This window comes from Vicia villosa, linkage group LG5 (assembly GCF_029867415.1).
Source record: "Vicia villosa cultivar HV-30 ecotype Madison, WI linkage group LG5, Vvil1.0, whole genome shotgun sequence".
Lineage (NCBI taxonomy): Eukaryota > Viridiplantae > Streptophyta > Magnoliopsida > Fabales > Fabaceae > Vicia > Vicia villosa.
In genome coordinates this window covers 164,664,972-164,737,060 of record NC_081184.1, presented here as the reverse complement: position 1 = coordinate 164,737,060, position 72,089 = coordinate 164,664,972, and the positions used below count along the sequence as shown (strand labels likewise).

Below are 72,089 nucleotides of genomic sequence, written 5' to 3'. Positions count from 1 at the left end.
GAACTAATGTGATTCACATGATGCCCATACCTGGTCTATTACTGTTGATCCCAGCTAACTATCTCAGAGGGCTAAGGTCAAATAAGGCAAATCCAGTACTTAATCAAACTTCCATAGCTAATAACACCCCAAATTGACCATTGGCTTCTTAGATCCTCTGTATCACCGATATTTAAAAGGGAAATGCTACCTAGTAGTGTTCTTAAGGGAATTATTGAAGAATTTGAATTTACTGATTCTTTGATGAACATCGGTTAGCAAGATCCTATTCAAAAACCATGAAATGATGCTATAAGAATGTAAGGAATTCATGGATAGAAAATGGATTATGATAATTTTACAGTTGACCTGGGAAGGAATAGCCCAAAAGGGCACAAACCGAGAAAGTCACATCAATAACGGGCGAACACCCAACATCGGGCCACATAATGCCACAAGGCATGAAAAGTTGCCTTATTGGACCTGGGTGTGACTGCCCTAATCAAACCATGTTTCTTCCTAATTCAATTGGTGGGGTACGTGGCACACGCGGAATCAGTCAAGGGGAGAGGAAGAGCCACCTCCTCTACGATTGAAGGGAAGAACTCAATCCTCCCACTCCCGCATCTTTGACTGAAAAAAAGGGATACCGCTCCTCTTTTAAGCTTAGAGTTAGATGCAAGTATGCAACAATGGGGCTTCATAAGAATAAAATGCAGGAATTGAGAAAATATACAAAATACAACCAAACAACAACCAACACATTTCAAACTTTACCAAAAGCTCAAAAGACCTAAAATTGAACTTACCCTCACAAATGAAATTGGAAAAGAAAAAAATCCTAACTCTTTTCGAACAGAGATCATAAAAACAAAAATTTCCTTAACATACTTCCACAAGGTTCAAAACTAACTCGCATTAACTCAAAAACGATAGAGCAATTCGGCAATGGATATGAGAGGAAAAAGAGTACCTTGGCGAGAACGCACTCGCGCAATGAATTCAAAAGGGCGAGGCATTTATCTTGATCATACGATGGAGATTCTGCTACGCAATTTAGCAGATCAAGAGCTTCTTGGCCGCATACTGGTTTAGCACCACCTTCATCCATGCTCGAATTTTAGGGTTTTAGGGTAAGATTTGAAGATTTTCGATTAGAAGCTAAAACCCTTGTGTTTAAAAATGTTAAACAAATGAGTGATGTATTCGAAATTAATTTCATACTATCAACCGATTCAATTTTTATTTAAAAATAAATTTTAATGCATAAAGGTTGTTGATTTTCTATTAGATAATAGTATAGAATTATTTTATATCGTCTACATATCTATTACACTCAGAAATGGAGAATAATATTTTTAATAAAATTTATTCATTGAATTTATATAAAAAAAAAGATTTAATGGAAATATACTGACAGTGTAAAACAGTTTTACTCTGTCAGTGAAATGTTTGATTTTTTATTTAAATAATATTTAAAGTATTTATTTTCAAGGGTCGTGATCTACTGACTGTGTAAAAAAATTTACACTGATAGTGCACACTACCTTTAAGCTCAAAAATAATTATACATTATCATAAATATCAAGTTTAGAAAAAATAATATAAATAATATAAAATAGTTTTTGTAATTAGAAAAAAACATAAATATTATTAATTAGTTTACTTTTTTGTTTAAATAATTAGTTTATGTAATTAGAAAAAATAATTCTTCTGGTTTATAATAAGTGTTAGTTTGAAGAAAATGACAATTATATAAGCAATTAACCCAAAACTAACTGGTATATATAAGCAAGACCTTGGAATCTGTCAAACATTAATAACTCTAGGTTAGCATGGATCCATTGTTTTGGCATTCAATGTCACACACATTCTCCTGATTTTTTTTGAAGTTATAGCAGGGGGTATCTTTGCGTCAATGATCACATATCTAAGATGGCAACCAATTTGATTAATTCATGGCTTGATCCAAATTGATTAGTTCTGTTTTAATTATCTTCATTACTTCTATGATGAAGTCACCATCTGCATCGATTGCCTGATCTAAAAATCTATCATATCCAGCTAGCCTTGTCGACTCAATTCTCGTTCTAGCTAACCTTCTAACATTATGTTGAAGTGATTCTTCATATTCGGAGGTCGTGGCTTCAGGTTGTTGGTCTTCTTCAAGCATAATTGTGATTATATCTTACTTATGTCGTACTGACCCTGAGTCCAATTCCACCCTTTGATTTTATCCACTAATACATCCTTAATGATCACTAGTTTATCATCAGTTGGAGTCTACAACTTGTACGCACCACTCGAATGATAACCTATGAGCATCATGGCCTGACTTCGATTATCTAGCTTATTCCTCAATTGTTCATGTACGTGCCTGAAGCACATTGATCCAAAAACTCTAAGATGAGTAACACGTGGCTTCACTCATGTCCAAGCCTGATAAGGTGTCTTCTTGACTATCTTCTTGGCTGGACATCTATTTAAAATGTATACTACTATCGAAGTTGCTTCACCTTAAAATCTCTTTGACATTTCTTTAGCTTTCAACATACTCTTGGTCATGTTCATAATACATATATTTCTTCTCTCAGCTATACCATTATGTTGAGGTGTATAGGGGGCAATGACCTCATTCTTTATACCTTTTTCATTGCAAAATCTTGCAAATTCTCTATAGATGTATTCACCTCCGTCATTCGTTCTCAGTTTCTTTAGCTTGCATCCACTTTGTTTCTCGACATAAAATTTAAAACTTCTTGAACGGTGTGAATACCTTACTCTTTTTTCCAATAAGATAAATCCATATATATATATATATATATATATATATATATATATATATATATATATATATATATATATATATATATATATATATATATATATATATCTGGTGAATTCATTTATGAATGTCAATAAATAGCAATTACCTCCATTTGACCTGACTTCAAAAATTCCACACACATCAAAGTGGACAAGCTCGAGTTTTTCCTTCAACCCCATGGGCAACTCATGTTTGAATGATTTCCTAGGCCGTTATACTTAGCAGCACTCCTCACACATTTGACTTGGTTCCTTTACCTGAGATAAGAAATACACCATCTTCTTCAAGTTAAGCATACCTAGACTTATGAAGTTTAGTTGTCCATACCTATGATGTCACATTCAGTCTTTGTCTTCATTGACAGCTGAATTTAGACATTCATGATCAACTGTGTTGATCTCTAATTTTGAGGTCTTGTTATCTGCCAATGGTACTTTCAGAATCATCCTTCCTTCGCCATTATACACCCTCATCAGATTCTTCTCTAACTTCATGTTGCACCCTTTTGCAAGTAATTGACATATACTTATCAAATTACTTGTTATCGAAGGTATATACAACAAACTAGTGATATTGGCTTTCCAACCATCTTTTCTAACCACAAATATGATTCTTTTTCTACCTCATGTGATGTGTCTGCCATTTGCAAACCTGATGACTTTCTTTATTGATTCATCTAATTTGGTGAACCATTTTTTATTACCAGTCATGTGATTACTGCATCCTGAATCCATATACCACATATTGGTTTGTTCATTACTAGACTGAGTATTTACCATAAATAGCTTATCATAAGAGTCACTTTCTCCAACATATGTGCATATTGCACTTCTTCATTATCTTTTGCTCTTGCTTCCTTTTTTCTCCAGCAATCTCACGCGTAATGACTAAATCCTTGACAGTCGTAACGCTGCACCTCCTTCATGTCAACTTTCTTCTCCGAATAATTGTTGCTCATGCCTTTCTTGATTGAATCAGAGTGATTGTTTGAATTCTTTCCCGACTTCCCATCATTAGCAAGATTCTTTCTTTGCTTCATCTTTTCTTTTCCAAACTTCTTAATGAATCTTGTTTGTCATGCTATTCCGTCACCTTCTTCCTTTTTGAGTTCATATGCTTCTGCCTCATATCATGAGCGTCTAATTAAGCTTGAAGTTCTTCTAACTTCATCTCATCTAGGTTCTTTGACTTCTCAATAAACACTACAACATAATCAAAATTTGCAGTTAGAGATCTCAACACTTTCTCAATCTTTTGCAAGTCGTTGATACATTCACCACACACAATTGTTTGGTTGGTGAGTAACAATAATCTTGAGAAGAAATCACCAACTAATTTATCTTCTTTCATCTGTGTTATCTCAAACAACCTTCTCAACGTCTGCAACTTCACCATCTTCAGTTTTTCATCTTCACCCTACAATTCAACTTGTCCCACGCTCCTTTAGGCGTTTCTTCTTCAAAGATCTTTTTGAACACATTTGGATCTACACACTTGTGAATCAAGAAAAAAGCTTTTCCATTTTATTTCTTTGTTCCTTGTGCGCAGCTTTCTGAACATCATTTGCATTCGCATTTAACGCAGATACGTCATCACTCATGATTTAAGCCACTTCTTGAAATCTGAAGATGACCTTCATCTACACAATCCACCGTTCGTAATTCTCACTTTTGGAAGCTGGTGGATTCGCTAGAAATTACGTTGATGTTGTGTTTCAATTTGCCATTACAAAATTTGTATGATCGAAATTGGGATCGTTGATATCAATTTGTTGGAACAATTAGGGTTTCGAGAAATTTAAGAAGAAGAAGAAGAAGAAGAAGAAGGGAGAGAAACTATATTGAGAAGAGGGGAAAATATTATTGTGAAGTTGTTGCTTATTTACATCATAACTTGCCTATTTATAGGCAACCAAAACATATAAAGTACATATAGTAGTATTCAACTCTGTCGAATGCAACTTACTACTACATTACTTACTTTAACTAGGTCGAACATAACCTTATCGAACACATAAATTCCTACTGAAAAAATAAATTACTAGCTTCTAACAGCTAATACATGTGCAGATGCTCTTACAAAGCAAGAAACTAGCCATATAGAAAGGGTTTGTCATTATGATGAATATCTAGATTTTATACTTAATTTCTTTCTAAAAACACAATAGTCATAATAATTTTATTTATTGTGTGTAGTTTTTCTATTTGTTGGGTTTAGGCCCACTTAGAGCAAAATAAAATAAAATTTATTGTCTCTAGTATGATTATGTCCGAGGAAAGAAACCTATAAAAATATTGTACAAGCTTTTTCTAACATGTGATTTTACATTTCTCACTTTACTCCTTCATTTAAATACGTGTTTTATTTAAGCATCAAAATAAATATATATTGTGTTATACTTTTTAATATTTTTATCTAGTCATAGGTATACCGTATTATAAAATATGGCTCCTATTGGTTAAACTTATGACTAAAATATAACAAACCAGAGTTAAACATGCCAAATATCTAGTGTATATTGTTGATTGTGTTAGTGAGTGAATCATATATAAAGCGCTCCCATCCCTTCAATTCGACCAGAATTTAGGCAACATCCTCATTTAAGATTTGAAACTTAGCCATTCTCGTATCTCATCAACGGTTTGACTAGGTCAACAAAAGTAACTTTCCAAAATAAAAAACCATAAAAAGGTGAATGTCAATTTCTATGATTCAATATCACCTTTTGGTTTAATATTACAATATCAATATCATCATCACAAGCTAACGAATAAAACAAGCGATACAAACATAAACAAGGAAAGGAAATGGCTGAGAAAATGCACCTTAGTTTTATCATATTTGTCATGACTGGTTTTATTATATTTGTATATGTAAATTCAACAACACACATTGTTGGAGACAAACTGGGTTGGAATTTGCCTGGTTACAATACGTATTATGAGGATTGGGCAAAGAACCGAACCTTCGTTGTCGGTGATAAACTCCGTATGTCTCAACCATCTTAAATTTTTCTACATACACGATACACTGTTACATGTTACATGTCAGACACCAGACACATTTTTATCGTAGTATTATACAATATATTACTATCTTAAAAATTTATGTTAAAATGTTGCAGTTTTCAAGTACCATCCAGGGCTTGGCACAGTTCTTCATGTAAACAAGGACGATTTTGGTAATTGCACAAACAGAAATACCATCCGCACATACTTCAGAGGAAACTCAACGGTTTCTTTAGACAAGCCTGGTGATTATTATTTCTTTTGTTCTGTTGGCAAACGTTGTGAACTTGGTCAAAAACTTTTTGTTAAAGTTTCTCAAGGAAAAACATCAAGGAAAACCCTCATCTAATGATAAATATATATGTTATCATTTTAAGTTATTATAATTTCTTTAGGCTTGCACTCTATTAATAATATTATATGTATTTAATTAGTCCATCAATTGTATATATATGTATATGTATAGGTAGATTTTGGGCACAATTTTTGTTGTTGTTGTAACATAAATAATTTTTGTTGTGTGGCATTTTGAATATGCCCCTACTGTGCATTGTGAATGTGAATCCTTTAATGTATTTAGAATATATTGTTTTGTTGTCATCTAATTTTGTAGTCTATATCAATAAAAAAAATCTAGCATCACATTATTTTTATGTGTTGTTAATGTTTTAGTCAAATTTTTGCATACGTTCTTGTTCTCTATTACTACATTTCATATGAAAAGCATTAAAAAAATTGCAAAAGCAAAACTCGAAATTATTAGAATTGATCAAAATTTTAGTTTGAATATTTATATCAGAAGTTTGGTCTAAACAACAATCAATTTGAATACTCAAATAAAAAATTAATCAATTCCAATAATTTTAAGTGTCTGTATACTATAAGTTTTATTACTAAAACTTGTAGTTTGAAGTCAAACTAACTAGATCTGTAGGAGATTAGGAGATGATAAATTGTGGTTGAATATTCAAATAAAAAATTTCATTATATTGAATATTTGGGATTATTTAAATTTAGCTTCTTATGGAAAGTATAGGATCAAAGAAAGGATAAGTTTTGTATTAAAAAATTTGAAACAAGTGAAAAAGAAAAAACTTAAATATATTTAAATATATTTTGAATTTATCATATGAGAGGGTATAGAACCAACAAGAGGATATGAAATCCAATTTTATTTCGTAGTCCATATACTTTGGTTGGGACTAAAGTAAACATGACAACAAAAGCCGTACCCATGAGTACCCACTCGAATCTGCCTCGAAGTAGATAGGGAAAATCTGTTTTGATTGGGTTTGAGTTCGGCTTTGGGTTTTTCCAAATTACAAAATATGGAGATGGGTCAGGTAATGGGGACACTAATACCTACCCCGGACCCGTTCCCGAACCGCCCCGTTTATTTCATTATGTATATTATTATATATTTTTGATAATTTAGAATATTAAATATGTCGCTAAAATTTTGATATTTTGATTTGTATTTGTTAATTAAAATATTTGAAATGTATGTATGAATTTTTTTAAAATTGTTTCATTTTATTATTTATAAAGGAATTCAATTTTGGAAAAAATAAGTATTTCTATTAAAAAAATTGATTTCTATAAATGGATGGTGGCGAGGCAGGGACATCCGAACCTGTTTGGGTCGGGTTTGGTTTTAATTCCCCATCGCCGTTTGAGTTTGGAGTGGAGAACGGAAATTGTTTGAAAATTTGAGTTTGAATTTGGAAGAGATAATAACCGTCCCCGACCCGCCTCGTTACCATCCCTAAATTAAAGGGCCCATGCCCACCTAAAACACCACCCATTTTTTATTTTTAGTAATTAAAAGTGTAAAAATAACTAGAAAAAAATGTTTTTAAGTACACAATTATTACATAAAGAAATTAATTCGGGAAAACAATTTGACTCATATCAAGTAGATATTTGTATAAAAAAGTCCTAGACAGAAAAAACCAAAAAAAATAAATATGAGCATGAGTAAGAGTAATTAAATATTACTCCTACCATCTTTTCACACGGAGACATGAAACCTTTATATGAAGCCTAGAAGAAAAATACAAAATTACTTAAATATTTAAATTTAATTTCCGTTTCAATTTTATAATATTACCTCTTCTATTATTTATTTATTCTAACATCATTTTATTTTTTTGCAGGTTCTTTCACTTTACTTTTTGTATGTGAATTTTTTTTCTTTCTTAATTCACTTATTCTTTTGATGTAGTATGATTTGTAAATTTATCGATTAATATTCAATTCTTCAAATATTTTTGTTATTTATTTTTATTCATATTATTCAAATAATTTTACACTAAATTTTGTATATCCGGACACACGGGTATGTGATGATTTTGTAATTTTAGAAAATAAATTAGTTAAGAAAACATTATTAGTTAATAATAATAATAATAATAATAATAATAATAAAACATATATTAAAACAAAAGGACCTAAATAAATATTTAGTAAATATATTTTCAAAAATTATTATTATTTTTTTTAATAGGCAATGATTAAAGAAATCACACTTGATAATCCTTTTTTCCCTGAATTATTATAATATATACACGCAAGAAATTAGACAATAAAAATAAATAGTCTAGTGGTTGATGGTAGGTTGGCGCGTGAGGAGGCGAATCCAATTTTTTTTTTTTTTTTGAGGTTTTTCAAACCTTGTCTATATAATAGGGGACAAAATAACTGTTTTTTTTTTTTTTTACTAAATTCACTGCATACAATATTAGTTGAAGTGCATTCTTGAAACAGTTATGTACCGTACGTATTGTAATATTAATTTAACTTGTACATGAAACTGATGATAAAAGCAGTGATGATGTTAAATGCATTGAACAAATGCAGAGAGTTAGGGACATATACCTAACTGCTATTAGTATTATTTATGTATCAGAGTGGGGGTCAATCTGCTTGAAAAGATGCCAAAGCAGTGCCTCAGCACTCTCTAACTAAGAAGCTCTAACTAAGAAGCATGAACGCCGAATACACTTCGACAATGACACGGTGAAAAAATAAATAATAGGTAATGCTAACTTGTGCCCCAAAGGCACATGATAAGAAAATATAAATGGAATGTTTGTATTGAAAAAGTAAATAAATAAATTAACTATCAACTTTTAATCAAATTAATACACAATTTTCAAACACAAAGTTTCTATATCCAATACAAACATTCTATTTATAGATTTTTAAACATGTGCCCTTGGGGCACAAGTTAGCATTACCCATAAATAATTTATATGTAATTATAAGTGTTGGTACATGTGTCCAACACCGATATTGACATTGACACGTCTGTTTTTAGAGGTGTCGGTGCTACATAATTCTCTAATTGATGAAGATCCAAAGTGCATGTGGTTCAAAAAATCATATAGTCTTGATAATGACACTTGATAATCCTTTTTTCCCTGAATTAACGAAACCAAAACCAGCTGCATTAATTAATGCTTTGATGCATTCATTCCTTATATCTAATGGTTATCACATACTGTACCAAAGAAAGCTTTTGAATGAAACTAGATCATTTCATATGATACATCAAACAGGTAAAGAGATGCATGTATGTTTGAATTTCATGTTTTCTCCATCGGTTGATTGATATGAGAACGAATTGTTCATATAATATTAATAAATTAAAGTTAATTAATATATACTACGCCAAATTTAAGCTGTAGCAGCGCAGCTACTAAAGCGCTTTTAGCAAAAGCGCTCTCGTAGGGCTCGCTAAAAACAAAATTAATAAACAAGGGAAAATGATGCAAAAAAAGCGCTCTGGTAGGGGGGTTATGAGAGCGCTTTCAAAAAGCGCTCTGGTAGGGGGGGTATGAGAGCGCTTTTAAAAAGCGCTCTGGTAGGGGGGGTTATGAAAGCGCTTTTAAAAGCGCTCTTATAGGGTGGGTGCTACGAAAGCGCTTTTGGGATAAAAGCGCTCTGGTAGGGGGTGTTATTAAAGCGCTTTTGAAAAGCGCTCTGGTAGCCCATTTAAAAAATTATATATTTTACAAACACACGCGTTTTGTTTCAGATCCAAAACACGCGAACCTTCTTCTTCCTTTCGTTGCTCCGCCGTCCTCACTCCCTCTCCAGCCTTCAACCGACTCCGCCACCGCCTTCCTCACTCCATCGCCACCCTTCAACCGTCTCTTCTCTGTTCAGGTTAGGGTTTTGTGCCGGAAATTTTCCTTTTTTTCATTGTTTGCTTTCAAAAATACAAAATTTTATTTAGGGTTATAGTTAATATTATTGGGGCTTTTTTAATTTATCAGTGATTTAGGTTTTATCAGTGTGATTTAGAGTATTGAAGACAAAGTTTGTTAGGTTTTTATCAGTGATTTAGAGTATTGAAGACATGTATCAAGTAAGTAGAAGATGTTATTGATAATGAGACCTACAAGGGATTATATTTATTAGTGTGATTTAGAGTATTGAAGACAAAGTTTGTTAGGTTTTTATGCAGAAAAAAAAAAACTCAAGTAATTTGTTTTTGGAATAAAAGTTTCATTAGATCCGTGAAGTTAGTATTTACATCTATAGATGTATTATCTATAGTTTTATACACTTTTTAATTTAGTATGAATTGATTTAAAGGGCCTCCAGGATTGATCGCTTTTTACATGATCTTTTCTGGACATAAAGCATAGGACTTTTTGTTTTATTAGCCACTATTACGAGTTCCAATGTGGAACGTGTTGAGAACATTCATTTCTAGGGAACTTTTGAACTCTTTTAGCTTTCACATTCTAATTTTTTTTTCAATATAATGTATCTGGAAATTAACATTCTACTTTTAACTAGCCATAGATGACAATCATAAAATAAACTGAGCTATTAAACTTTTATAAATGACAAACTAATCATTTTAAATGACAATTTGAGCTATTAAACTTTTATAAAGCGCTTTTGTTAGGTTTTTATCAGTGATTTAGAGTATTGAAGACATGTATCAAGTAAGTAGAAGATGTTATTGATAATGAGACCTACAAGGGATATCTGTTTCATCAACTTTTACATGATTCAAGATTTTCTATATGTAGTTAGTAATAATCACGTTTTTCTATTATAGGTTGAGCTTCAAACAGTGAATGGACTGGTAAAGGATAGAACACAATGTGCCCCTGCCGATTATGTTCCACAGAATATGAATCAAGTAATTGTACCCCGAAGTCTTCTGTGGCAGGATCCTTCGGGGTACAGTTATTTGATTCATATTCTGTGACACAATACAACTTGGATAGAAATGAGGCGATGCAGGTTAAGTCCAACAAAACCTTCAAATTTATAGTCCAACAACCCCTTCTCATTATTGCAACATTTATTGATTGAGTAAACATACACCCCTAGCTTACACCAACACCGTAATTTTCTACATACAAGGTATACAATTCATTTTTTATTAATTTATTCTATCTTAATTTCTGTGCACAAGTATATATCTGTGTTAAAATATACGGTGTAATATACAAGTGTAGGAAAATAAGTGTAGATATAGCATAACTCAAAGATGAAGGAAAACGCTGAAGGGTAAGTAGTAGTAACTAGTTGTCATGTATTATTTGTCATAGAAATTAATATTCAACTTTTATTTGTGTCTAATTTTTCCTGTCAATTGGTTGTGAACTTTACATTAATTGTTGTTGCAGAGAAACTTCTTATATTGCTAAGAGATAGTAGAAAGCTCACAAGGATACTGGGCTCTTTTGATCAATTTGGTAACAACTTCTCAAATTCTGTAATTGTTTGACATGCTGTTGGTTGAGTTTCTAATAGTGTTCCTATCAATAACATGTAGCTAATGTTGTTCTTGAGGGTGTCTGTGACAGGATTATTGTTAGTGATCTATATTGCTTTATCCCTCTGGGCTATATGACGTGGCTGTGTTAAATTTAAGGTAAACTTTATGTACAAAATTTGTTGAACTAATTTACAATAAATGATATTCCATTCCATGTATTCAAGTTAGATATATAAAGTCCTAAATATTAATAAATTAATTTGTATTTATTGATATATTTAATTTGATTATTCTTTTTACACGACATATATATATATATATATATATATATATATATATATATATATATATATATATATATATATATATATATATATATATATATATATATATATATATATATATACTCGTTCTACTCTTTACCTTCTTATTTTAGAGCCTTTATATAATAATAATCTTATTTTGATTATATTATTTTTATTTTGCAGATTGTGAATATTTTCAGTCATTTGAAGATGTTCAGACTTTGCAGGACTAGGACCGATTTAGTTGATTTAGTTGTTTAGGGATGATTTTCTTATTGTTATAATGTCATGTGAATTGGTTTAGTTGTTTTCATGTTAGAAATATGTGAATCGGTGTATATATATTTTGGATTAATTACAATGGTATAATTATAATGCATGTTTAGTATATAATCGAAATCGCTTCTTTGTTGAAATAATGAGATTACTGAAATAATGGGATTACGATTGTAAATTATAGGTTTATGGGATAACAATGGTAAATTACAGGTTCATGAAAGAATGCTGCCATAAATGCAGGTTTAGAAATTATAAAAATAATAGGTTTATAAAAAAAAAGCATAAAAAATAAAATAAAAAACGCAACCTACGAAAGCGCTTTTGGAAAAGCGCTCTTATAGGGGGGGCTATCAGAGCGCTTTTTCCAGAAAAAGCGCTCTAATAGGGGGGGATACCAGAGCGCTTTTTCCAGAAAAGCGCTCTTATAGGGGGGTCTACCAGAGCGCTTTTAGAAGCGCTTTTGTTACCTACGCCAGCGCTGGCTTTCACAACGCTTTAAAGCGCTTTTAAAGCCCAAAATAAGCGCTTTCGTAGGCCTTCCGTGTTGTAGTGATATCCTAGCACAAATAGAATCAATTCCAGCTTCTATCTACCATGCAATAATTTCCAGCTATATAATTTCCAGCTTAATATATAAATTCCTCTTCACTACATTCCTCAATCAAGTGTTGACCTTTGAAAAGTGAAAAATAAGAAAATTTTCAATACAAGATATTGTAGGAAGAGTTTGGATAATCACAAAAAAAAAATGTAAATGATGTGTAGAAAAAGATAATCAAAGAGATCAGAAAAGTAAGTAAAGGGGATGATGATTGATTCAAGAGGTTTTGAAGGTAGGGTTAAAAAAATATTGTTTTAAAGAATGAGCTAGGTGTAAAAATGCTGAAACTTGAAAGATAATTTAGTATTTCTCAATTTACGCATTTTCAGCGTTACTTTTTTTCTTTGTTAATATTTTTTTTATTAGTATTAACATCGGTTACATGGTCCAATTGAGAGATGATATATTTTGCATCAATATTTTTAAATTACTATTTTCAAAAGCTCTTTTTACTTTTTAATTTTATATATTCAAATTCCTCAGTTTTTATCAAAAATCGACGTGATAGATCTTTTAAGTGAATTCCTAGAATATGGCGTTATGGTACTTTTTATATTCTTCTACACGTCGATTTTTTTATGTAAAACAACGTGATTTATCTTTTGCATGAAATACTTCAGAGAACTAGTTAGACTCTAACTTTTCATTTACCTATCTACGCTCTAACTTCTTTTCGTCATTGTTTTCGCGAAAGCCTAGGAAATTTTCAATGTCACTCTCATCAGAACTCTTCCAACTTATATTCATCAAAACTGAAACATCATCTCTATTCCAACCAAAATTCGTTTGAGGTACGTTTTTTCTTCTGTATCACGTTGAGATTTATATAACTGAAATGGTTTATATCACTAGTACATTTGTTCTTCTTTATCACATTTGAGATTTATATCGCCGAAATGGTTTATATCACTAAAATAGTTTTTCTTGATCATTTTGTTTTCACGTTTAAGGTTCCTATCACTGACATGTTAGTTAGTATGTTTCTACGTGTCATTATTATTGATGAGGATGTATGGGACAAATTTGTAGAGACTTTCACCATTGTCATCTTTACCTCTATAAAGAAAAAGGTAAATTGTCCCGATTACGATTATGATGAATGTGCCTACTCCCCGCATTAATTTGTTCTCTACCTACATTGTATGGACGACCTCTGGTGGAGGCATACATTCTATTTCATTATTGTTAGTGAGATGAGTCAATTTTAAGTAAAAAAAAACTCATTTGTATTGATTAATTGTTTTATAATAGGTTGAATGGATGAAGAACTCTATTTTGTGCTTGCTTTTTTTTGAGAGAAATAATGTCCCAATTTTTTGGGGACTTCCAAGGTTGTTTGTCTCCCATTGTATTGTAATGTTGTACTACTTTTTTATTTTATGTACATATATAAAACATTAATCGATACAATGTAGTAAGTACTCTTATAAAACAGTATCTGTTACTTACACTCATTCATACAACATTTATCAGATGCAATGCAACAACGTCGATCTATAATGGCTCTTGATAGTAACAATTAATAAACGGAAATTATAACATTAATCCTCTCATTACTAATGCAGTAGTACCACCATAATGAAAAACTAAAACAAAATTAAAAAACAATAAAAACTAATTGCAATTGCAACCCCTATTTCTACCGTTTCAAAACTAGGCTTTATTTCTACCAAAATCCGAACTAAACAAATCTCCTATATCCTGAAAAATACCATAATCTCTCTTCCAATTCAAATCCAAACTCTCACTCATAGTATCAACAAACTTGCCACTAAAATCAACATCAGGAAAAAATAACATGTTTTTTTCCATCTCTGTCTCGTTACCAAATACATCATTTCTTTCAAATTCATCAAAAAAATCATCACAAGGAATCGGAAAAACAGACTCAAAATCAGATTTCAACTTATTAACATTTTCTACAACTGAACATTCATTTTCACATTCACCACTCATTGGAACCGGAACAACAATATCTTCCTCTTTCACTGTTTCTGGTTCACTTTCTGAAGTGCTACACTGACCAAGTACTGAAGTGGCGGATACACCGTTGTTACTTGCACATTCTTCACCGGAAATGTTCTGAACCGGATGAATAAAATTTGTTATCGCATTTGCACCACGGATTTTAATGGCGGCTTTATCATACTCCTTAGCAGCTTCTTCAGCAGTGTTGTAAGTTCCTAACCACAGTCTTACGCGCATTCTATGATCTCTTATCTCCGCCGACCATTTCCCCCAAGGTCTCTGTCTCACTCCCCGGTATTTCTTCCCGGAGTTAACCACCGGCTTCCGTTGAATCACCGGAGCTCTAGTTTTGGCTTTGATTTTACGTGTAGATGTAGACTTGATGACTCTGTTGTTTTTCCTCGGAATGTTTCTGTTCTGGTTAGTGACAGTGATCTCGTTGATGAATGTCTTGACTCTGCGGCGGGGCGGTTGGTTATCGTCCGAGGAAGAGTCGGTGGCGTCTTCGTCGGTGTAACGTATACGTACAGTTTTGGGATAGGGATAGTGACTGTTCATGTTATAGATATTGTTGGTGAGTTTGGTTTGTTTGAGGTAATGACGAGTGTGTTTGATGATGTTGGAAGGTGTAAACATGTTTATGTTAACGTTGTTGGAGACAGTAGTGTTGGTGAAAGAGAGAGAAGAAAAGTGAAAGGGAAATGGGAGAGAAAGAAAATCTGTTGGAGAAATGGGCACGGGTGGGGACGGGGAATGGAAGGAAAGAGAATAAAGGGAAAGAAAATGTCAGAGATGATATAATAAGAATAAGAAGAAGATGAAGATGAGATTAAATAGTGTTTATTATAAAGTTTAATAAGAATATGAATATTTTGAAGGAACGGTAAAAATAAAAATTACGGTTTAAAATAGCTGTTTCTCCTATAAACTAGTTCCTTACTAGAAATGTGGAAAAATGGTGAGTAATATATTCTAGAACATTAAGATCTGGCAAAAAAAAAATTCAACTTCAGAAAAATATTACACCTAACCTATATTATAGGATCGGAAATAAGAGATTAAAAATAAAAATAACGGATATTTATTGACCATTTACATGCCACGCTTAGCTTATAAATATTCAACATAATAATCATTCTCTTTCCTTTTTTTTCTTTGGTTACAAGTTACAACCTAAGCCATTCATTTATTTGGTCGTTTCTTGTAATTTTTTTTAGAATTTGCTTGCACGTGAGGAAATAAAGTAGAATTTAATTGAAATATACAAATGTCTAAAAAAGTTGTACATCTTCAGTAAATAATAGTCGTTAAAATTTTATAAATATTTAAATATTTTAACTGGAATACACTGACGAAGTAAAAAAATTTACAACGTTAGTAAATTACAATCGTTAATTTATTAGAAGTGTTTGAATTTTATTTTAATTTTTTTTAAATAATTTAATTGAATAGTTGTGATGCATTGATATTATAAAAAGTTTTACACTAACAATGCATAGCAATTAAACTTATATTTAAATTTTTCTTTAATCAAATATAAAATATTAATTGTGAATGGCTGTGATACATGGATCATGTAAAATATTTTATGACATGGCCATGGCCAGGGCATGACAATTAATCTCAATAAAAAAATAATAGTAAAATAAAATGTGGTTTGTAAAAAAATATAACACAAGAAATAAAGCTCATTATAATAAGAATAATCTTGTTGGCTTAACGTTATTATTTTGTTATTGTTTAAGAAAATGTTAAGTTGCTTGTTAGCATTATACGTATTTTATAATTTTGAAATGTAGATTATATTAAAAAGTGTATTTTGAGTATTTGTTAGAGAACATCAAAGTTGCTGTGGTGTAGTGGTTATCACGTTTGCTTTACACGCAAAAGGTCTCCGGTTCGATCCCGGGCAGCAACATTTTCTTTGCATTTTTTCCACCATAATTTACTGAAGAGTTTAGTGAAGTTAATATTATATGAACAATTCATTCTCATATGAGTCATATCTAGTCATTATTTTTCTTTCTTTTTTTTTCTTCCAATGATATAATGGGATTTTTTTTTTCTGTGTTGTGTTTTTCATTAAATAAGTTAATAATTGCCATTTAAGCATAAATATATGTCGTGAGAAAAAAAATCAAATGTTCAAATATAAAAAATGAGAAACAAAAGTATCAATAATAAGAAATTACATTAAAAAAATATTAAAATCTAAGTATGACGTTAAATTAAACTACAACAAATTCATATTAAAGTCAAAATATATTTTTCTTTCTTAGATTTTAACCACCTTCAAACAAGAATTTTAAATTTATTGGACAACAACACATTTGTTTCAAATAAGCTATTGCTTCTGTTTATCCAAAAATACCATAAGCACCCTAACCAATCCTCCACCTGAATGCATTTCCTAGTTTTTTTACAAAATAAGTGAAATCATAGAATTGGAGTGCAAGAGGACACGCCATATTATGAACACACATATGATAAGTTTAACCATTTAAGTATAGTAGACCACACATCTCTAAAAAAAATCACATTCAAAGAATAAATGATTAATATATTATTCTAATTAGTGATCCCTTAAGAAGACCAATGAATTATGGTCTAAATACCATGTCGAGCTAAATAACCCTTTGTTGGAAGCTTGTTAGTAAAAAGCCTCAAAGAAAATAGGAACATTTTCATATAAACAAAATTATTTTAAACAATCTCATTAGGTATAAATGATTGCACTAGGACAAAATTTGATAATAATATTAATTGATACGTTTCTTTGACTACATAATCTTTGTCATGATCAATGATCAAGTCTCCACACTCATTTACCCCAAAAAAAAAAAAAGTCTCCACACTCATTTATCAACAATACTAGCCCACAAAACAAAAATAACTACCAAAGCATAACATTCTATAAGAAAATTTTACTTCGTACCCCTACAATTGCCCTTCTACCCCTACAATTTTGTAAAAATGCCAACTTTACCCTCAATAGTTAATAATCATTTTACCATTTTACTTTTTACCATTCATCTAAAAAGTCAAAAAAAATCAAATCTGCACCCCTACGCACCTTCAATTCGGAACACTTCTGGTAAGTCATCCGGTTCACAAATTAACAAACCGGAACACATTATGCAAGTCATCCGGTTTGCTTTTTTTTTTCCCGGAAGACATTCTAAAACTGTTCCGGTAATACGAAAATCAAACCGAAACAGATAAGCAAAGTGTTCCGGTGCATTTGTAATCAAACCGGAACAGTTTTGAAAAGTGATCCGGTGAACTTGATATCAAACCGGAACAGATTGGAAAACTGTTCCGGAACGCATTTTGTATTTTTAAATTTTTGGTTTTTTTTTTTAGGTATGGAAGTTCCGCTCCAAATTTGTCGGAAAAACGAGACAGCTATAGATACCACTGATGTTTTCACAACTTCACAGAGATTTGTCACACGGGAAGAAGTTATCCGCTGGGTTAAAGAGACCGGAATCAACAATAAAGTGACTGTTATCATAGCGCGTTCAGACACTGAAACAGGCAAAAGAGGAAGAAGTAACAAAGTTATATTTGCGTGCGATAAAGGTGGAAAATATAAGGATAAAAGTGAGACTCAAAGTGCTACTAAGAGATGTGGATGTCCATTTAAAATCAGATCGACTCCGGCAAAAGATGGGTCTGGATGGAAGGTTGATGTAAAATGTGGAGTTCATAATCATGGTTTACCAGATAGATTAGAAGGCCATTCATTTGTTGGTAGGTTGACAACAGATGAGAAGCAGCATGTTGCTGATTTGACAAAGAGACATGTTCCGCCTAGACACATATTGACTTCCTTGCAACAGCGAGATCCTGAGAACGTCACTCGGATCACGCAAATATACAAGCATAAAAGTGTGATTGAAGCGGAGATAAGAGGTCCAAGAAGTGAGATACAACATTTGCTTAAGCTTATAGAGGAGGCGAACTATGTTTATTGGAGTAGGAAACGGGATGATTGTGAAGTTGTGAGAGATATTTTTTGGGCTCATCCAGATTCGGTAAAGTTGCTGAATCTTTTTCCTACTGTCTTGATTATGGACGCCACTTATAAGACCAACAAATATAGACAACCTCTGTTTGAAATAGTTGGTATGACATCGACCGAGTTGACATTTGCGGTTGCATTTGCTTATATGGAGTGTGAGCAGACAGAGAGTTATATTTGGGTCTTGGATAAGCTGAAGCAATTGTTTGTGAAGAAAGATGTGGTTCCACAAGTGATTTTGACGGATAGAGATCTTGCTTTGATGAAAGCAGTTGAAGTTGTTTTTCCTACGACGCATAACTTGCTATGTCGCTTTCATATTAACCAAAATGTTGGGATGAAATGCAAGGAATATGTGATGAAAGACATGCGAGAGACGATAGGCACATTGTGGAAAGATGTTGTATGGGCTAGTAATGAGGTTGAGTATGGTGTACGGTTGCAATATCTTGAACAAGCATGCTTTGCTTGTACTAACTTCCTCGATTACGTGAAGAACACTTGGTTGATCCCACATAGGCAAAGATTTGTAGGCGCATGGATTAATCTAGTGCTTCATTTTGGTAACACCACGACAAATCGGTATGTCATAATTCTTAAAATATTTATTTAGTATTAATTTTTGGAATATTATTTTTTTATACCTTCTTTGTTTATTTTAGGGTTGAATCTGCACATTGGAAGCTAAAGCAGATGTTAGGAAACAGCCTTGGTGACATGGTCAAAGTTTGGGAAGCTATGAATTCTAACCTAAAAATCCAAATAGGTAACATTCGAGCTTCGTTTCAAAAAAGTTTTTATGAGGTTGAGCACGCACACATTAGTCCATTTTATGATAATTTGCGTGGTTCAGTATCGAGAGCTGCTTTGAGACGCATTGCAGAAGAGTTATCGAGGCTTGATTATGTGTTAAATAGTAGGGAAACATGTGGTTGTACTATGAGAACAAGTTATGGGCTACCTTGTGCTTGTGAGATGGGAAGATCGATTGTTGTTGGAATCCCATTACAAATAGAAAGTGTTCATCTTCAATGGAGGATACTATCTATGGAAGGTGACTTGCCTTTAGATGAGGAAGCTGGTTCGGAGGTTGATATGAGTAATGCAATTGATGAATTGTGGAGAAGGTTTAAATCACTAGATGTTGTTGGAAAAAGAGCATTGAAAAGTAGGGTTTGTGAAATTGCATATCCCACAACAACTTCATTGTGTCCACCACCTGAGAAAATAAAAACTAAAGGCGGAGTGAAGAGGAAAGGGAAGAAACCAGTTGGGTATGATGTTTATAGGGATCCTTCAGGTTTTGAGTATGCTGATCAGGCGTCTCAATATTCACAAAAACAATCGCAAGCATCACAAACTTCCAGGAAGCAATCACAATCAAAGAAGCAATCACAAGCAAAGGATGAGGATTTCACTCTTCAGTTTCCTTGTCATATTAGGCCATATATTACCGAGATTGTTAATGTTGTAGCAGATGGTAATTGTGGATTTAGAGCAATTGCTTCGTGGCATGGGTATAGTGAGGATGGTTGGGAAATGGTTCGTCGTGACTTGGACATGGAATTAAGAGAAAAGAAAGACTTATATGAGAGATTGTTCGGTCTAAGTTTATCCGAAGTGAGAAATGGATTGTTGATATATCATGTTGGTTTTCAACCACCGGAGAAATGGTTGACACTACCAGAGATGGGTTATTTGATAGCGAATCGGTATAACATTATTCTTGTGCTGCTTGGTAACCCTTGCTTGACCTTTTTTCCTATGACAACAACATTTTCTCCAAGTGCTCCTACATATTGCATTGGCCTTGTCAACAGGAATCATTATCTTCGGGTAACCTTTATATATATTTTATTTAATTACTTATATAATTACTTATTTAATTACTTATTTAATTACTTATATAATTACTTATTTAATTACTTTGTTAATTATTTTTATGTCATGAAATCAGGTTAATATGAAAGAAGGCTTCCCGCTGCCACCCGTCACGGTAGATTGGATGAAGTTTCGTCTTCAAGTGGCGACATCTTGGATGTTAGGATTTGCTGGACGTCTTCAACATTGGCATCATCTTACGCCTATGTTACCATCACGTGTTAATATAATCCAGAATGTACCATAAAATTATCCAAAATGTAATATCTAAAATAAAATATAACATAGTCAATGCTCATCGGCGATGCGCAACACCTCAAATAAGTCAGCATACGCGACATCATCCTCCTCGGCCTCTACCTGCCGGAGATAACGGCGAACCAGTGTGGAGGCACGAGCCCAATCTGGATCAGCTGGTCCTGCATCAAAGACAGGAACTGGAACCTCTCTACGCTCACTAGGTGGGGGCGGCACAACCTGAGGATGAGACACACGGTAATACCACTCTAAATATCCATCCACCGTCTCATGAGGGTATCCCACCGCCTCCGTACCTCTAATCACATCTGCCACGCTCTGGTGATAACCAATCCACTCCACAGCAATCTCATCGTTGCTGAGCGTATCAGCAGGAGGTGCAGGCGGGATATACTGGCGAATACCAAACTGGCGAAGACACCTATCGGGTAAGTACGACACGTGTATGTCACCCCAAACAAGGAAACCTCTGTGTAAAGATAGCTCGTTAAAAGCAATATGAGGTCGATGATCCTCGAATGGACGCCATATGACGTCTGTAGGTGTCAGCTGATCCAATATCGGTCTATATGCATCCACCTTGATGGCCCCCTGTCTGTAGAACCATCTCAACGCCCTCGGAAGCCCTTGGTTGTCTGACCGCCAATTTTCTCCTTTCCTTCCCAGAGTAGGAAAGTACTCATGTATCCAACACTGTTAACAAATAAATTAAATGATATTCATTAATACCAATGTTTATATATATATATATATATATATATATATATATATATATATATATATTAAATAATATAAATTATAATATATGAATAAACATATAATTAATTAAAAATAACATAAATACCTGTAGAAGAGTAGGATATCCACCGAGCTGCTTGCAACTAAACATATATGCATCCCCAAGGTGGCGATAAAGAGTGGCCAGTGCCGCTGATGCCCAACTGTATGAACCAAGCCCACGTAGATCTCTAAACAATAGCAAATATCGGGCCTCAACCAGGGTAAATGTCTTATCCGCAAAAATGGTAGAACCTACCAACATCATCAGATATGCCCTGGTCGCGTAAGTCCAACTACCAGCAGCACGGTACTGCACGAATCTGTCATACAGCCACTGCAGTGAGTAATAAGCTCCCCTGCAAGAACGCACATGTACAGCCATGACATGTCTATCCACTCCCAATAACTCACAGCCAAGATCAACAGCCACCTGCTCTGTGACATGCTCATCAGGATACCAGAACATACCATTGATAGGCAAATGGAGCAGGCACGCAACATCATCTAAAGTAATCGTCATTTCACCAAATGACATGTGAAATGACGAAGTCTCAACATGCCACCTCTCCACAAATGCTGAGACGAGATTAACGTCTATCTTGGTCAGGCTAGTTCTCTGAAGAGAAGCCAGACCTGACCTAGACACGATAGCCTCAATCTCAGGTGGGAGCTGCTGAGGCACTCTCTCCTGGAGCTTCGTCCCGTGCCCAGCAACTTTAAGCTCCTTTTTAGAGCCTCTTTCCTGAAAATAAATAAAAAAACCACATTAGAAGATATAATAATAAATTCTATTTAAAATAAATCAAATAATTTTTACTTACCTCTCCGTACCATAACCGGCGAGCAACATGGTCTTGATATCGAACAAGTAAAGATAAATCTGATGGTCCACCAGGATATCCAACTGGCTGTGGTGGTGGGTTAGAGGAACCAGCTTCGTCGCGGCGGCGGCGGGTATGTGGTCTCCCGTCTGGTCCAAGTGTACGCATTTTCCTGAAAAAAAATTTAAAAAAAAAATTTTAAAAAAAAATAAAAAAAACCAAACCGGAACAGTTCCAAAAAGGGTTCCGGTTTGCAACTAAGCTAAACCGGAACAGTTTTCAAAAGGGTTCCGGTGGAGATGAAAACAAACCGGAACAGATTTCAAAAGCGTTCCGGTATCATAGGCAACAAACCGGAAGAGTTCCAAATTGTGTTCCGGTTTGGAAGCGAACGCACCGGAACAGAAACCAAAAGTGTTCCGTGAAGTATTTTTCTGAACCGGACCACTTACCAAATGTGTTCCGGTTTGGAAAGTTAATGAACCGGAAGAGTTTTCCAAGGTGTTCCGGTTTGTGTTTCGTACAGATAAAAGGAGAGTGTTTGTTCAAGATCAGTAAAAAGTGAAAAATGAGAAAAAAAATTCCTATTTATGGAAGGGTAATTTCGTCAAAAAAATATGATTGTTGGGGTAGAAGGGCAAATGTAGGGGTAGGAAGTAAAATTTTCATTCTATAATCTTCTTATGTTTCACGAAAAATAGTGTTAGACTCCACTTTCAATCACCTCCCTTAAAATGTCACCCCAACCTTTTCAAAAATAACCAATTGTATCTTTAATTGCTTGTGCATATAAGGCTGAAATTTTCTTTAGCTTGTAAGAACATAATTTCGTATTTGTGGCGATTTAATAGTTAGCATTTTCATTTTTGAAGTGTCAATATTAATTTATAATATTTCAGATAGGGGTGGTTAATCGGATCGGGCTCGTTGAGCCAGCCCATTTAATCTAACATTTTTCGCAGGTCGTCCCACCTAACTCGCTTAAAAAATAGGTGCGATGGGGACCCTCCATCCTTCTTCCCAAGATCCCTTCAAACACTCTATACAATTACAACCTCGCCGAATTAATTTCCAAGAGATCATCTAAATATGTTCTACCGAAACAATAATATAGAAGTCGGTGTTTATTTTTTCGAAAAAAAAATTTAAAATAAAATAATTAATTCTCAGATAAAATATGAAATCAAAATTATAATTTAATTTCTTTTATCTCATTAGGTATATATTTTATATTTCTTAATTATCTTCATATATTTATTTTTATAATATTTTTTATAAGTTTTCACTTTAATACTACTACCTTAAAACAAAAACTTGACTATTAATTCATGAATGGACGAATTCGGAGTCATAAAACAAAATAAGATGAAGTTTTGAAGTAATGCCACCACCTGTCTTTCTTATTTGAACGGATTAATAGTTCCTGAACCAAACAATTGCGGTTTCGCCTGTTTTGCGGTTCCTATTTCTAACACACAATTTTTTGTACTTGTCTCCTTAATTACTGCATAACGTCACTCATGAGTCTTTTCTTCAAAATATTTTTCGTTAACAACAGGCTACGAATTCGGCTCCTAGATGTAGAGACGAGATGGAAAAGACATGCACAGCACGTGATTGGGCAAAACGTATACCTATCACGTGAGGTGAGACACTTCGGAACAGAGAGTTTACTTACTCAAAAGCAACATTGCCTCCAACTTCATCAACTATAGTAAAATTCAACAACTATTCCATTTTTATTAGAGTGTGATTAAATGATTCTTAAATAATGAATTTCTTTGTTAATAGTAAGATTTTCAAATTTTGTTTTAAAAGTTTTTAGTATATGATTCAAAAAATACTTCATGTTTCTCTCTATACATCTAATCTATACTCCGGAAGAGAGACCCGTGAAATACTAATAAGTATGTTTATGTATTATTCTTCAATGCAGTCTAATCAAATCAGAGATTTCGTTCTAATTTTAAAAATAATTTTAAATTTAAAAAGTAAATACAATTATAATAACTAAAAAAATACATAATAAAATAAAAATATATATTAATGAATAATATATTTTATTATAATTAGTTTGAGTTTTGATATATGTTAATTTTTTGTAGGTATTGAGTTTTTCTCATAGTATTTATTTATTTATTATAATATTTTATTTATTTTAATTAATGTTTTATGGAAAAAAATTAAGCTTTTCAAAATTTAGGACCTCCTAAAATTTAGAGTCTTCTTATCCTTTCACGAGACCGACCCTGCTTAGTTTTGAGTTGAATTCACACTTTTTTTAAATGCTTTCTAATCCCTTAAATTTAACTTAAAAGTTTAACTTAATTTTAAATTTAACAACTTAGATACAATTTAATCCTTTTTTTTTTCTAAAAAATTTCTTTGAAATTTGAATAAACAAATCTTCTAATTATAAGAAATATTACATATAAGAAGAATACTACTATAACTCTCGGAATGTTTATGAAAGAAGCCTCCACGAGACGGAACGCGCTTGAAGCATAATTGTCACTCTCTCTATTTAGGAACTATCGACTCTAAGAGCGTGGGCGATGGAGCCCTGGAGAAGTGCACCCCGAAACAAGACAAAATATATGGGTAAGGACGGGAATCCCACATTTGGTCGGGAACAATTTCTAGAGATGTTGAAGAATAATATCAACTCTTCTCGACCATAACTAATAACAATTAAACATGGTTGCTATTCCGACTCACACTTGTCAAGAGTACAAAATTCAACAAATACGCTTAATCTCATTAATAAGACAAGCGATAATTGACTTCAAAGATCCGTAGATGATATCACCAATAGGACAAACCCCACTTACATAAATAATCATGATCGATCACGACAAAAGCAAGAACCTCTTGTTGTTTTTAAGCTCATAAACCAAGTCGAAAACGACCGAAATAATAAAGCACAAATACCATGAAGTAAATTAAATAAGTCATGAAGAAAACATCAAATGAAAAAGGTAAAGACACAAATATCATTGTTCATGCAGGAAACAAAGAAGCATAAGGCACAACACACTATCGACATTATAGTAAAATAAAAAAAACGCGAAGTCACGCATCTCCACCATAAGACTGCTTGATCAAAGGCTCCATACACCTTCTTAGACCGTTCACCCGATCACCGCAGGCGTCACTGTCCTTAGCTCGAGATTACTTCTCCCGCATTGAAAATTGTATCTAGTCGATACTTTTTCTCCGTCTCTAGGGAGGACTCAAGCTCAATAATCCTAACAGCTAAAGAAGAAGGGTACCCATGAATTTTGGCCTCCACCCAAAGATACTAAACACGACTAGCTTTCTCTTGAAGGGTTGATATTTCATGTAGAAGCTTAATCATTTCTGCTCAATAATCCTAACAGCTAAAGAAGAAGGGTACCCATGAATTTTGGCCTCCACCCAAAGATATTAAACACAACTAGCTTTCTCTTGAAGGGTTGACATTTCATGTAGAAGCTTAATCATTTCTACTCCATAAATGCACACTTCCCCTTCTAGGAATCTCTCTTTTTGAAAGGATTTACCATGGTAAAAAATTCCTTCCAACCAAGTGCTTCTACGGAGAATAGAGAAGTGGTCTAGTAAGTGTAAAAAGTGGCTTCTAAGAAAAGCTCCGTCTTCTTCATTTTTGGGAGATTTTGGAGGTAGGCCAAATCCTCTTCAAACATCGCAACAACAACCTCTTAAGGAGTATGGAGAATCCGGGTAGTCAGAATAGCCAGAAACTTTATAAGAGAAGTGGACAACCTAAAAACGACACCCCATGTAACACCCCTCTAATAACCCGCGGCAAATAAACAATTATTAAATCAGAGTAACATGTAGAGAGGTATCACAATTAGTAAATAATGAAAAACACACGTCAGTATAAGTCATGCATTCACTGAAACACCTGAGATCATAACTCATTAATCAAATTCATGTTCTACACAGCGGAAATACTTCATCAAGTTAACATTATATCACTAATGTATCAGACTTCAACCAAAACAAATAAATATAGAGTTACAATCAAAACTCCAAAACAAGCGTTCCCAGTGTTACAACTATCAGAGCATGACACCTGACGCTAACTAAAACACTGACTCATGAGCTAATCCTCACCGAGTCAAACAGCCGCTATCCTCAATCTGAAAATGATAACATGTAAGGGTGAGTCTCGTCATAATTAACAAATGTTATAAGGTTATAAAGCAATAACACGTCACAGTTGCATCATTCACCCAATTGTTTCATAAACAGACATTCAAACAAGTCAAACAACAACCAACGCATCATCAACATTTACAACACTAGAATACATCCAATCATGTTATAAATTATGCATATGAATGAATTGACACTATGCATGTGGTACCAACATCATCCAATGGGAATAACCCATGATCGATCCAACATCATCCAGATACGGCCCTGCCAGCACATATTCCACACAATGGGAATCATGCCCTTTACTGATCCAACACACCCTTTTGGATACAGTATCATCAATGAATATGAATGAATGCAACATATATAACATACTTATACCATCATCATCATCATCATCAATATCATCATCATCAATATCATCATCATCATCAAGTATGTCCATATATATTAACATCATTCAATCACAACTCTATCATCATCATATAGAAAACATACACGTATTTACACCAATCATCATTAATAAGAAATAGCATACATGTATTCTCATTATTCTAAAACCAATCAATCATCATCATATAGATTATTCTATAAGGTTCGTTTAGCTCAAAACGGCGCATTAAACGGACCAACGGTTAAAAAGTTATGCATCTTGAACTTTTCAAATATCTCAAAACAATAAACAGCACACGGCGCCAACATCTACACGCGGCGCGAAGCGAGGAAAAAGTTACGCCTTCACGGCGCCAACACAAGTACGCGGCACGACCTGTGCGTATCACAAATTCTTGGCATTCTGTCCACCTGTTCGCGGCGCCAACCCTGTGCACGCGGCGCGAACCGGCGATTTCAGAAACCCCAACCTGCAGAAAACAGCATTCTACACATTCCAAACTCACCCAATTCATACCAGTACGAACCTAGGGAAATAGAATGCACAAACAACACGAAAAACACCTCATAATACATCAATTACACATCAATTGAGGTCATAACAACATAGATATCATGGATTCAAACATAGGGGTCAAACATCATACTATTTGACTCAATCCCTAAACCTATCATATGACTCAATCGATCCGAATTCTACATCTATTCAGTATTATCAACCCCTAACCCGATAATAGATGATAATCAGACAAGTCCCCCCTTACCTTAGACAAATTCCTTAATTCTTGGTCTCTCCCTCTACCGTTCTCCTTCACGTTCCTCGTTCCTCAGACTTCTGTTCTTTCAGGTTCTTTCTTTCTTCCCAATTCCAATTATTTTATGAAAATAATAATAATATTAGTAAAGGGCCTCCCTATCTCACACCCCCCCTTTTACTATTTCTCACATGGTCCAAATGCCATAAACCATTATTTATTTATTATTTTCACAAAATCCTTAATAATTCTAATTATTAATTCAATATTCCGATTAAATTAATATTAAAATTATACGGGCGTTACACCCCAGACATCCATGTCTCTTTAGCTGAATATTCACAACAAATTACCATGCACAACAAGAATCACTCATAATATTAATCATTCACACATGTAAGAATGAATTCAATGCACTGCTCTACTCTACTTCAATATGCATGTGATACCAAATTTGAACATCAGAGTTATTTACTGATTTCATCCACTCACCGTTGGTTCCCCTTCGAACATGCTTCCTTTCTGAACCCAAACTCATCACTGGTCCCCTCTTCTTAACTAAGACTTATCACTTGGCAAATTTTCTTACACCTATCTCCAACATACATGATGCATGAAATGTAATAACAAAATATAAATGTAATAATCATTATTGGTTCCCTTTCGAACCATAATAGTTCCTTCATATATTTGGCCACCATAGTAGTTCCTCTCTTAACTACACTTCTCAACATAACTCGACATAATAATTAGAATTACACAATTTCTTGACAATACTGATCCATATAAATAATCACAACAATTTAGATTCCATCATCATTGGTCATCACATAACAGTCAACAATTCATGATTAGATCATTCTTTAATAATCATCTCATAAGAATCATCACAAGTAAAACATACTCTTCACAAATACATATACATTTTTAAGCTCTAACAAATTATTATAAGGTAGTATAATGTGTTAGCTTTCCAACACTTTGAACCGAGTCTCAAATGGAGTTACGAAACTCAAGTTACACACGAAATGAAGCACTTGGTTCAAAAAAACCAGGGGGCTACTATGGTCGCTCGTGTTGACTAAAATGGCTCGTATCACTCCCCAAGTAAGGCCCCCCTTCGACAGGCCTCTAGTACAAAAACCAGAGGGCTGCTATGGTAGCCCGTAGCAGCTGTTACGACCCATAGCAGCTCCCATAACCCAGAATTTTGTTTCGCAATTTTGTGTGATTTCTCTTGTTTTCCAACCTTGCACCAGACCCCAAACCCTAGGTTTTGACTTGTAACATCACCAAAAAATATCATAACTTAATGTACATGAATCACCTAGTAATAAACACTCCACAACATCAAAATCAACATCATCACATTAATTCATCATGCTGTTCATCAATACTTAATCATCATCATATGAACATAATTATCTCTAATGTTCTCCTGGCATCCAATCACATGATTCACATAATTAACAACATTTAGCCTGATTAACACAATTAAAAACAACCATACATCAATCCAATTGTGGAGGTTTCGCATAACCCTCTCACAATTCACAAACCCTCGTCAATGAAGGACAAAGGGAGAAAGAGAAGAAGAAACAGGGTAAGGATTCATCTCTATCCTACAAGGTTAAGCACCCTTATCATGAGTATTTCCCCCTTACCTCGAATTCGCGAAAAAGCTCCAAATTTGACAGTGACAAATCTTTCTTCTTACTATTGCTCTCCTAGGGCTTCTTATTTCCTCTCTTGCCTTTTCTTCCAACTTTCACATACTGATTGATTTACCCTCATTCCTTCTAATTAAATAAAACTTTATTTTAGTTTTATTTTTCATAACTCTATCAATCTCCTTTAGTTCTTATTAATCTCATTTACCACCTCAATTCCCCTTAATTTTTATTTTTTGCCTCAAGATCACTTATTTTTTATTTTCTCAATTATTTCAATTAATTAACTAAAAATATATAACATTTATACCCATCCTCATCAAATTAAATAAAATAAAAAATTAATTCAAAAACACACCAAAACTCAATTAATTAAAACTGGAGTATTAAACTTCTCCCTCACGTAAAGAATTTCTACCCTCGAAAATTACTTGAAGGAAATAGCTCCAGATAAGACTCCCATTCTACTCCCTAGAACCTGCGACACGCTTCCTCTAGTTGGTCCTCCCCATATTATCTTCTCCAAAATTATATCTTTACCCCTTAATGGTTTCACTTCTCGATCTTCTATCCGTGAGGGTGATGCATCAATAGTCAAGTTCTCTCTCACTTTCACATCATCCAATTGGATCATATGAAATGGATCAGGAATATACTTTCAAAGCTGAGACACATGAAATACACTATGAAGAATCGAAAGAGACTGTGGCAAGGAAACTTTGTATGCCACTTCTCCTACTCTCTGAAGGATATGATACAGACCAATAAAATGAGGTGCGAGCTTTCGAGAATTTAGCGCACGACAAACACCATTCATTAGAGTGGCTCTCAAGAACACATGATCTCCTTCCTGGAATTCCAGTGCCTTTCTCCACTTATTATGATAATTCTTTTGTCTGCTTTGCAATGCCTTCATCTTCTCCTAAATCAGCTTAACTTTCTCAGTGGTTTATTGAACAATCTCAGATCCAAGCACAACACTTTCACCTAATTCATATCAACCCAAAGGTGTCCTACACCTTTTACCATACAAAGCTTCAAAAAGTTCGTTTCAGATACTAGAATGTAAATTGTTGTTATTGGTGAACTCGATCAATGGAAGTAATTATCCCAATTATCTCACTGCTCCAAAACAAAGTTCTCAACAAATCTTCCAAGGATTGGATAATCCTTTTAGTCTGACCATCCGTCTGCGGATGGTAAGCGGAAATCAACCTCAACTTATTTCCCAAGGCTTATTGCAAACTCTCCCATAACCTTGATGTGAACCTCAGATCTCTATCTAAAACAATGCTCGAAGGAATACCATGCAACTTCACAATCATACTGAAGTAGATCTCTGTCAACTTCTACAACAGAAAACGAATCTTTAACGGAATAAAATAAGCCGACTTAGTCAGTCTATCCACAATAAACCAAATATAATCGCTTCCTCTAGAGGTCTTCAGAAAACCCGTCACAAAATCCATGGAGATACTATCCCACTTACATTTAGAAATACTCAACGGTTTCACCAATCCAGACAGTTTATGATGCTCAATCTTCAACTTTTGACAAGTTAAACAAGCGTAAACAAATTCGGCCACACACTCTTCACACATGGCCGCCAAAAAATTTTCTTAAGATCTTGATACACCTTAATAGCTCTAGGATGAATATTCGAACTACTTCTGTGACTTTCTTCAATAATTATCTTCTTAAGCTCTGGAAAATCTGGCATACAAACTATGTCCTAAAATATCATAATTCCATTCTTTTATACTTTGTTGTCCACTTATTAACCTTGATTGATTAACACTAACTGATGAACCATTTCTAAGTCCAACTTCTAACCTTTTTTGATTTCTTCTAACACATTACTAATCAACTTCAGCATACCTAATTTCACACTCTCTGGTGTTATCTCACACACCAAGCTAAGATCTCTAAACTGCTCAATCAAATCTCTAACCATAAGCGCCGACATATGCAAAGAATTTCTACTCAAAGCATCTGCCATCATGTTAGCTTTACTATCAAAGATCCATTTGAATGTTGTTGGCCTAGGTGGAAAAGTTTTACTTAGAACTTGAACAGATGGATGTGAAGATCGTCTTCATGTATGGTGAACTAGATGAAACAATTCTGATGAAGCAACGTGACAGGAATGTAAAATACGGCAAGGAGGATTATTTATGCATGCTGAATAGGTCTTTGTATGGCCTGAAAAAATCTCCTCGACAGTGGAATATGAGAGTTTATAAGTTCATGGCACACATAAGTTTCACTAGGAGCCAGTCCAGTCACTATGTTTACTCAAGATTTCTACCTGGAAGTTCACTTGTTATTTTGTTGCTTTGTGTGAATGATATTCTCATAGAGAGCGACAATGTTGAGGATGTAATGAAGGTGAAGGATGAACTCAATAAAGAGTTCAAAATAAAGGATCTGGGAGCTGCCACTAGGATTCTTGGGATTGACATTTGGAGAGATAGAAAGCAGTCGAGATTATGCTTATCTCAAGAGACATACCTAAGGAAAATTCTCGATAAATTTGGTATGTCGAATTCAAAGTCTATCGTAACACCAACAAATCCTCAATTCAATCTGAGTACAACTTAAAGTTCGAGTACTGAAGTTGAAAAAGCCTATATGAATACCATTACATATGCTAGTATAATAGGTTCTTTGATGTATACTATAGTTTGTACAAGGCCAAACATAGTCTACAAAGTGAGCCTTGTAAGCAGATATATGACTAATCTTGGGAAGGCACACTAGCAAGCTCTGAAGTGGATTCTGAGATACATAAAAGGATCCTTGAGTATGGTTCTGATTTATGGTGGAGCTAGAGAAGATGGCAAAGTTGAAGTCGAAGGATTTGTTGACTCTGACTATGCAAGAAGTATGGATACTAAAAAATATCTTTCTGAATATGTTTTCACTATGTTTGGTACAACAATCAGTTGGAAAGCAACGCTTCAGAAGGTTGTAGCCTTATAGACCATTGAAGTTGAGTATATTGCCCTCATTGAAGTTATTAAAGAAGCATTCTGACTTGAAGAGTTTGCTAAAGAACTGAAACTTCAAGGTCAAGCTATCATTGTTAAATGTGATAGTCATAGTGTCATACGTCTATCAAAAATCTCAGCATATATAATGAGAGAACCATGCACATTGATGTTAGGTTGCATTTTATTAGGGAGAAAATTGAATGTGGAGAAGTCAAAGTGATGAAGGTTTTGACTGATCACAATGTTGCATATATGATCACCAAGTCATTGCTAATCAACAAGTTCATTCATTGTATGCAGTTGATAAAACTGCATGATGAAAGCTAGTTTGTTCCTTTCATGTTGTACAGTTTGTTCCAAGGTGGAGATTTATGGTATTTGGATCGAACACTAGTCTCGACAAGAGTAGCTTCATGGTTCGACAGAGTGGTGCATGTTGTAGTCGAAGTTTTATGCAGTAGTGGAAGATGTGTGTGCTATAGTCGAAGCTTGTTCTAGCATGCAGTTGTTTAAGTTAGCTTGTTGTTTAAGTTAGTTTAGTGTCTAAGTTAGCTATGTATGTCATGTATGTTTGTGTATTATCATCATACGTAATATACATAGCTAGTAATCCATAATAGGCCGATCTCTCGGGTTTTTGAGAGGTTGAAGTTGGTTGTTATTTTATAATACTTGTAATTACAAACTCTAATGAGAAAATAAAGAATAATGATTTTAGTCAATCCTATTTTTCTTCTTCTTCTTTCCTCTTTTCTCCCTTTTGTTAACTGAACTTTTTTTACTCAATAAAAAAACTCTCTTTCTCACCGAAAGACATTGTAATTAGTATCGTTTGTTACAACAGTATGGAAGAAAATTCTAAATTCATCTTCTAATAATTTCGTAGATTCCCAAATATTCAATTTTGACATTTTGTATAAAAAGATCTTTCTTGAAACGTCATTCCTCAAAATTTTAAGTTTGAGGATCTCTGAAATTATTGGAAATTGATTCATTGTCAATATCCTTGTCCAAATCTCTTATGAAAATTGATTCATTGGTTCACTTGTGAAAATTATATAACTCCATACAAATAAGGCACTACATACAACTTGTTTATAGATAAGTAAGTAATCTGAAAGAAAATGAATGGCCAGAGGAAATAGTTCACAGGAATACCAGTGTGCCCACAATTGTCTCTTTCTAATATGACACAGTCTTAGGCACTGGTCCTACGGAATAAATGTCGAAACCAAAAAAAATTACAAACTATGTAAACTGTATGTTATGTCCACTTCTGGAGACTTCTACTAGGTAACAAGTTTGGGAACAATGAGGGACATGAAAAGGTTAGAACACGTGAATTTGTTTGACAGTATAATCAACAAGAATTTGTAGCATTAAATAAGGTATCTTTAATACTTACACACGCAGGCTCATTGCTTTGTATCCATCCAAAATCCTGACACATCTTCAAACTAAAAGGTTTCAAAATTTTATTTACCAAATAAACTAATAAACTGTTATGTGTTATGTGTCGCTCACAATGCCCAAGACAAATTGAGCAGAGACAAAGCGAGGGCGAAAAACATATGTTTCTCCTTTTCACCAAGAGCAGACGAACTCTGCTCTCTGGTGCATCATCTATCGTCCAAAGCAATTAGACGGTTGTCTTCAATAATGAAATGACATTGTGACTTAATAAAATCTAAACTTATGAAGGCAAAGAAAAAGGGCTATAATCAACTTGATACATGTTTGAAAGATAAATTTGACGAAATTATGGTGTTTCCGTTGCGACTTGGTCGAATGCTAAACTCATTTTCAATTCAAACATACACTTTATATTTCATTACTTCCAAGACCCTTGGAAACAATAATCAGATCAGATCAGGTTAATATACATCGGAAAGGTTTAAGTTCATCATAATATGCTGTTCGGCAATGAGATTATCGACTTGGTTAAGAAATCTTCACGTTAATAACTAATGACATACACACAAAAACATACAAAGAAATGCCTGATATTGTAACCAGCTGACTGTAGCACCGAGCAGGTGCGAATTCAAGAAACTTCAAATAATTTGAAAAAATAATAATGGTTAATCATCTTGTTCTTGTTCAGAACGTGGAACAGATACATTAATCAAATGAAATAAATGTCAACAACTTTACTTTGTTTTCATTCACTTCCTTTCGGCAAAGGGGAAGAAGTGGAGTTAATGTTCTCGTTATCGGTCTCGCTTTGAGATGATAATCTAACTTCTGCTTGGTTCTCAGATGATGCTCGAGTCTGTGTATTATCAGTCAGTCTCACATTTTCTATCATCTTCACAACTTCTGACATCTTAGGTCTCTGATCAGGCATCCTTACCACACACGACATAGCTATCTGCAACATCTCAACCATCTCTTCTTCTATATTTGGATATCTCATCAACTCTAAGTCAAATACTTCGGCCGTCCACTCCTCTCGCACCACCGAATGAACCCATCTCACCAAGTGGACAAACTCCTCACCACCTGTTGAATGGATAGGTGATTTCCCTGTTAGAAGCTCTAGTAACACCACGCCGAAGCTGTAAACATCTGAAGGTTGCGCTGCTTTCCTCGTGTCTGTAACTTCTGGTGCTCGGTAACCTGCTGCTCGTGAGATTGGTAATGCGAGGGACGTTGATATGGATGCTAGACCAAGATCAGATACACAACCGTATTGCTTAGTATTGAGAAAGATATTCGAAGACTTGATGTTTCCGTGTACAAGTTTACCGCTATTCTCAACATGGATGTGAGCAATGCCTCTTGCTGCACCTAAAGCGATTCTCAACCGAGTATCCCAATCTAAAGGCACCTTCTCTTCTCCTCTTTTCCCTGAAATTCTCAGAAAGCAAAATGAGTACAAATTTTTTTACATACATTTGAATCAAGCATAGTAAACATATGCAATTGCAATTGGTTAAAATAATGGAACATACCATGCAACAATGAAGAGACACTCCCCTGACTGTAGTAATCGTATACCATCAGTTTCTCGTCTTTCGAATAATAATAAGCTTTCAGCTCAACCACATTCTCATGTTTAAGACTTCCAACAATCTCCATGTATTGCTCAAAATCCTTCTTTCCAAAGGCAACCTCCTTCAATCTCTTCACAACAACCGCTGTCGCGTCCTCAAGAATCGCCTTGTAAGCAGTACCAAACATTCCCTTTCCTAATACCTCGGCGGAAGCTCTCAATAAATCCTCCAAATCAAATGCATAATTACATCCCTCGAAGAAAGTCAGTTTATTATTAGCATCCATGTTCCTCGAAACTGCTTTCTCCGGAGACATTTTCCCCTTATTCGACTTTCCAACAAACGCATCATCATCATAATCATCATCCTTTTTTCTAGCACAGCAGCACACAAACATCAAAAAACCAAATGCCACAAGCCCAAGAAAACTCCCAACAACAATAATTCCAAGCAGCGCCGCTTCACTTAGCCTCCCGCGTTTCTCCGATGGCGAAGACGCAACATAAACCGGCGAAGGCACGGGCGGAACAACGGTATAATCTCCAAGAGTTACATTATTCCCAAAAAACGCCGAATCAGGAAACCTCCTTAACGATCTCGGCACAGTGCCATGTAAATCATTGTTAGACAAATTCAGCGTCTGCAACCTCGACAAATTCAGATCAGGAATATCACCAGAAAGATCATTGTTCGCAAGGTTCAAACCAGTAAGCTGAGTCAAATTCGAAAGCGAAACAGGAATACTCCCATTGAATCTATTACTAGACAAATTAACAACAGTAAGATTCTTCCAAGCTGAAAAATCAGGCAAAGGCCCAGACAAATTGTTAAACTGAAGATAAAGAAAAGACAAATTTTTCAAATTAGAAAAATCAGCAGGAAAAACCCCAGTTATGAAATTGGATCTAAGACTCAAAATCTGAAGCTCTGCAAGCTTACTAATAGTATCAGGTGGAATATTTCCATGAAATCCAACACCCGGTAACCGAATCGCTATAACCCTAGACTTATCACCATTGCAAGTTACACCAGTCCAATTATCACAAACAGAGAAACTCTCATTCCAATTCAGTGTCCTTGAAGGTGGAAACTTTTTCATAAAATCAAGCAAAACCTCTTTATCTTCAACAGGCTCACAATTTCCTCTCCACAAACACAGTAAGCATATAACAAAACATGTAACATCAAGAAACTTCATGTTTTTTCACTTCTGCAATAAGCACTTCTACGATAAGCACTTCTGGGATAAGCTTAATGCTGCATAGATTGAAATGAAAATTACAAGAAGGTTAGTACTATAAAATGAAGTGAAAAAGTGAAATTTCCCGCTTGTGAAAATCGAAATGAAAGAGACAAAAAAGGAAAATTCAAATTGTTATTATTCCAAGAACGTTGTCTATAGAATGAAAGTAGAAACCGACATTGCTGCAAAAAAGAAAGAGCTTTTTGCAGTGGTAGTGTTTCTTTTCTACAACAAGTAAGTTTATAATTTAAAAAACTAGGTTAAACTAAAAAAAAAGAATTTAAAAAAAGCGCGTTTGAATTTCAGCTTTTTGGTGTTTATTTATCGAGTAAAGTGAAAAAAAAAGGATGAAATTCAAATTTTGTAGAAAGAAAAGTGGTGGTACTTACTTACTTTTGGTTGTTTGAAAATGTAGATCTGAGATAAAGAAAGTAAGAGAAGAATGTAGAGATGAAAAAGAGAGAAAAGTGGGTTTTTATGATGGTGAGTTTTAACAACGGTTGTTAAGTTAACGGTATTATTTGGTGTGGTGGCTGTAACGGTGTTGGAGAATTTGAAGAGGTTGAAATGGGAGCGGTGTTATGTTAAGTGGTTGAGTAGTAGTGGGAGTGTGTGAGAATGAGTAATACTAATAATGAGAAAATAACGGTGAAAGTTGGAACGGAAAACAGCTTTTGTTTGTGGTGGTATTATCATGGAATGGTGGAGATGGTGATGTGGAATATGTGGGGTCATGTGTTACTTCTTTGGATTTCATTCTTAAATGTATTGTTTGGATTCACATGGATCGTTGTTATTTATTTCTTGATTTATCCTTAAATTTGGATTCAATACTTAACTATTTTGAGGTTGATATATTTTGAATAGATTTTTTTTTTTAATTTTAAAATTATTTTACTACATAATTATATTTTAATTTGAATAATGTTAAAGTCAATTTCTTATCAAACTAGTAAATCAACCCGATTGATAGATTGATAGATGTGTAAATACATGACAATAAACTTAACTCACAACATTTCACTTATTCACTTCAAAAATAAATAAAATTTACTCATAAAATATATCTCTTATGTTTAATTTCACACACAACGATTAAAAAAAATAAAATATAAAGAAATTTACATAATCAATTAATAATAATTTAATTTAAAAACATAACTACATTGTTGACAAATTAGATTGGTGTATTTGAGATTTTTCGAATTGAATATATCTTTGTGTTATCTGTATTTTTCTTTTATCTTTATTCTTTATTTGTCTTTAATTAATTTTTATGTTTAAAGGAATAGTTGTTTTTTTAAAGTAATTATTGTTTTTGCACAAAATTAAGATTAAAGTAGTATTAGAAAAAATTTGATATAATTATATAACGTTGCATTATTAAATTAGAATATAATGTATTTTTTCATAAAATAAAATAAAATTTAAGAGAGAAGAAAGTAAAATGTGAAATAGAAACAACTATAGTGAAGATAACATAAAATTAAGTTAGGCTTTGTTTGATAAAAATAACGGTCGACTAATATGTTAACTGATAACTTACCGTTTATGATTGATATTTTGATGATTAATAGCTTTTACTAATGATTGATAATTTATAACTGGCAAATTAATTGAAGTGTTTGGTAAAATTAACCGTTCAATTACTTGATAAATTAAAATGACATAAAAGACTTTAATATTTAATTGTTTTATTTTAAATTAAAATAAATTATAAAAGGTAGTAGTGGATTTTGTTAAAACAATAAGGTCAAAAATGAAAGAAAAAAATGAAAAACTATAAGTTATAAGATTATTTGAAATAGCGTTTGAAAAATAACCTATAAGTTAATAAAATAAGCTATAAACTCGTGAAAAAATGATTGTTATCAAATTGATTTTTTATTTTTCAAACTCTATTTTAAATAGAATTTTAGCTTATAACTTATAGTTTATCATTTTTTCTTCAATTAATACCTCTTATAAATTTTAATTATTTAAAATGTACATTTATTTATTAATTAAGAAATATAAACTCTTTTAGTAAACAATTTAATTAGCTTATATTCAAACTCAGCAAACAATTTAACTAGCTTATATTCAAACTCAGGACTTTGAGAGAAGCACACTCTCAAGACTCGAGCCTTACACAATGATTGATAACACCTAACAGAATTCGAACTCAAGACTTTGAGAGAAGCACACTCTCAAGACCCGGATTTTACACAAAAATGATAACACCTAACAGAAATCGAACTCAATACTTTGAGAGAAGTACATACTCTCAAGACCCGAATTTCCACTGTTAAGCTAACCCTTGGGGTTCACTTAATTACACTCAATTAAATAAGTTATTTTATTAGTTTTTATCAGTTAGTCTTTCCGTATTTATTTTACACTTTATACATTTGTACTAGTACATTAATTCAAATTTTAAAACACTGTATTTTTTTTTTTGATAATAGAGAAGGCGTTAGCCCGGAGAACGAGATTACACTACAATAAATCTAGGAATCGCAAAACCCATAATATCCCCATCATAAATTTTCTTAATCTCTAACGGATAGTCTTCAAACAAAGTAATTGAGACATCCAGCGTGGTCCCCAAATTAGCTAACGCGTCCGCACGCCGATTCGCCTCACGGAAAACATGCACAATATCTATCTGCCAACATCTTCTCATCTAAGCTCTAATTTGATTAGCTAGAGGAACTCCACAGGACAATTTTATTTTCCTCGTTTTAATAACATTCATCGTCATCTCTGAGTCTACATTAATTCCCACATCTCTGAATCCCATCTGCCAAGCTAGTTTAACGCCTTCAAACACCCCCCACAGTTCCGCCTCCAAAACATTGCAGCGCCCAATACCACGAGCAAAACCCACCAACCATTCCCCTTGACTGCCCCTAATCACGCCGCCGCATCTCGCATTACTACCCACTTTACAAGCGCCATTCGTGTTTAACTTGACATAATGATGCACCGGAGGAATCCACCTTATCATTCTCAACACACGCTCCGGTTCCATTACAGTTTTGTTTCCTAGCACCGCTCTATCATAATCATCTTTAATCTGCCGTATTACCGACACTGGATTTGTAGGTCGCCAATTCCAAATACAGTGGCAGCCGATAGCCCACACATCCTTCCAACAACCTCGTCCTCTCCATATTTCCTTATCCTTGATGTTATCTACCTATCACCCCTTCAATTCTCGCATGAAGAACAATCCCCGTTTTTCCACAGAAAGCATATGAAGCCAGACACGGGAAGACACAGGGAGAAGGGGACAGTCCCTCAAAACACCGTATTTAACACTTTATAAAATAGTTAAAAATTTATATCAAAGAGACAAATTTTATCAATGTAATTGTTTGAAGAAAAGAAAACAATTTAAGAATTATTAGGTCATATATGTTTGGATGAACGGAATTAAATGTAATGGAATGACTTAAATAAAATATATGACCTCATCTAATCATATCTTAATCAACAATTATAATTTAACTAGCTATTTATAGGTTTTACCATCAATAAACTCGAGTGCATAATCATAATATTCAAAGATTGAAATAGATATATACATTAATTGCATATTTTGGATGGTAGGAGCATTGAATGAGTGGCAAGTTTAAGTGGGTAGAGAGTGGTGAAACGATCATTGCACTTTTTCAATAACGACAAACAATCAACGTTGTCAATGGTCCAACATCAAAATATGGACTTGTACAACTGCACAAAAATTCTATAATCCATTATGACTTTATACTTTCCCACCTTCTCATATTAAATTATTTAAATATGTATTTAAGTATTTATGGATGGATGAAAAATTAATAATCTAAGTATGGTAACCGGCTAATATAGGTGTGTTATTGATTACAGTTGGAGAAAATATTTTTAAGAGTTTGGAAAAGTTGTTTTGCGTTGCGGTAATCGGTTATACAAATGCGTTAATCGGTTACAACTGTGTTGTACTCCACTTTAATAAATTATAAGTAAAATTTACTTATAATTTGTTATGGAGGGAGTATTGTTTTTGTTGTTTCAGTGGTAACTGGTTAACCATTTATGTTAACCAGTTACGCGCATAAATTTTTCAGCTTTTCATGTTGTTCAAGATTTTATGTTAGTTCCTAATTGTCGTAACACACTTGTATAAATGCATTGGATGCATTCTCGTCTAAATATTAATGAAAATTTTCATTTTGACTCTTAATTACTTTCTCTCTCTCACTCACTATCTCATTCTCCACAAGCCCTAAACCTCCATTGTTTATCAATTGTGTGATTGTATGCTCCAACATTTAGCATTAAGAGTTTGGTTCTGATCCATAATCTGCTGTACAAACATGAATATTGTCTTTAATGATAGAGTTCCTACAAACTTACCTCTCCTTAAAGTAAAGAATTACGACAAATGGTACAAACAAATGAATGTTTTATTTGGCTACCAAGATATTCTTGAAATGATCAAGAATAGTGAAAACTAAAATATCATTATACTCCCATCTTCTACCAATTCAACATATATTGACAATTGTTTTAATAAAAAAAATTATGATTAAAATATGATATATATTTTAGACTGAGATTGTAATTCTTTGTATCGAAGTAGGTTGCTCGATAGAAATAAAGTTGTGTCGAAAATAGCCTTTTGTGTGTGTGTCGAAATAACGAAGGAGTTGTCTCGACAAAAATTTCGACTTAGGCCTAATTTTGTAGTTTTAGCAGAATTAGGTATTTTGGACTTTTGTTTTTGGGCTTTACTTAAGGAGCAAACAAATTTGAAATCTATAAATAGGGAGTTCCCCTATTGTTGTAAATAGATTTTACAGTTGCAACGAATAAATTTACAGTTTGTGAGCAGAGATAAACTCTGCACAAATCATTCTTCTTCCTTTTATTTTGTTCAAACTGTAATTCATCTTTCTTCTCAATTCATCTTTTTCTTTTCTTCTTTCATTAACAATTGTGCAGCAGAATCATCTTGCAATCAAGATTGGTTAATTCACTCGAGTGGAGAGTGAAGAACAAGAGAGAATTTATTGCTTGATTGAATCTTGTTTGTCAAGATTGATTTATAATTCTCCATAGGTTTTGGGCAATTCCAACATTTTAAAGGGTTAAATGGTTAAATATGTTTAAAGTCCCTCTAAAATTAAAAAAATTCATTTTTCGTCCCTCTTAAAACTTTCATTAAAGAATCGTCCCTCTAAAGTTAGGAGTTTTATCTTTGGTCCCTCTTGCTAAAATTGTCGCTAAAACCGTTGTTAATTCAGTCGCTAAGTAGTATATCGTCACTAATTCAGTCGCTAAGTTGTAGAAACCGTCACTAAATTATAAAGAGACTAAAATTTAAAATCCATAACTTTAGAAAGAGGATTGTAAAAAATATAAATACTAAAAACTTTAAAGGTAATTAACCCATATAATGTATAATACCGGGTTGACTTGAGAAAGTGAAACTATAAGCTTCATCAAAACAAGTAAAGTTGCTCTGGGCCCAAATTTCAATCTTAACCTTAAAATGGCAAGAGCTTCAATAAAGAGAACATGGTTTAGGTGGGAAAGACAGCGAAACCAAGTTGTTAGAGAGATATTATGTCAAACATCATACTTTAAGACTCAATCAGCAGCACATTCATTATTATTTTGAATGAAAATATTCCAAATGTTGATGCCTTAACATATAGTAAAATATATTATCACAAAATACAAGATAAAATAGTTTATTTTAGGCAAATTTTAAAGACCAATATTAGAAAATCATTGTTTATGGATTAATTAAATGTGATTTGGTTGGAGAAACAGAGTTTATGCATGTCATTTTCCTCAAACCACCTATGTCCTCTTGGATGGTTATCATAATACACATGCAACTAATTATCAATAGGAAAAGGGTTGTTGTTGTTGATCATATTGTTCTTGATATAGGATTGTGATATCGGCGAAAGCATGGAACAAGCATTGATTTACCATGCAGGGAATGTATGTAACCTTCTTTTGGAAAAAATTTATTGTTTGTGGTTTGGAGTTGGAGTTAAGTACAAAAATGATAAAGTGAAATCTATATCATAATAAATTATTTTTTTTGGATGTATTAGAGTATATAAATGTATTAGAACATATAAGTATAGAAAGAAATATTACTTAGATTATGTAAGTATAGAGAATATAATTAGAGTTCATTATTGTGAGAAAATCATTAGCAAATATGTTTGATGCATATATAATACTGATCATATTAACGAAAAAGGCACGATTTATATTTCTTACATGATATCAGTCAGTTTTGATCTTCCATGGCTTTAGGCGCCAACGACCGAAAGTGAAAACTCATCTCCCACACACATCACTAGGTGTAAGAATAAAGCAATTTTTCATATTTTATATCCACATAGACATAGTTGCTAAAATAAATTTTTCTCCGTTAATTCATCAATAAAATTAAGAGTAATTAACCCTTCCGTTTAATAGTGGCCTAAAATTAAGCACGACTATTTTGTTTATTCAAATGGATTCTAGATTCCATCACGGACATTTAACAAGTTCTTGTAAACAAGAAGAACTTGGAAAAAGAACTATGAGAACTGACCAGTAGAAAAAGAAGAGTAGTGAAAATAAAATAAAATATAAAGTTAAATAAGTTTTTGGTCTCTCTAAATATATCAGATTTCGTTTTTAATCTCTCTAAATATTTTTTTTAAATAATGGTCTATCTAAAATTTTTCTTTCACATTTTTAATTCCTCACGTGATATTAATATGTAGCAGTGCTACCGGTCAACTATAATGACGTGGCATGCCACATGGCTAAAACTTTAGTTCTTAAAATTTCAATCAGTTCATATTAATATTTTTTATAAAATAATTTGATATAAAATTCCTATCAATGCCATCAAGCCTCTCCCATGCAGAATCAGATCCATTTTCAAACAAAAGAAAATTATTACTTGTTATATTACATCATAATTCTACATCATTACTGTTTTCAAATTAAATATTTTAGAATAATTAATTACACAACACTAAAAGTAAATAGGTAAATAAATGAAGAAAAAATAGTAAAGAACTAAATACTTGGTCAGTACCATTTATCTCAACTATTTCATCTCCTTGATGAATACTGCTGGCACGGAAAGCTGGACTGTTTTCTATGCATGACAAAACAACCTGCGAAAAGAAACTAGGGGTCAACAGCATAATCAAATGACACTGGAACAATAAGCATGAAAATTTGAATGTATTTGATAGCTGAAAAGGTTGTCAAGATCGAGATGTTACCTAAGATCGGAAGAGAATAGCTAAATCGTAAAATATAAAATCGTAGTTAAGATCGGAAGATCCTACTCAAATATTTTTATAACATCGAGAGGGGATAACAAGATCGTAAAACATAAATCGCAACAAAAGTCGTAAGATCCTACTAAAATGTAAAAATAATAATATATATTTTAAGTATTTTTACATGATATATGTTAGTAGGCAAGTGTATTCATGAGAAAATGACTCGTTACATATTCTTTAATATTCTTTAGACATTTATGATTGAGGTTTTATTGAATATTTATTAATGTTTACACACTAGGGACATATATAGTCAATTCGTAGGATTATCATAAGTCAAGTAGTTAAAACAAACCCTACGAGTGAGAAGTTTATTCTCTAAACCCTAAATCTAAAACTTCATTTCAAAAGGCGCAAATTCATCTCTGTCAAACCGTAATTGTTGTGCCTTACATTTGGTATCTTGATAGTGGTGGTCAGAAAACAGTCAATCATGACCGAAAGTGGCAAAGATCGCGTGATTCTACTTAAGATCCGGATCGTTGGGAGTGAGTGAGATCGTAAAATTTTAAAATTTTAAGATCTAGATCAAGATCTTGACAACTATAAAAACAGTTAAAAGTGATGTTTGCAAGTAAGTAACGGACCAAATGTCCTCTTGTTGGTTCAACATTTATGAAAGAAAGTGATGGTTGAAAGAAGACCTTTGGACTAATAATTCTAGTGAAAGGATCGCCAAGTGTAGAAAGCATTCCACTAATTTTAGTGTAAGCTGCATCAGCTGAGTTCAAAGGAAACATTTCCACCATTGTTTGTTGCAACTTCATATCCCAATCTATAACTCAAACGTAACCAAATTATTATAACTCATTCTTAATAATTGAAGAGGTTAATTGCTATGAATTGAACATATCATGATGATTAAATGTAGGATCAACAAATGTTTCTCGAATTAAACCCCATGCTTCCATAAGAGTTCTTTGAACTGCATTTACCTACCAACAAACCCTCTTCAACTAATCAAGGTTCACGTTAATTAACCTTAACAAATTAACAAACAAACTTAAGTAGTATTATTTATCATAAATTAATAATTAGTTATTCCAGTTGATAGAGAAAAGAAAAACACCTCAGGTGCGCGTGAAACAGGAAAAGCAACTGTGAGCGATTGAGCGAGATCGAGCCGTTGGCGCATGGAAGAAAAAACAGAAAGATAGAGCAGCCGAAACGCCAAATCCAAAAGCAGTTTTGTAATACATTCTAGCTTATTTTTCAACTTCACTTCTTCTATATCAAACCACAGGTTATTCCTCTTCCAGATGTTATAGGTTTTGGTTTTGTTAATTTTGGCGGAAAATTTGTTACAGCTTTAACATCTAAATTCAAATTGTCACCGATAGTTTTCCTCTTCCAGATGTTCATATTGATATTTGTTTGAAAATGTTTTGATACAATCTTGCTTCACATCCACCATGCAACTAAACATTACTATGTAACAAATATCAAAATGCATAGATTGAATTTTTCAGAACCAGAAATTTTACTAGTGATTAGCTACGATTTCAACTGCGTATTAGCTACGAAATTTTATGGGCTCAAGTATCATGTTGACTTTAGCCCCATGGCATGCCACGTCACCATATTTGACCGGTGGCACTGACACGTGTTAGTACCAAGTCAACTCTGTTAATGGACGTTAATATGAGGGACCAAAAATGTAGATGAAAATTTTTAGAAAGATCATTCTTTGAAAGAAATGTTTAGAGGGACTAAATACAAAATCTGATATATTTAGAGGGACCAACAACTTATTTAATCCAAAATATTATTGACCGAAATTTTGATCTCTAATTTTTTTATATAAATTAAGTTTTATGTAAAAATATTTTTTTCGGATTAAATAGACGATCACAAAATTTTAGTCGTTAAATTGATCGCTGATTTTATTTAGTGACTTCAAAAAATTTACTCTTAGATATCAAATTTTAGTAGCTAATTTGATGGCTATAGTGACCAAAATTTTTTAGTCACTAAAAGCAAATTTTTAGTAATCATACAAAATCAACAAATATTTGTACAAATCAAACACAAGTCTTTTTCAGAAATTTTGGTGTCATTAACACATTTTATAGCAATTTTTTAAAAAGCTCTAAACTAAGGAGTTGTTATCTTTTAAATCTCTATGTGTTTGGATACTTATCGATTCGATCACAGTTACGTTGAAAAACCACATATATGTTTGGTTTCACGTTTGAGACATCTAGAATTTATTCTAGATGTCTATAATTGATTTTGACATATTTGGTTGATTTCGAGCAGAATTAATTATGGTTTCTAGAATTGATTCTACTTGAAACTAAGATTTGTAGCTTTTGATCAAACGTGATTTTTACACTGAAATTTATTGTTCAATTCACTTTTGCAAAAATTTCTCCAAACATAAATTACTTTAATTTTAACTCACTTTTATCCAGAATCAATTTTATATAATCAATTTACTCAAAATCAATATTTTTCACTGCAGAACCAAACACACGCGTAAAATAAAAACTCCAAATAGTTGTTTCATTATTTTTCACATCTTATTTCTCACCATGATGTGCTTTCTAACGTGAATTTAAACACATACCAACTAGAAGATGCACATTGTTGATTTAAGTTGTACTAATCAATTATTTCAATCAAGTTATCATCAACTTCAAACTATATTGAAGTCATATACAAACATATATATAGTCTATCCATCGACCACTCTTATTTTAATTCCACATTCATTTCACTCATGTCTTTTTTTCGATTTTAAACTTTCTGTTAGTACTTTTTCGAATAACATGTTGTTAAGTTGTCTTCTTGTAATGCACTTTTTTGAAATATCTAATATTATAAAGTTTGCTCAACTCTTAGAAATGCTTTAAATAATTTGATTACTTTTTGATATTGAACTATATCCGGAGTGTGTGAGACTGTAGTGTTTGTTTGGGTATAGGAAAACCATCCAATGGTGTGGATGAGGAAGACATGTCACATTTATCAAAATCATAAATGTGCAATAGTTTCAACATTTAGTTGATTGTTTTCATAGTTTGATGTGCCAATTTGGTGGGGAAATATTACCAAAACCAACTTTTGGTGAATGCACCTTACATTCTTTGGAGCATTACGATTATGGTAGGTCATGGACATGAATTGTCTTCCAACATCAACTATTATTGAAAAAGTTGTTTATGTAATCTTTTTAATTACTTTTGCTTTTGCGTTTTTGATTGCTTTGATTTTGACTATGCCTGGATTTAGTCTTAAAAGATTTTTGTTCGATTAAGTTGTGTTTTTTTTATTTAAATTAACCAAGTCTAATTATATTTTCACCTTTGTCTTAATTCTTCATATCTTAGGAAAACTGGTCCTATTAATCTAGACTTTAGATAAGAAGTAAACAATATATGGACAAAAAATATTCAGATGGATTAGATTTTGGATTTTCAATTAATGCTATATTATCATTTCTACTTGTATATTTGAGATTTGAACGTTTATGTGGTGGAATAGGAGGGTAAATCAACTACCTAACTAAGAATAGAAGATGCCACCAAGGCGCCTAAAATACCCTTCTTTGTATTTTAATTAACACTAAGATTTGCCCCTTATCGTAATTTACTAAATGAATTAATTTCAACCAATGATATTAACCCATTCATCCAAGTGGCACACTCTTTTTTTCAAATTTTCATGACTACACACCATTAACCGGGTAAAGCTATTGTCTTCTTACACATTTTCTCAACTATGCACTACTAGCCTAGCCCTCTCATTTCATATTTCTATTTCTCTCTCCAAATACAAATTTCACTCTCTCTCTCTCGTCTCTTTCACCCAGAAAAACCCTATCGCCTCCCTCTCTTCTCGTCTCTCTTTCCTTCCCCAACCCTAGCGCCACAGCCACTTTCTCCACCCTCTATACGACCATAACCACCTCCGATTACGAAACTAACCTCATATTCGTTATCCCCATCTCATTGCCTTCCAAATGAACCAAAGGTTTTGGCGAATCCTATCGTCGACCACCGTCACAGCTCATCTAACGAAGAGAAACCTCAGTCATGGCTTCAAGTTTAAAGAGGGAAGTTTCCATGTTTTTATTTGATTTTTAATTTTAGTTTTGAATCGTTGTTCTGTAATTTTTGTTTTCATTTGGTTTTGTTTTACGGTTTTGATAGTTTCTGGCCTTGAAGGTGAATAACAACAGTAGCAATCATCATAAATTCATATCATTGTCTTGACGGTTAATGATTTTCATATATGATTGTTCCATCGGTCGAAACAGAATGAATATTTCTTGACCTTTCATCAGTTGGTATGTTGTGAATCAAAAGGTTATTCTTTGTTAGTTGTCGTTACTATTTCCATGAAAGTTTCATTCTTTGTGTTTTTATTTGATTTTGTCACAGATCTTGCTTCCAGACATGTCAAGGCCTTCTATCATGATTTGCGACTTGCTGCCAGAACAAAACGTATGGAAAATTGGGGTATCGTGTTATTCTTTTTTTAGTGTTATATGTTTCAAAATTTTACATTCATGTTTACTTTTGTTTTTGATAGACAACTAAAGTTCTAAAGTTTTGCTGCTGCATCGTGTAGAACTCTGTAAATGGAAGTGTGCCCAAAATTTCATACCTGTGGTTAGTGTTGAATGAAAAGATTAAAGTGAATACAATATTCTTTAGAGATTCAATTGGTGTCCCTGATTCTATGTTGCTCTTATTTGGCGGGAACATATCCAAAGGTGGAATGGTAAGTTCCTACTATGTTTTTTCATCACGTCTTCCCTCGATGAGCTCTTTATTATTTATACCTGTTAATTCCTTTTGACTACTCATTGTGCTTTGACATATGGTGAACATACGGTTCTTTTGACAGGATGGTCACCTAAAAATGTTGGGTATCTGGTATTTTTCATGAAACCAGAATAAGCCAAAACTTACTCAACTTTAAAGAGGGAACTGGGGGAATTGATATAGAAAAAAGTAAGTCAAAGTTTAGGTGCCCTTATCTGCTTGTGTGCTTTTGTTTCTAAAATCCTACCATTTTGAATTCTGATAAATAATTTTTCCAGGTGCTACAATGCAATTTAACACAAGTTCTTTTCTTGATTGGAAGTGTAAATAAGGTCAGAATTAGTTGAATATTCTACCAACAATACATATTGTGTCATCTAAAATAATTCCTCATCATGAACATTGATCATAAAAGGTGCTTAAAGTGTGTTTCTAAGAATGCCCTTTGTTCATAAGTGTGTTTTGTTGTTTCGCCGACATTTCCCAGTAGTTGGAACATGGATTCGCCGGCATAATCCACATTTACACCAACATGTAAATTGTCATATTTCTTGAGTTTATTTTAAATCATTACAATTCATTTTTTATACTTAGCATAATCTTCTAAGCAGTACACTTCCATGTACTTTATAGTATTTTATAATGAAGTTGCTTGAAAAGTGTTGTCAAGCCACCATTTCATTAAACCATCTCACTCTATTTTCTACACTTTTCACTTTTATGATATGATTCTGACTTTATTTTTCATGCAGAGCTGAATGTGATTCTTCAATGCAGTCATTATATGCCTATAGAAAGTCTTATGGAAAGCTGAATGCGATAGAAACATGTATTCAAACTAAATACTCTTTAGTTTAGTTACTTTTTCAAATACAAGTTTGCCTACTTAGACTGTAGTATTATTTTTTTAAGCCAATAGACATATTCCTTCTGTTTTCAGTTTTCTTGGTCTTCTACTCTGTCAGTTTCAAGTAGCTGAATTTCTTGATCTTTCTCATGTTTGTACTTTTTAATGACTTTCCTTTGTAATGCATTTCTACTTTCTGCCGAGATTGTTTTGCCTTTGGATATCTAGGAAAGTGATGTTTAAGTGCATTTGATGTTTTGGTTTTTAATACTATTCATAATTCTATATTTGTTTATAACTTTTGCTGTCTTGTGTGTGTTTTTATACTTATGTTTTATATGCTGCCTAGCTCTAAATATATGAGATGCTGAGTTTATGATGCTATGAGGCTTTATTATACAATAGTGCTTTACCTTCTTGGAATCTATACTATATCAATTAGGTTAAAACTGTAATTTGCCATGGAAAAAGAATAATATATACAAATTAACCATACAAGTTGCATAAGTTATATTGAAAACTCATCTCTGAAATTATTTCTAAACAGAATGTCTTTGAAGACTTTTATATGAATTTTATCTGGATCATTAAATTTTCCAAATAATTACAAGTCATGCTAGGAAAACAGTGTATATTTAGATAAAAATTATGGATTCTGAGGATGTCAACATAATCCAAAAAAGCTTAATTTCCAATTTGTGAGCATTAATATTTATTTGTTCTGACTTCTAAATAGGATGCCATGGATTATAATTGTATATCTCAGTGTCTATTATTTGATCACTGTTAATGGCTTATACTTATTCGAACGATGTTGGTTATACATATTCGAGCGGTGTTGGCATTCCCAATTTTGAAACAATCTGGTGACATTTCTATATCAAATAGAATTGGGATGTTCGTGTCAAGCAAAAAACCAGATTATTTAGCAGATATGATGAATATTTGTTTTGTTGCAGATAACATTTGAGCTGATAGTAAAAGCTGTGAGGATTGAATTGTACTTCTTCTATGTTATAAAAAAAAGCCACGTTCCTTCAAATTTCCAACAAGATGTGTACTTCATTTGTATTATCAAATTAATAAGAAATCTCACCCAATAAAGCCTAGATAGTCATGTCAGCCATAAATATGGAAGCACTGAAACTAAGAAAGATAATATGATAAAAAAACCAGTAAAACATATGGTTAAATTGGGCTTTAATGTCCTCTATTATATTGAGATACATGTGAGGTTTTACTTTCAATTGTAAAATATTTATCTTTATTCTTGCTGTTTTTAGCTACGCAACCCATTGGAAGCTATTCTCATTGATGTTGAAGCTTCACTTTTTGTGGTTGCTTACATTGCAATTTCATTGGGCCTGACTTATGTGACTTCTTGCAATAAAGAAGTTGCTGAAACACTCATATCTAAAAGTTTCTCTACCAATTTGAAATAACGTTTCCTTTGTAGGAATTAATAACTTTCTGTTAAAGTTAGTCACTCATATCTATTGATTTTTTAAAAAAAATTATAAGATATTAAATGAATAAATTAAGGATTATTTCATATTTATATTAATTAATAACATTATAACAATATGGAGATTTTTACATTTACAAAACAATCTACTAAGCCTTTTCCACTAAGGTGTATAGAAATTTTTACGAACTTTCAAACTTTTGGAAAGTTAATTGACCTTAATAAATTTTTAAAGTTACACTCTGTCTATAGGATAAGATTATTCCTCCGTGGTTAATTAGTAACATAATAATTAAAATTGTTAAATTCATCAATTACATTAATTTTCTCACAAAGTTTTAATCGGTTAAATCACTCTAGCAAAATAAATTGAAAATAATTACAGGATGTAGACCAAAAAATAAAAGATAGAATTAATTTTATTCAATTACAATAGAATAATCTAAAATATATATGAATTTACCCGACGGACGCACGAGTCTTCTACCACCATAATATCTTTCTTCGGACATTAATTCATTTTTATTCGGACATTCAGTATTTTTACGGGTCACTACCACCATAATACATTTCTTAGGTAAATTTTATCACTGAAACTCACTACTTTCACGGGTCGCTATCATCATAATACCTTTTCTATTATTTATTTTCTATTCTTTTTGGATTTCTTTGGTACACTTCAATCTAAGATGTCATATACAATCGAAGTTCTTTAGAAGACACTATTTGTCTATTACATTTCCAACTTTTTTTTATTTTTAAAATAGCTACTATATATAGCTTCATTACATCTATATTATTTTTTATGATTCTTAAATTAACATTTTTCATTCGAGTTTTTAAATTTCTTTTTATGCGTTTATAATAAATTATTCATCTTAAGATTTTAATTATCCGTGCGGACGCACGGGTCTTCTACTAGTATTTTTCAATATCGTGTGCTCTAGTGGTGAATTTTTGAATCTTGAAAGTTTGAATTTTGCTAGGTGTAAATTGTTTTTTTTTTTTATAAAATTTATCTTGTGAAAATTTAGAAAGTAATAAATTCTTTTTCTGAATTACTATTCGTTAGTATAATGTTAGGAATGACAATCGGTAAGGTTTGGACAGAGTATTATAGTATTCGTCTTCATACCCACGGTTTGAAAAAATCCCCGTATCCGAGCTCATATCCACATGAGCATAATGTTCATACCCATACTCATACTCATAACTTAAGGGTACCTCAATACTCATATGTGTACCGTTTATTCGCGTTGTACTAAAATTAAATCGATTAATTACAAAATATCATATAATTTTAAGTTTTTAATAATATTAAAAAAACATTATGGATTTTATTGTTGAATTAAGAAATAAATAAACACTAAAATGTGTAATAGTTATAGTGAAATATTTTTTTTAAATTAATAAACATGCATTTTTACAAATGATATTATATAAATATATAGTGCGGGTATGATGCATGGTGGATAGTAACACATCGTACCCGCACTCATACTGATTTATTTTAATGAGTAATTACATGTATCTATATTCATTTTAGGTGTTTTTATCCTATCCGTTCTAGATATTTTTTGCAGATAGGCAATAGATATGAATCAAATTGTCATCCATGTCTATTTGTGGTGACTAAATAGATGATACTTGGTCTGTGTTAAGGTACGCAATAGGGTTTAAGGATCTACTATATAAAAGGTGAATGTTTTACTTTTGAGTTTGATTTATTGAAAAAATGACCGAAAGGAATTATCCTATTATATTGAAATTAGGATAAATCAAATGAATACTTTAGTTATATGTTGAGAAAGTCTTATTCCACTCCCTTATTACTTGATAAGACTCAAACACATTTGCTAGTGTTGTCTGGATTTTGTTGATTGTGAGGGAGGGGGTGCCTCTTATCCTTCAACTTGGACAGTACAATTTGCTTAAATGCAAAAGAAAGTGATATGATGAAAATATACAAAGTTTAAAGATCAATATGTGAAATAGTCCAATATTCAGTTGTGTATTTTTTGCATATTTTACTGACAAAAATAGAGAAATAATTTAAAGATAGAGAAATAATTTAAATGCTACTTGAACATATGTAATTTTAGACATAACAATTAAAACTTTTTGAAATCCAAAGGGCATTCTCACTTAAAAATACAATATTTATTCTCCAATGTTCTTTTTTATATTTCAAATTGTAGTTTGCCAAAAGTATAATTCCTGAATGGTTTAAATGCTATTTTATAGAATGGCGTAGTTAAAGATAAATGGAAGATATCTATTTCATTTAATTTTTTTTTTTTTTACAATGAGTAAATGGGTGAAGCATTGAGTTGTACATAGTAAAAAAAAAAAAAAAAGAAGGATGTATTGAAATACTAGATATTATATATTTTTAATAGAGGACTACGTTGATGAAGCGAATTAAAAACAATTAAATTGATTGACAGTAGGTATTCTTCTGTAAGTTTGTTCTTTAGTAATCTATATTTCAATTTATTAATATATCTGAAAATATTAAAAAGATCTTATAAATAGATGACAAAGGAAAGTATTAATAAAGTCTTGATATTTAAATTTGTTGTTCTTTCATTCTTGCGAGGTATATTTTTTCTCTGTCTCAAAGCCTTAATCTTTTTTTAGAATTTAAGGGAGTCGTTGTCTTTATTGGATAAGATTAAATATATTGGATAAGGAGCATCAACATGTAATTAGAGATGAGTCCATCTCATTTAGATTTATCATACAAAAACCTGTAAAAAAAGTAAAATAGGATGGGGGCACGAATAACATAGTTTTTTTTTTAAATCAAAAAGAAGATATTATAAATCAAAAAAGAGAAATACAAGGATCATAAGGGGACCAAACCAAAACCCCTTAGGTATAAATTCTATGCCTTGGGGTACCCAACTTGTCAAGTAAGAAATCTCTTTGAATATTTTCATGAACATAATTAAATAACCTATAAGACTTATAATACAAACCAAGATTAGTCAAGGAATCAGCACAAAAATTGGCTTCTCTATATATGTGTGTTACCATGAAGTTGATTTTGATCGTGTAGTTCCAACGCACTAGCCAACGAGAATGAAGTTTCCAAGGCACAAGCGAGCAATTCTTGAAGGCATTCACAACATACATACAATCTGTTTCTATCCAAAGATTACTAATGTTCCTTCTCTTAGCCTCCTCAATAGCCAATATTGCGGCCATGAGTTCAGCAAAATCAGGGCCCTCCGAGCCAATAAAATCACATAAGCTAAAAATGTGATTTGCTTGATGATCACGGCACAACACTCCACAGGCAGCCTCACTATGAGAAGAAACCCCATCAGCGTTGCATTTCAACCAGCCAGCAATAGGAGGAGACCATAAAACCTCTTTAGTAGTAATCTGCTTCTTGGAGTGAATAGAGACTCCAAGACTCTTAAGCATCACAAATTTTTTTATATCCGAGTTTGAGACCCTGTTAGTGTTATTCCCAGCAATTTTAGCATGAGCAGTGACATTTCCCACACATGTTTTCCAATTTGCAACCATATCTTCAAACTTGTTTTTGTTCCTTATGGTCCAAATTTGTTGGAAAATGCAAGCAATGCTTGCCTGTAGCACTGCCTTAGATTGAGGGCACCAAGGCTGCATCAAGATCTTTCTACAATCCTCCAAACAATTGATAGGCCTGCAGAATTGGGAAATGCCAGCAAACCAATTCCAGATACGCTTCGCAAAACTACACTCAAAGAACAAGTGGGATGAAGATTCACAGCAAGTGAAACAAAGGCTGCATAGAGAAGGAAAGGAGAATCCTCTGATTTTTAGGTTTTCATCATTTGGAAGTTTATTGTGGATGAACCTCCAAACAATCATTGAATGAGACGGAGGTGTATCAATGTCTCACGGAAAGGATCTCCAAGTAGCACAAGGTTTAGGATTCACAACAGTATTAAAGGCTTCGTTGAGAGTTAGCTGCCCAGCTTTAGATGACTTCCAAACAAAACAGTCATCAATATCTTCATCAGTGATGGAAATATTGGCTAAAAGAAGAAGCAGAGTTAGAAGGGCTTGAAGAATATTGGGTTTAATGTACCATGCCTGATCAATCCACCAGTCTCTAACCATAGTGTTGAGGGCAGCGTGATATTTAGAGTTTATGTGAAAAGTATTAACCAAGGGCTCCCCTAACCAGTTGTCAATCCAGAAGTTCACCCTCCTACCACTTCCAACATTCCACATGCAGTTCTCCATAACAGTTTCATAAGCCTCCTTAATCCCATGCCAAATAGAGGATTTGATTGCATATTTGACGGTTCTCCCATTTCTCAAGACTCTAGCCTTCAGCACTTTAGACCAGTTTTGCTTATCATTCATAAAATTCCAGCATAAATGAATGTTGGTTGCATGATTGTAGTCTTGTAGAGAAAGAATACCCAAGCCTCCTTCATTGTTATGCTTACAACAGGTTTTCCAAGCCATAGTGACAATGTTTTTCTTCTCAGTGCTGCCTGCACGAATAACATAGTTAAGAGTACATATTTATAATTTAAATCCATCCTGCAAAAAAATAAGGATGGTGGGACGGATCTATGGACATTAATATTTTAAATTTTAAGTCTACAAAATATTATGGAACAAACACATTTGAGAGAGCAGACAAAACAGACATCTTCAACGGTCAGAATATGTTTTACCACTCTTACATGTAAATGTATTTGACACTCTGTTTTCTATCAAAGTTTTAAAATATTAAATATACGAGTCTTTTCAACTTCAACGCTTTAACATATTACACAAATTATCCCTCAAGTGTGAGATTCCCATCGTCCTTGATCCAGCACCAAAAGTCTCTCTCACTCCTCTGTAGAGTGTATTAAAGTTTGACCTAACTCATCCTTATAAAACCGGTTAGTAAAGTGAGGAGTGTCCCTCTATATATATTCTTTTTAATGCTCTATCGCCAACCAATGTGGGACTTTAGAATCTTCCTAATACATCCCCTCACGCTCAGCACTCTTTTTAGGCTTGGTGCGTGGATATTAACGGTACGCAGCCCATGGTCCGATCGATAGGCTCTGATACCATATTAAAGTTTGACCTAACTCATCCTTACGAAACCGGTTAGTAAAGTGAGGAGTGTCCCTCTATATATATTCTTTTTAATGCTCTATCGGCAACCAATGTGGGATTTTAGGATCTTCCTAATAAAGTGGAACAGAGCCTTAAAACTACTATAAATAACTAAGCACCTTTAAAAAAAATTGTTAAAATGTAGTGTCCAGCTCATCTATTTAATTGCTCTTAGCTTAATGTATCGATATATGTCAATAGCGAATCTAACTCAATAGTGAAGACTCATCTTGATGTTCAACATTTTTTTAGGATTTAGATTTTATTTGTATCTATGCGCCTTGAAATTAATTAGCATGCTGCATGCCACAATCATACCCCATCATGATGTAATTACGGGTGGACAAAATAAACAGGATAATTATTTTTGTACTGTTTTATACTAAATAAAGTTTGGGAGAGCAAATATGAGACAATTCATTTGGCATATGCTATCCGATAATTGTAGTGCTTCTAGCCACTTATTGATAACGCTTTTGACGAAATGGTCAGACATGCTAAGCTCTGGAATGACATTCTTCCATATCATGCTAGCATACAGCTCTAAGGCTTTATCAACCTTACTTGCATGTGACACACTTGTTAATACTATTTTCAGAGTAGAACACAAAAATAATGAAACAATAGAACTTTCAAACAGACCTTCTTGAGTAATTGGCACAACAATAGTTAATTAAGGCTCGGACATCATGTGAATGAACTTTTATATAATCAACATAGACCCAATTCTCTTTCTCCATGGTTGACGAAGACAGTTTGTAAAGAACAACCTGCATAATAGAAATAAATGTGTTTTGTTTATTAAGAGAATAAGTTATGTTTTTCTATTTCAAATAAAATGTGTAGCTTTTTCAATGATAGATCTTCAAATTATATAATTGAATATTGACCATGTGATTATTGTTACAATGGCTACAATAAGAAAATAAGGGAATGGAAAGGAAACACATCAGAACTACACTTGAAAAACGCAACAGGGGTACTCAAATGCTAAGTTGTATTTTGGTGTTATTTTAAGGAGGTTTGTAACCCCCACAATATAACACTTTTTTTTGGCAATGTCCAATGTTGACTTTAAGTGACGTGGCATCTCACATGGCGTGCTATGTCAGCTTCCGTTAAATCAAATAGACGGAAGGGACCAAAATTAAAGACGGAAAATTTTAAGAGAATCATTCTTTAAAGGAAAATTTTATAAGAACTAAAACTATATTTTGGATTTTTTATAGGAACGAAAAACATATTTATCTCTATATATTAACTACTAGTATTTTCAGTTATTGGGATCCGTACTTATTTCTCTTCTTTAACTACTTTTTTCTCTTCTTTAAAGAAATGGATTCAACTTTTCTTACACTTTAGAAGTGTCTATATTAGGAGAAAAATTGGAGTGTATTTTTCTGGGCAAAAAGATATAATATATTTTTTCTCTATATAGTAGTAATTTTATGAAATCATGTGTAGTTTCTAAAAATTAATACTTGTGTTAAAAACTATGCTTTTGTCTTTAAATATTAATTTAAAACGACATAAAAATTGTATTTTCTCCTCAAACATGGTTTTAAAATGAATTTGAAGGGTGAGAAAATAAGTTCCCAGTGTCTCTGGACTCTGGAGCCCATTAGGAAAATGAATTGAGAAAAGGATATGGGCTACATTAAACACAACATGAAAACAATAAGAAACTTTAGTCCTCATACTCTTATAATTGTATCTTCACCTCTACGGAAAATTCATTTTATCCTTTTGTTCATTTAACTTCACCATTATAAAAAAATTTGATAAATTTATTTTAGAACTGAATAAATTTTTGAAAAAACTTAGAGTTAAGTTTTTTGGTAATAAAAATTGTACTCTGCGTATAACATGTAAGAAAGTTTTTTTAAGCTTAACTGTGCCTAACACAAAATTCTTTGAATAACTATAAAAAATTTACCTACTGCATGAAGTTCTTTGAACATTTAATCACAGTTTTGAACATTTAATCACAATTAAATTGTGAATTTATTCAATTTAAAACTAGTTCAACTCATAACTAAGATGATTTGCACAAGGTCGTCTTTGAGGGTGTGCAAGGCGACCTACAACGCAGGACCTCACACTTTTTTATGTTTAAGTTATGGCAAAAATGACCCCTGATTACATATTCCACTGCTAATTTACGTTTAAATAGGACCCTTAAAAAAATTCATGATTTAACTGAAGATAACTTCAACTTCTTACACAGGACCTCTCAAAAGTTTGAGATGGCTCCGGATTCGTAAACAAAAATAAATGGTCGCTTGCAAATGATAATAGATGTTAAAAAGAGAAAGATGTTGTGAATTCAACTTCTCATATTAATAAAATATTTGAATTTAATATTGCAATGAATTGTTATAATTCAATTAATTAATATAATTTTCTTAATATATTATCTGTATTCGACAACTATATTATTATTTATACAATTCAATTTATTAATATAATTCTTATTTCATTTATTATCTGTATGTATTCTCTCCTCAGTAGTGTCTCATACACTAACACTTTCTTCTTTCTCACTAAATACCATTTATATTCCATAATTTCTCAAATAATTATTTTCACTTAAAAATTCAAATTATTATTATTATTATTATTATTATTATTATTATTATTATTATTATTATTATTATTATTATTATTATTATTAGAGTTTAAAGGTAGTGCACTGACAGTGTAAACAAACTTTACACATACATCCAATCAAAGTCCTTACACTTGTCATGTCATATTAATTTTTTAAAATTAAAATTGTGTTTTAATTGGATGCATGGTTGTGATTGGTTGACAGTGTAAAAATATTTTACACTGGCAGTGCATATCCCTTTTTCTCTTATTATTATTATTATTATTATTATTATTATTATTATTATTATTATTATTATTATTATTATTATTAGACTCTTCTTCCAACTCCGTTCTCATATGGTTTTTTTTTCAAATTTTATAAACTTCTAATTAATTCCAATATTTTTCAAATAAAAAAACAAAATTAATAACACTAAATTTAAGAAAAACTATCAATATACACAAAAATTAAATTATAAAAAGAAATAAAATTTGAATAATTCCGGGGTATTACAATATCTGTCATAATAATTTTTCTTGTGCCTGTGGCTGTTAGGATACTTCTTCTTCCAATTCTCATATAGGTGTTTAACACACAGCATGTGTTCTACATCCTGGACAAGGTTAGCAATAGGTGCTACCAAGACGAGGGTGCGTCGTGAGAGACGACATTCCACCGCTGCTTGACATTGAAATGGAAATTAGGATTTCAATTTGGTACATTCCTTTAGTTTCATTAAAGGATTCAAAATTCATGATATTACCTAGATGGTTTTAGCTTTGTCTCCCTTTAGTGTGAATTTTTATCAATTTGTCTTCTTCCTTCTCATATCTCTGTTTCTCACCTCGTCTTCTTCCTTCCCTTCTGTTTGTTTCTCAATTTGTTAAAATGGTGAGAAGAATAGGGCTGAGTTTTATTTATAAAATTTCATTAGGTATTAATAATTTAACAAAAATAATTAATTGTTTTAATTTAATTAAAAAATGACTTGACAAATGAAAAACTTATTTGTCTCATACCACATCATCATAAGTGTCCCACATACTAAAAAAATTATACTTTGGCGTTTTTTCGGACCAAAATTTTAGATGGGGAACAAAAATTGTTTAAAAATATAATTTAACCTTAAATTTTGTTCTGTTTGGAACCAGAATTATATATGATTGGGTGATGTTGAATCTCGAATAGGTGGTATTGATCTCCGGGATGGTGGCACGGAGTGGGCCTGCAAGAATCAACACTCCAATGTCCAAGCCAATTCTAGATTCAGGATGAGAGTAATGAAAAGTGGAGATCATATAGTGTATATTGCTTTATGTGTGAACTAACTTTATATCTTTGGTTAAGTGGAGTGCATTTGAGATGAATTAGGGCTCAGTTACTTGGGCTTTTGGCCAGCCAAAACAGTTGCCCCAAGACTTTATTGGTCGCTAAGAGAGTCGAGGAACCTCATTAAAAGCATTTCCACCACTGAAATGTTTGGTTGCTTCCTTCTAACATGTGGCCTGATGTGACTAGCTAGAGCAAGGCACTGCTTATAGTGCACTTGAGTTTGCTTATATCTCCAAGTAGAAATCCATTTGTTGATCTCGTAACTCCTCTTCCTCGCTAATTTAGGTCGTTCACTCATCTTCGCCAATAAGTAGAATGAGTTTGACATTGAGGATACTTTTCACAATTCTTATCATTCGAGTTCCTTCATAGTCATTATTATAAGTAAATGTCTTTGTCTCTTACTTCTTGAGAGAATTTATCAGAGCGATTGTAGTTCTTTGATAAAAGTATTTGCCTTTCTCCATTACTCGCATTCACCGAGTATCCTTCTCAACTCAAGCATTTACCTTTGGCGTTTCATGTTTTCTAGTCAAGATGAGTGATAACCTTATTCATATAATCAGGGACTTTAAGAGAAAAGTTTATTCCTTTGCAGGAATGGGGGTATCCCCTGATTCTCATTTACCTCTTCTGCTACTCAGGATACTCGGGTTGTTGAGTTGGAGTCCTTCCTTGAAGTGGAGAAAAAATGGCGTCAATAAGCTTTTGATGTTGTTTCTAAGATGACCTGCGGCATGGAGGAGGACCGGGAGACACTTTGGTAGGATCAAAGGCCCAAAAGGCTCTTTTAAGGGCGGGTGGTCGGTCTGAGGGAGAAGTTCCATTGTTCTCTCCAGTAAATAGTGCAGGGCGTGCTCGGGGTTTGTGATCAAGTCATGGAATGAGCAAAAGGATTTTATCTCGGAGTCACCATTCTTGTTGAAGGGTTGGACCTCTTCAAGGATGCTTCAGAAATGGATTCCCGAGGTGATCCAGGCGCTTCAGCATTGGGTGCTGCTACTTGATTACTTCTCCTTTTCTTTATATTGTTATTTTTTTCTCGTAAGATTTTCCATGTTGTTGTGCTTTGGTTTTGAAAATTAATATTTATAAAAATATTTTTACCTCAGTGAGTTTTAGCATTATTTAACTTTTAGTCCTAAATATGTATTTGGCTCCGCTTTATCGTTGTGTTACACTTCTGATTGGTTACAAGTTATTGTCACGTCAGGGCTTGCTTGTTATCCCTGCAATGTGAATCTTGTTTGCCTACCGGGCGATTTAGCTTTGTTTTCCTAAAGGGCGTTATAGAAATTTACCAATGGGATTGGAGTTTGCATTGTGGCAAATTCTATGTGTTGTCTGCTTGAATGTGAGAACCCTTACGGCTTGTCTTTAGGAGGAAAAGATGTGCCTCATTGAGTTGAGGTACTTTATGTGCTCTTTGAAATCAGTAGTCTCAATTGAAAATTTGTGGTTACCAGCTCTGATAGAAAAGAGTTATTATGATAAGTCCATATTACTAGGAACCATCCTCAACCAAAGGTAAGGTTCTTGTCCCTACCCCCAGGCTGGCTAGGTTCGAGGTGGACGCCTCTAGGCTCCACCGCATGCGCTCTTGGAGTGGCTAGTTCCGAAAAGGGGGTGCGCCAGCTACGTTGAGAATAATTCTTATGAGATGTGAAGCCTATCTTTAAAGACCGACTCACGACATCCTGCACGAAACATCAAATATTCTTAGGGATTGCAACATTTAACAATTAGGATATCAATTATCAAAATCGAGCAACAACTTTACAAAATATCTAACTATTAAAAGTATAAGTAAGGATAAAGTGTCCTCCTTTCTATCATATTTTCTTCAAATGGTTGGGGCGTTAGCGCACCTTAGATGCCTCAGGGTCTTCATACCTGACAGGAACCACAAGACAGTCGGCTTCCTTGAGGACGTTGCTTGTTTACAATCGCTGGTACTCTAAAGCCGCATAATTGTCTCTTTGAATAGTTCAATGTGATACCTTTTAATCAATAGGGTGACAACATCATAACTCCTTCTTACTTTGGTGCAAATACTAGCCATGATCCTTCGATGTGTGATTGACGATATGCTTATAGGAGACATGGGGTTTGTCTTCTGGCGCACAGTCGGATTCTACTTTTTTACACTTTCAGCGCATCTCCATTAAATCCATAAATATTATATTATAAATATTTTGCGTTACATATTTAGACTAAAATAAAATATAATTAAAAAATTATTATAAAAAAAGAAAATATAAATAAATCAAGTTTCTTCTTTAAAAAGTTAAAATGTATTTTAAAAATAAATTATCAATTTTTTCATCTCTAAAATAGTTTTCAAAAATAAAATTATCAAACATATTTTTTTTCTTTAAAACAATTTTTTAAAATTGACTTATAAATAATTTTTAAAATTGAAAATCAAAACTCATTCACACAAACCCTTTAAAATTGATCTTGTCAATAATATAAATTATATTTATTTTATTTAAATCATTTAAAAAATTATTTTATGCCTACGATTGAATTAGGAGAGATTACATTGAATTTGTTTAGACAGAATTACCTGACAGGAACCACAAGACAGTCGGCTTCCTTGAGGACGTTGCTTGTTTACAACCGCGGGTACTCTAAAGCCGCATAATTGTCTCTTTGAATAGTTCAATGTGATACCTTTTAATCAATAGGGTGACAACATCATAACTCCTTCTTACTTTGGTGCAAATACTAGCCAGGATCCTTCGATGTGTGATTGACGATATGCTTATAGGAGACATGGGGTTTGTCTTCTGGCACACGGTCGGATTCTACTTTTTTACACTTTCAGCGCATCTCCATTAAATCCATAAATATTATATTATAAATATTTTGCGTTACATATTTAGACTAAAATAAAATATAATTAAAAAATTATTATAAAAAAATAAAATATAAATAAATCAAGTTTCTTCTTTAAAAAGTTAAAATGTATTTTAAAAATAAATTATCAATTTTTTCATCTCTAAAATAGTTTTCAAAAATAAAATTATCAAACATATTTTTTTCTTTAAAACAATTTTTTAAAATTGATTTATAAATAATTTTTAAAATTGAAAATCAAAACTCATTCACACAAACCCTTTAAAATTGATCTTGTCAATAATATAAATTATATTTATTTTATTTAAATCATTTAAAAAAATATTTTATGCCTACGATTGAATTAGGAGAGATTACATTGAATTTGTTTAGACTAAATTTATTGGCACCTCTACTTACCACGTACTAAATCATTGGTGGCTTGAAAACGAATGCATAATGTTATTGCAACAGATGGCAATTTGATTCAAAGAAGAATGCATACGGTCTTGAAGTGCTCTCTCTATAATTATGATGTACTAACTGCATATCACTTATTTCTTATATGCATATACACTTTATTTTTTTTAGCAATAGATGAAACAATTGTTTGGCATAAACATAGATGAAGCTAGTTAGAAAAGCTTATTCAAACCTGTTGGTAGAAGTTGGAGCTCTCAAATTCACAATCTGGTCATGACTCTCATCATACTAATTATTTGGAAAACTTAGCATACAAGAAATGATATCAGATTTCAAAATGGTAAAATTTCACTTTGATATAGACATCCTTCATGTTAAATAATTGGTCTATATAACATCTACTTCTTTCAAGGGAACATGTATTGTTCATTTCACTAGTTTACAATTATTAAATATTTTGACTTCAAATATCGACCTTCTATTGCACCTAGAATCATACGAGTTAATTGGTGTTTTCTTAGTTAAAATTGGATTAGGTGCAACACGAATGTAACTTCAAGAGGAAACTCTAGAATATCAACTTGTGGTAGCATATTTAGGGATAATTTAGGAACATTCTTGGGAGTTTTTCAGCTTACACCTCTTTTCAAGCTGAATTGTATGAAATTGTGTTTGTTATCAAACATGCTAACATGAAAAATTGGAGAAATCTTTTGCTTGAAACCGATTCAATGAAGGTCATTCATTTATTTTCTAATGTGAATATTGTTTTTTGACATCTTTTAATTAAATGAAACAATACTTTACGCACTATATGCTTTTTTAGATTCAATATTTCTCACATAAATGAGCCGATGTTTTTTTGTTGTTGTTGATTGTGACACTTGGTAGAATTCACTTTTTATCTGTGAATTTGAAATTTATTTTAGAGATAGATTGAGTTTGTTCTACTATTGTTTTTGTTAACTTTGTAATATGTTAGGTTTTATGTCTCATCCTTTTTATTTAATAAATTATACTTATTAAAAAAAATTAATTTTATATTTCAAAAAACTCGTATAACACAAATATAACATTTTTTTTTATAAAATACCTTTCACTTTAATTTTTTTTTTAAACTTATAAAAAGTTAAAATAGTAAAAATATAATCTCCTAATTGATTCACCTTACTTCAATCAAATGTTACCAAGTATCAAGTTCATATTTGATACTTTTAAAATTTTCACTTTTTCCTCCACTTCTCACTCTTTCATTCACCATCTGATTCTTCTTTCTCTTTTCATTTTATTATTTTACCTTTTCTACCTAATTATTTTATCTTCTCCTAATTATTTTTAATATATTAAAATATTTAATTATAGTATATGATTATCATATTAAATGTTTATTGGTGTATGAATGTATAAATGTTAATATTTTAATTTGTTTATATGATAAATTTAATTAATTTTATTATTTACTTATTATTATTATTAAAAATATTAATTAATCTATTTTTAAATTTTAATAAATTAAAATTTTATTTTATGAAATTGAATGATACTTAATAGTTCTACACACAATTAACTTTCCATTTAATAAATCACTACTAAAAAAATTTCTATTCTATTTTAATTAATAATTTTCAATGCTCGAGATACAAAAAATTTATTTTCAAATGTTAAAATTTATCTTTTTTTCACATATCACTATTAATAAATTAATTTTTTATTTTAATTAAAAATTCTCTTTATTTGAGACATAAAATTCTTATTTTTAAATGTCAAAATTTCTTTTTTTCTTATTTATCATTATCAGTAAAATATCTATTTTATTTAATTATCTTTATTTGAGGCACAAAATTCTTATTTTATATGTCGAAATTTCACTTTTTCTCACCGGTTACCATTAACACAATACTTATTTTATTTTAATTAACAATTGTCTTTATTTGAGACACAAATTTCTTATTTTTAAATGTCAAATTTTTTTTCACGAACTACTATCAGTAAATACCTATTTTATTTTAATTAATAATTTTTGTATATAAGACTTGATACCTATTTTATTTTAATTAATAATTTTTTTATATAAGACAAAAAGTTCTTATCTTTAAATGTCAAAATTTTTATTTTTTTCATTTCATGAGTTTTTTTTTTTTACAATTATTTGAGACAGTTAAATTATATTATTATTATTCATTTTATAATTAAAAAATCTTTTTAAATTTATAAATATATTTAAATAAAATTTATATCGACGCACGACTATCTATAATATAAGAAAAGTTGTTGATCTCGAAATCACAAAATTGCCCTTGTGTTATCTTAGTATAAATTAATAATTTGAGGGCAAAAAATGTCTTTTGCTGATTTATTTCAACTCACTTTTCACTTTTTCACTTTTCACTTTTCACTTTTTCACTTTTAATTTTTTATTACTTTATTATTATTATTTCTAATAAATTATTAATCAAAGTATCACAATAAATTATTTTTTAATAAAAAGATTATTATGATCATTTTAAATAATTTTTAATTTACATTTAAAATAGTATTTAATTTTTAAAAATTAACTTTAGTAATTGAATATTAATAACGAAGAAATATATTTTGAAACAATTTTTATTTTAAAATACAATATTTTTTAAGAAAATAATAATAATTTTAGTTTAAAAAAATTATTTCAATTAAAATGAACTTAAAAACATACTTGAAAAAGTATTTTATTGGATAAAATACAAAAATGTGTGTCACTTATCATTAAATATAATTTATATGATTCAAAATATTATTAAATTAATATATTTCATTAATGAAGTTTATACAATTAAAATAATATTTTCACAATTAAATATTAGAAAAATTATTTGTTATTGATGTCATTTCACAAATATAAAATATCAATGTAAATAGGAGAAATAAATAAATATATATATATATATATATATATATATATATATATATATATATATATATATATATATATATATATATACATCCACGGGAAAAAAAGTGTATTATTTATTCAATTGTAACATATTACTATTATTTATAGTCAAATTCTATTTGTGTCAAATTTTATTGAATCAGATATTTTTGTAAATGATATTTAAACAAAAATAATATTTGTATACTGGAAAAAATCTATTATTGTCCTAAATATATTTATATACAAAAAATGGTATTTATGATAAAAAAAATTATTCAAAAAAGTTATACGGGAAAAAAATTATTATTGATCTAAATATTTTTATATAAACGATACCTAAATATAAATAATATTTGTATATGGGAAAAATCTATTAATGATCTAAATATTTTTATATATGAAAAATAATATTTATGATCCAAAAAATTTTATTCACAAAAGGTATACGGGAAAAAAAACTATTATTGATCTAAATACTTTTATAGACGAAAATTTACAATTGATTCAGATATTTTTGTAAACGATACCTAAACATAAATAATATTTGTCGATGGGAAAAATCTATTAATGATCTAAATATTTTTATATATGAAAAATGGTATTTGTGATCCAAAAAATTTTGATTCAAAAATAGTATACGGAAAAAAAATCTATTATTAATTTAAATATTTTTATATACGAAAATTTACTATTGATCCAGATATTTTTCTAAATGATACATAAATATAAATAATACTTGTATACGGGAAAAAATCTATTATTAATCTAAATATCTTTATATACAAAAAAATGTTATTTATGATTTAAAAATTTTGATTTAAATGTTAATTTAAAATAAATATATTAGGTAAACAAATACGCGTATCAAACGAGAACCCGTGAGTATGCACGGGTTTGTTACTAGTGAAACTAGAAAGTAATGAAAAAGTTAGATGAATTGAGATATATATAAAAGACAATTTTATTAGAAAAAGTATAGCAAAAAGTTCATTGAATTTCTTAAAGTGATAAATAATTCAAGAAAAATAAATAAAGCAAAAAGGAGCTTTTTGTAACGAAACAGACTGAGTATAAAAAAGCTTAGCTGGCTCCTGTAGACTGTTATTACTCTCGTGGTGACTGGTACAAACAATCGCCTATTGACGAAGCAGTTTCTGATTTCCACCGGATCTTCTCCCAAAATGAACGACGAAGATGTCTCCAGTCAAATCCACCAGATGGTGAGGTTTATCCAACAAGAAGCCGAAGAAAAAGCCACCGAGATCTCTGCTTCTGCTGAAGAGGTAACGCCATTTCTCCTATCAATCTATTTTCTCGATCGCAATTCGCAATCACATTCATCTCTACTCTGGTTTTTCTTCGTGTAGGAATTCAATATCGAGAAGCTTCAGTTGGTTGAAGCCGAGAAGAAGAAGATCAGACAGGAATATGAACGCAAAGAGCGCCAAGTTGAAATTCGAAAGAAAATGTAATTTTCGATATCATTTCTTTGCTGTTTTTCTCGCTTATAATTCGAATTTCTAATGGTTTTTTATCATGTTGAGTTTTGTTTGTTGAAATTTGGAAATGGTTGAATTTGAATTCTGGTTATCTTTCCGATCAATCACAATTTTAATTGTATTTGTTCAGATATGAAATTTACTGGTTAGATCTTGTATTTTGTTCCTTGCGTCTGACTTTTGCTTGATTTCTGAATTCTGAGTTCTGAAATACCGTCGCCTATGAAAAATGAAAAAGGTGTGTGTGGTGTCCGTATGAGTGTCACTGTCCGAAACCAACACCAGACACTCGTGATTAGGTTTAATTTTTCATTTTTTTAAAATTATTATTGGTGTCGATGTGTCAGGATTGAATTGAAGCTTCATATATTCTGATCATTCTACTGAATCCTTGGCATAATATTCGGTTAAATTTATAATTAATATAATTAATAATCAGTGTTAGCTTCATTGAGCTTTAGCTGAATGTAGTTAGAAGTTTAATAGTTTTCTCTCTGGATTTTCCTTTTGGTTTTTGATTTTGAATTAAATCAGTTTCATGTTCAAACCATTGATAAGTATCTGCGGCTAATTACTTGAACTTAGGGTTATATAGTTCCAAAATATGATGAGTGAAATTCCTTTTTTTTTTTTGAGGATTAATTTGTTTCTTGATGTGAATACTGTGGATTTCTGTATTGTTAGTGCTAGTTTATGATGCGGGTACCAGTACGAGATACGACATTTTTAAAAATTTAGTGCTATGCTAGTTGATATATTTTAATTTTTCTTGGTACAATTGTTTGTTGCAGTGACTACTCGATGCAGCTGAATGCTTCTCGGATCAAAGTTCTTCAAGCTCAAGATGACATTGTCACTTCCATGAAAGAAGTTGCTGCCAAGGAACTTTTGAATGTGAGCCATCATCACCGTGTTGAGGATATTTTGCATGTGGGTCATCATGAGTACAGGAACCTTCTAAAAGATCTCATTGTTCAGGTTAGTTAAAATTTAAATATTTTACACCTATTTGTTGTTTGAACTTGCATTTTGTCAAGTATCTTTATCATAGTATGTATTATTGTTTGCACTTTTTGGTAGTGTTGCTGATAGGGAATCGACAATGCTGTTATTTAGTTACTTTGTCTCATTTTTGTATTACATGTAATGATAGCATTTTTGTAGATATAACATGTATATTCATGGAAATTTGAAATGACCTGGTAACTTTGATGAACCTTTCTCACTGTTTGGTAACTATAGCTGCTCTATAGTCGCAGAGGTAGGCATCATTGGCCGATGAGCTGTGTTAACAAAGATCGGCCGTATTCATTGTCTTTTACTTTCGTTTCTCTTTAATCTTCTATATTGGTTGCTGTTCTAACACTTTTAGTATTATTTTATGGACCACCTTCCATGCACAAGTACGTATGTGGACTTGGAGTATAATGTAATAATAAAATTTGTGCATTACAGAGTTTGCTAAGACTGAAAGAACCTTCTGTCCTGTTGAGATGCCGGAAACGTGACGTGCACATGATAGAACATGTGCTGGAAGCAGCTGCAGAGGAGTATGCTGAAAGAGCAGGTGTTGTTCCACCAGAGATTATTGTTGACCATGATGTCTATCTTCCACCTGCACCCAAGCATCACCATACTCATGATCCCTACTGGTAATGTTTATATTTTAGACTTCTACTTAAATATTAAGCAACTGTATGGATCTGTTAATCAGGGCCATGCTTCTTACGCATGTTGTATCTTCTTTCTCTTGATTAATTACACTATATTTGGTTAGAATTTATAAAGGGTTTCAAACCTAAGGTTACCATGCTTTTGTGTTTTTGGTTAATTGAGGATACTGCCTAAAGTTTTATTAGCATGTGTTTGGAAACTTAACTTTTCTCAGTGAAAACGCGAGTCTAGCCAACTATACAATTGTTAGCTTCTATATTTTCACGGTAGAAATGCATTGGAACACGAAAACGGACAACCAACATGCATCCAAATCCAAACACACATTTAGTATGTGTTTGGGAGACTTGATCAAAAGTCAAAACTACTCTACAATTTGTTGCTTCTGATTTTTTGCATTTATTTGACTTAGGATGTGAGAAAGCCTTCTCCAATATCCTTCCAAACATGTTATTAGTTGTGTAGGTGCTTTAATAATAGATATCAGTTTCTGCATACCTGATTATTTGTATGAATATTCAGCTCTGGTGGGGTAGTGTTGGCCTCTCGCGATGGAAAGATTGTTTGTGAAAATACTCTTGATGCGCGACTGGATGTAGTGTTCCGCAAAAAGCTTCCAGAGGTAAAATTTCTTGTGCATAGCTATTCTCATGTTATGTGACTTATTTCTTTTCATTATATACTTTCTGCTCAATTGTTTGTATTGTTGACTTTCACATTATGTTCAACTACAAAGGCAGTTATTTTAACGAAATTTCAACTTTGAAATTGAAATATAAAACTACAGTGTAGTCGTACACAGTGACACACTATGATAGACTACTATGTAGTGTCCACATTGTTTGTTTTCCTTCTCTTTTCATGTGGGGGTGTTGAAAGTGAACTGGTCAGAATCTGATGACTAATGAAGATTCTTGATGTTGCAGATCCGAAAACAACTATTTGGAAAAGTTGCTGTTTGAAGACTTAGATTGCATTCGTGGCCCCTGGAATACTTGTATTCTGCATAGATGTCATTGCTTATGTAAACTGTTACTTTTTTATAGGGCCATTGTTCTCATATCGTTCAGTTTTTATTTACTTAATTTAATTGATGAAAACCTTGATGGTATTTGCCCTGACTAGTTGCAAATAATATATTGGACATTGCTGCCAATATTTGAATATATACTGTTCTCCAATGATGTGTCTGGTGCAAGTATAAAGCTGTTTTTATATCGGAAATTATAGAATAATAAACCATAATTTTCATCTCTTTAATTTAGTGTATATATATATATATATTTTGCTTTTCTCTTTCAAAAACCATCTAGTCCCTTGAGTACTAGGGTCCAACAACGGCCCTCACGAAATTGTGAAATATGCACTGAAATTCTTTTGAGACAAATCTATCTAAAATTTTCACATTTACGAACTCATTTTTTGGATTTAAAAAAAAAACATTGTTTTCTTGAAAATACCATATATTTACGAGTGACGTTTTTCATTCGATTTTTGTATTTTATAAAAAAAAAAAATTATGTGATACCAAATGTTTAGGAAAAAATAAGTTTTTTTTACCATTTTTAAACTATCCGTATCAAATTTATGATTTTATACCGGCAATTTAGAAATATTCGGTATAATCCCATAGTTGGTTGGGAGGCGGGAGCTATAGGAAAATATCCCTGAAAGTAATGCCTCACTGAAAGAATGACCAAGACGTTGATATAGAATGGAGAAGCTCGACTAGCGCATGGTGTAGATTTTCATGCCTCTAGCATTTGTCACACGAAATTGATATTGTCTCTCGTTAAAGAGGGTCATAAGTAACCTTATCATATACTCCCTCCGTTCCTTTTTAAGTGTCGTTTTAGCAAAAAGCTCTTCAACCAAGATAGTGGATTATTAGAGTTACTTTTCCTATTATACCCTTATTTATTTTTCTCTTTCCAAATAAATTCAATCATACACTCTCTTTTTTCAATAATTAATTGAAAAATTTGAGGTGGAGTTATTGAGAAAATAAGGGTATAAATGACAAATTATAACATTAAATTATAAAACGACACTTAAATAGGAACAAAAAAATTCTTCTAAAACGACACTTAAAAAGGAACGGAGGGAGTAATAGTTTGTGGGCCAAGGCTCGCCTCCCAATATGGCTGCCACAAGTCCCTTGATAAAGCTCGGAGAAGACTAAGGCGATCGAGTTCTCCCAGACATCTCAACACATGAATGACTCTTCCTATTTTGTAATTTTTTTTTATATTAGAATATATTCATCACACGGTTGCAGATTTTTCTTACTTCTAACTCGTCTTCCGGTATCTTGCATGATGAAGATAGTGGACTATGAGCGCCATCAAGCCAGTAGTCAAGGTGATATTGATATCATTCACTTCCTCGGACCTCTATGTTAGGGATGACAAATATTTTTTGTCTATGAATAATGAATTTGATCAATATGGCTTGTGATCGACTTAATTCATTTTATAAAAAAATATTAATTTATTAAATTTTATTAAAAAAATAATCCTTTATTTTTTAGAAAACATTTTGATAGATTGGATTTACCCCTATCCTATTAAGTAGATGAACTGA

The 72,089-nt window shown here is 32.2% G+C and overlaps 8 protein-coding genes, 1 long non-coding RNA gene and 1 other non-coding gene across 14 annotated transcripts in view; 6 read left to right on the top strand and 4 right to left on the bottom strand.

Moving 5' to 3' along the window:
* Positions 1-5,458: 5,458 nt before the first annotated feature.
* On the top strand, positions 5,459-6,424 carry LOC131608083 (mavicyanin-like). The gene is made up of 2 exons (XM_058880020.1): positions 5,459-5,794; positions 5,931-6,424. Exons 1-2 carry the CDS (start codon positions 5,614-5,616, stop codon positions 6,161-6,163), a joined length of 414 nt encoding a protein of 137 aa, XP_058736003.1. The 5' UTR covers positions 5,459-5,613; the 3' UTR covers positions 6,164-6,424.
* A 7,974-nt stretch (positions 6,425-14,398) lies between these two features.
* LOC131605939 (ethylene-responsive transcription factor CRF2-like) lies at positions 14,399-15,271 on the bottom strand. Its single transcript, XM_058878226.1, has one exon. It carries the CDS (start codon positions 15,269-15,271, stop codon positions 14,399-14,401), a length of 873 nt encoding a protein of 290 aa, XP_058734209.1.
* Positions 15,272-15,310: 39 nt separating this feature from the next.
* On the top strand, positions 15,311-20,361 carry LOC131605938 (PKS-NRPS hybrid synthetase cheA-like). Its single transcript, XM_058878225.1, has 5 exons — positions 15,311-15,434; positions 18,077-19,319; positions 19,400-19,503; positions 19,591-20,268; positions 20,348-20,361. Exons 1-5 carry the CDS (start codon positions 15,311-15,313, stop codon positions 20,359-20,361), a joined length of 2,163 nt encoding a protein of 720 aa, XP_058734208.1.
* TRNAV-UAC (transfer RNA valine (anticodon UAC)) lies at positions 16,559-16,631 on the top strand. The gene has a single exon. It is a non-coding gene; the product is annotated as a tRNA-Val (tRNA).
* Positions 20,362-20,906: 545 nt separating the features above from the next.
* LOC131605936 (protein MAIN-LIKE 1-like) lies at positions 20,907-22,176 on the bottom strand. The gene is made up of 2 exons (XM_058878224.1): positions 21,721-22,176; positions 20,907-21,569 (listed from the first exon to the last, which is right to left on the bottom strand). The coding sequence occupies exons 1-2, from the start codon at positions 22,174-22,176 to the stop codon at positions 20,907-20,909; spliced, it is 1,119 nt and encodes a 372-aa protein (XP_058734207.1).
* An 8,521-nt stretch (positions 22,177-30,697) lies between these two features.
* On the bottom strand, positions 30,698-31,461 carry LOC131605935 (uncharacterized). Its single transcript, XM_058878223.1, has 3 exons — positions 31,296-31,461; positions 31,099-31,175; positions 30,698-30,811 (listed from the first exon to the last, which is right to left on the bottom strand). The coding sequence occupies exons 1-3, from the start codon at positions 31,459-31,461 to the stop codon at positions 30,698-30,700; spliced, it is 357 nt and encodes a 118-aa protein (XP_058734206.1).
* Positions 31,462-34,392: 2,931 nt separating this feature from the next.
* Positions 34,393-37,399, bottom strand: LOC131603689 (probable inactive receptor kinase At4g23740). 2 transcript variants are annotated; one of them, XM_058876103.1, is made up of 3 exons: positions 37,084-37,399; positions 35,410-36,708; positions 34,393-35,305 (listed from the first exon to the last, which is right to left on the bottom strand). In XM_058876103.1, exons 2-3 carry the CDS (start codon positions 36,647-36,649, stop codon positions 34,617-34,619), a joined length of 1,929 nt encoding a protein of 642 aa, XP_058732086.1. In that variant the 5' UTR covers positions 36,650-36,708; positions 37,084-37,399; the 3' UTR covers positions 34,393-34,616. The 2 variants fall into 2 exon arrangements, with proteins under 2 accessions (XP_058732086.1, XP_058732087.1); XM_058876104.1 differs by having other exon boundaries at positions 37,088-37,399.
* Positions 37,400-47,742: 10,343 nt separating this feature from the next.
* On the top strand, positions 47,743-50,756 carry LOC131608082 (uncharacterized). Of its 4 annotated transcripts, none has more exons than XR_009285488.1 (7): positions 47,743-48,319; positions 48,414-48,476; positions 48,604-48,756; positions 48,883-48,989; positions 49,079-49,132; positions 49,553-49,629; positions 50,607-50,756. It is a non-coding gene; the product is annotated as an uncharacterized LOC131608082 (long non-coding RNA). The 4 variants fall into 4 exon arrangements; XR_009285489.1 differs by having other exon boundaries at positions 50,384-50,756; XR_009285486.1 differs by lacking the exon at positions 50,607-50,756 and having other exon boundaries at positions 49,553-49,850.
* Positions 50,757-67,416: 16,660 nt separating this feature from the next.
* LOC131608081 (V-type proton ATPase subunit E-like) lies at positions 67,417-70,766 on the top strand. The gene is made up of 6 exons (XM_058880019.1): positions 67,417-67,616; positions 67,701-67,801; positions 68,624-68,810; positions 69,288-69,484; positions 70,029-70,128; positions 70,433-70,766. Exons 1-6 carry the CDS (start codon positions 67,515-67,517, stop codon positions 70,466-70,468), a joined length of 723 nt encoding a protein of 240 aa, XP_058736002.1. The 5' UTR covers positions 67,417-67,514; the 3' UTR covers positions 70,469-70,766.
* Positions 70,767-71,824: 1,058 nt separating this feature from the next.
* Positions 71,825-72,089, top strand: part of LOC131605934 (protein FAR-RED IMPAIRED RESPONSE 1-like) — a 3,941-nt gene continuing 3,676 nt past the window's right edge. The window contains exon 1 of the mRNA XM_058878222.1: positions 71,825-71,867. Within this exon, the coding sequence (XP_058734205.1) occupies positions 71,825-71,867 (43 nt within the window). The remainder of the gene's footprint in view (positions 71,868-72,089) is intronic.

Coding starts and splice junctions, on each gene's coding strand:
- LOC131608083 (XM_058880020.1), top strand. CDS start 5,614: ATGGCTGAGAAAATGCACCTTAGTTTTATCATATTTGTCATGACTGGT. Junction 5,795..5,930: donor CGTTGTCGGTGATAAACTCC/GTATGTCTCAAC, acceptor AAAATGTTGCAG/TTTTCAAGTACCATCCAGGG.
- LOC131605939 (XM_058878226.1), bottom strand. CDS start 15,271: ATGAACAGTCACTATCCCTATCCCAAAACTGTACGTATACGTTACACC.
- LOC131605938 (XM_058878225.1), top strand. CDS start 15,311: ATGACGAGTGTGTTTGATGATGTTGGAAGGTGTAAACATGTTTATGTT. Junction 19,320..19,399: donor GGTAACACCACGACAAATCG/GTATGTCATAAT, acceptor TGTTTATTTTAG/GGTTGAATCTGCACATTGGA. Junction 19,504..19,590: donor TAACCTAAAAATCCAAATAG/GTAACATTCGAG, acceptor TGCGTGGTTCAG/TATCGAGAGCTGCTTTGAGA.
- LOC131605936 (XM_058878224.1), bottom strand. CDS start 22,176: ATGACGATTACTTTAGATGATGTTGCGTGCCTGCTCCATTTGCCTATC. Junction 21,570..21,720: donor GATATCCTACTCTTCTACAG/GTATTTATGTTA, acceptor ATTTGTTAACAG/TGTTGGATACATGAGTACTT.
- LOC131605935 (XM_058878223.1), bottom strand. CDS start 31,461: ATGGCAGATGCTTTGAGTAGAAATTCTTTGCATATGTCGGCGCTTATG. Junction 31,176..31,295: donor GTTAGAAGAAATCAAAAAAG/GTTAGAAGTTGG, acceptor TTTGTATGCCAG/ATTTTCCAGAGCTTAAGAAG. Junction 30,812..31,098: donor TTCATCCTAGAGCTATTAAG/GTGTATCAAGAT, acceptor TTTCTGTTGTAG/AAGTTGACAGAGATCTACTT.
- LOC131603689 (XM_058876103.1), bottom strand. CDS start 36,649: ATGAAGTTTCTTGATGTTACATGTTTTGTTATATGCTTACTGTGTTTG. Junction 35,306..35,409: donor TGTCTCTTCATTGTTGCATG/GTATGTTCCATT, acceptor TGAGAATTTCAG/GGAAAAGAGGAGAAGAGAAG.
- LOC131608081 (XM_058880019.1), top strand. CDS start 67,515: ATGAACGACGAAGATGTCTCCAGTCAAATCCACCAGATGGTGAGGTTT. Junction 67,617..67,700: donor TCTCTGCTTCTGCTGAAGAG/GTAACGCCATTT, acceptor TTCTTCGTGTAG/GAATTCAATATCGAGAAGCT. Junction 69,485..70,028: donor CATACTCATGATCCCTACTG/GTAATGTTTATA, acceptor ATGAATATTCAG/CTCTGGTGGGGTAGTGTTGG.